At 36.2% G+C, this 72,089-nt stretch overlaps 1 non-coding gene across 1 annotated transcript; it reads left to right on the top strand.

Annotated features, from left to right (window-relative positions):
• Nucleotides 1-63,419: 63,419 nt before the first annotated feature.
• Nucleotides 63,420-63,526, top strand: LOC121205785 (small nucleolar RNA R71). Its single transcript, XR_005900860.1, has one exon. It is a non-coding gene; the product is annotated as a small nucleolar RNA R71 (small nucleolar RNA).
• Nucleotides 63,527-72,089: the final 8,563 nt, after the last annotated feature.

Below are 72,089 nucleotides of genomic sequence, written 5' to 3'. Positions count from 1 at the left end.
AAATTTAATAGGAATAACATAAAATCCTACCTTAATTAACCCTTAAGATGGCCGAATGCCCTTGACATTTTCCTTCTTCTTTCACTTATGTTTTCGGCAATGAGGATGGAAGAGAAACATTGAATTTCCTTGTTTTTATCACCCCCACTTAATATATTATAACTTATTTTATATTATAACATATTTCTAATATATAATCTATTATTATAAAAAGCATATAATTATTGTATACCAACCCCATTACCGTGCCCTTAATTTAAAAAGGTAAAATAGACATGCAAATCCACCATTTTAGTAATTCAACCAGTTAATCCCTTGGACATTTACCTACCACATTTTCAAAGTTCTCAAGCAAGTCCTTTTTAGCTAATTTCACGTCTAAAAGACAAAATTAAAATACCAAATTTTCAAACATATAAATTCACAAAATAAAAACATAGAAAATAAGGTATATATATTTAAAAATTTTCTGACTCAATTTTGTGGTTCCGAAACCACTTTTTCGATTAGGGTCAAATTAGGACTTCACAACTCTTCCCCCTTTAGGGATTTTTGTCCCCGAAAATCTTACCGGCAAATAGGTTAGGGTAATGTTCTTTCATCGAGTCTTCTAGCTCCCAAGTCGCTTCTTCAACTCCATGTTTGATCCACAAAACTTTCACTAATGAAATTTTCTTATTCCGCAATTCTTTCACTTCCTGAGCTAAGATACGGATCGATTCTTCCTCATAGCTCAAATTCGATTGAATCTCAATTTCAGATGAATTCACCACATGTGAAGGATCATATCTATACCGTCTAAGCATCAATATATGGAACACATTATGAATCTTTGCGAGTTCAGGTGGCAGAACCAATCTGTAAGCAACCGGCCCTATCCGTTTTGCTATCTCTTATGGTCCAATAAATCTTGGGCTCAATTTGCCCTTACGGCCAAATCGGAGTATTTTTTTCCAGGGTGAGACCTTCAAAAATACTTTATCACCAATTTGATACTCAATATCTTTGCGTTTCAAATCTGCATATGATTTCTGACGATCCGATGCTGCTTTCAAACTATCACTAATCACTTTCACTTTTTCTTCAGCGTCTCTGATCAAATCAACCCCGTATATCTTATTTTCACTGAGTTCAGTCCAATACAGTGGTGTGCGGCATTTACAACCGTATAAATCCTCGTACGGTGCCATCTTGATACTTGATTGGAAGCTATTGTTATATACGAATTCAATCAAAGGTAAATATCGTTCCCACGAACCACTGAACTCGAGAATGTAACATCTCAACGTATCTTCGAGTATCTGAATAACTCGTTCAGATTGGCCATCTGTTTGTGGATGGAAAGCAGTGCTAAAATGTAACTTAGCACCCAACGCTTTATGCAATTTTCTCCAGAATCGGGATGTAAATCTGGGGTCTCTATTAGAAACAATAGAAGTAGGTACTCCATGTAGTCGAACAATTTGAGAAACATATAATTCTGCCAATCTATCGAGTGAAAAATCCATACGAATAGGGATAAAATGAGGGGACTTTGTCAATCTATCAACAATAACCCAGATTGAGTCCTTCTTGTTCTGCGCCAACGGTAAACTAGATACAAAGTCCATCATTACTCGATCCCATTTCCACTCAGGTATCATGATCGGCTGTAGTAATCCCGAAGGCACCTGATGCTCCACTTTCACTTGTTGACATATCAAACATTTAGAAACAAAGTCAGAAATGTATCTTTTCATACCATGCCATCAATATTGTCTTTTTAGATCGTTGTACATTTTCGTGCTACCAGGATGGACCGACATTCGGCTACAATAGGCCTCACTCAAAATCATCGAAGTAAGTTCTAAATTTCTCGAGACACATAATCGACCTCTGAATCTTAAACAATCATTGTCGTCAATTTGAAACCCTGAACCCGTATTAGAATCACATTGAGCTTGTTTAGCAACCAATTCGTCATCGATTTTCTGTGCTTCACAAATTTGCCGTATTAACATTGGTTCTACTTTTAATTCCGCTACTAGCACATCATCAGTGGAAATAGACAGATGTACATTCATTGCTCGAAGAGCAAATAGAGATTTTCGACTTAGGGCATCAGCCACCACGTTTGCCTTACCTGGATGATAATCAATGACAATTTCTAATCCTTTAATAATTCAAGCCACCGTCGTTGTCTCAGATTCAAGTCTCTCTGAGTCATTAAATATTTTAGGCTTTTGTGATCAGTATAAACATGGAATTTCTCTCCAAACAGGTAATGACGCCAAATTTTAAGAGCAAACACAATTGCAGCTAGCTCGATATCATGAGTTGGATAATTTTTCTCATGAGGCTTTAGTTGTCTCGAAGCATACGCAACAAGTCTACCCTCCTGCATCAACACATAACCCAAACCATTTAAAGAAGCATCACTGTAGACTACGAACTCTTTACTAGACTCTAGTTGAACTAACACAGGAGCCTCCGTCAAAAGGGTTTTTAGCTAGTCAAAACTTGTCTGACACTTCCCTGACCACTCAAACTTGATATCTTTTCGGAGTAGTTTTGTCAACGGTGTTGCAATCATCGAGAAACCCTTAACGAATCGTTGATAGTACCCAGTGAGTCCCAAAAACCTTCGAACTTCAGAAACATTCCTCGGAGTTTTCCAATCAAGAATGGCTGAAATTTTATTCAGATCAACTCTAATACTCGAAGCGGATACAACATGTCCCAGAAAGCTGACCTCCCTTAACCAGAATTCACATTTACTAAATTTTGCATACAACTGATTATCTCGCAAAATCTGAAATACAAGCCTCAAGGGTTCGGTGTGTTCGGACTCGTTGTGAGAATAAATCAAAATATCATCTATGAACATCACTACAAATAGATCTAAATATTGTCTGAATACCCGATTCATCAGATCCATGAAAACCGCAGGGGCATTAGTGAGCCCAAACGGCATCAGTAAAAACTCATAGTGTCCATATCTCGTTCTGAAAGTAGTCTTAGGAACGTCAGAATCTCTAACTCGCAACTGATAATAGCCAGATTGCAAATCAATCTTCGAAAATACGGAAGCTCCTTTCAACTGGTCAAATAAGTCATCTATTCGCGGCAACGGATATTTATTCTTTATCGTCACTTTATTGAGCTGACGATTATCAATACACATTCGCATAGTTCCGTCTTTCTTTTTCATGAACAGAACTGGAGCACCCCAGGCTGAAAAGCTGGGTCGCACAAAACCTCTGTCGGTCAACTCTTGTAATTGAGCTTTCAATTCTTTTAACTCGGTCGGTGCCATACGATACGGAGCGATCGAAATTGGTGTCGTACCCAAAACCAATTCTGTGCCAAACTCTACTTCTCTAACAGGTGGCAATCCCGGTAATTCCTCAGGAAACACTTCTGGATACTCACAAACTACATGCACAGTCTCGAGCTTTCGTTCCGATACTTTGCTATCCAGTACATATGCAAGATAAGCTTCATAACCCTTTCTCACATATTTCCGAGCTAACACAGAAGATATCACTGCCAGTAACCCACTCAGATCACTAGACTCAACTCGAATCATTTCACCACTCGAACATAGCAAGTCTATAGTATTTTGCTTGCAATTTACCACAGTGTCATGTTCGGTTAACCAGTCCATTTTGAGAATAATATCGAATTTGTCGAAGGGTAACAGCATCAAATCCGCCGAAAAATAGAAATCTTTAATTATCAATGAACATCTCTTGCATACCTTATCAACTAACACATACCGACCCAAAGGTTTGACACTCGTATCACCAACTCAGTAGACTCAACAGGTAGAGTCTTACTGGACGCTAATGTTTCACATACGTAAGAATGAGTCGAACCAGGATCAATTAAAGCAAGCACACTAGTACTATAGAGAGTGAATGTACTAATGATAACATCAGGAGAGGATGCCTCCTCTCGTGCACGGATGGCATTAGCTCTGGCGGGGGCACGAGTCTCAGATTGAACAGCCGTATCAGAAGTCCCTCTCTGATTACCACTCCTGCCTCTTGTATTTCTTGGTGGTCTACCTCTAGTTGTTGTACCACTCGATCTTGCACCTTGCACTTTATTTTTCTCATCAGGTTCCCTGCAATCTCGAACGTAATGATCCCGCAAATCACATCTATAACAGGCTCTGTTAATAGACTTACCCCAACATTCACCTACATGACGTCTTCTACATTGTGGACATTCAGGTTTTTCTTGCCGATTGTTGTCCACACTAGCAACCGAAATAGCTCGAGAGTCTGTTGATGGTCGCTCCTTAATAGAAATTCCTGCAGTAGTCTTTGATCTGTTAGTATCGTCTCTGAACTTTTTTGCAGGTGAGAAAAAAGTTTTACCCGCCGATCTTTTACGGAAGTCTCTAGTTTCAGATTTAGCTTTCTTTTCTCCTTTCCAAGCTCTTCAGCCTTGCAAGCTCGTTCAACCAGTGTTACGAATTCTTTTATTTCTAGAATACCCACCAGTAGCTTTAAATCTTCATTCAATCCCTCTTCAAATCTTTTACACATGGCAACTTCATCAGCTACACACTCCTGAGCATATTGACTGAGCCTTTCAAACTCACGTTCATATTCGGATACTGTCAAACGACCTTGTTTAAGCTCCAAAAATTCTTTGTGCTTTTGATCAATGAATCGTTGACTGATATACTTTTTACAAAACTCCGCCCGAAAGAAGTCCCAAGTAACTCATTCCTTCGGAACAATCGAAATCAAGGTTCTCCACCAATAGTAGGCCGAATCTTGTAATAAGGATATGGCACACTTTAGACACTCATCGGGTGTGCAAGATAGATCATCAAAAACATGGATGTTATTATCAAGCCAAAACTCAACCCTTTCAGCGTCATCAGTAGCTGTGGCTCAGAATTTCTCGGCCCCGCACTTTCTAATCAAATCAACAAGAGGTTTACTCAGCCTCAAAGGATCAGTAGTTGCTGGTATTATAGGCACCGGAGAAGGATTATTTAAATTCGGGAATTGTTGAGCAGCCGGGTTTGTTCGGGCATATTGTGCAACCCACTCATTCATCATGGTAAAGAAAGCTTGCTTAGCCCCATCATCTTGATTACTCGCAGATGGTTGAGGTTCAACAGGTGCTGTCCCTTGCGTAGGAGCAGGCGCTACACTCTCAACGTCATCCGCTAAGGCTCTCTTTGGAGTGGATTCCATTTACTAATCAAAACAACAATTTCAACCATCAGAAGTCATCATACTATTATATACTAGCATTATGGCATGTATAGCTAGACTCATACGCACTACGGTAGTCCTAGAATCGACTAAACCGTAGCTCTGATACCAATAAATTGTAACACCCCTAACCCGTATCCGTTGCCAGAAGGGTTACGGAGTATTACTAAAAAAATTCATGTGCGAACAGTCAAACAAAATATAATAGTGAATAATCATCTTATCGATCTTTGCAATTAAACAAAATCGAATTCACAAGGTATTAATTTATCATGTATAAACAATTTCACAACCTATACGTACATATGATTTACAACGTACCTTGCACTCATATATGCATCATAAAAAGAGGATCACTATTCATTTGGTGGTTTGCAATTATAGCCGAATGCATAACTAATTTTAAATACACATAGTATTTAGCTCATTCATATAAATAATAAATACATCCCATAGGCCTAACTTCTAAGTAATTTTTTTTATTTTTTTATTTTTTAAGTGACCTATTTAATTTAATAATTAGCCACTCATTTAGTATCGTTTCACTTAATCGAAAGAGCTGTATTATAAAAGCAAACATAGCCACTTTTGAAATATTAAAGTTTAAGCCATATTCGCATAGCCATGATTACAAAAATAAATATTATGGCATGGAAATCCCAAATTTAAAGTCTATACATGCCATAATGTTATACTTAAGACTAACAAAAAGGGGTACCAAAACGTTGCAGGCAGGTGTGATGACTTCGATGATGGTCCCGAGCACACAACGAATCAAAAAAAAATCTAAATAAGAGGCAAGTAAACACACCAAATGAGTTTTCAACTCAGTAAGTCGTAAGCAATATAATGCAAACAATTAACTTGATATATCGAAATAGAAACTAGAAAAGTTCATATTACAATTAACACTTCAAAGTAAAATTTAACTCCTTTTTATCTCACTCTGATTGACATCTACTTATTATAATAATATTCTTTTGCAAAATCAACTATCACAGCCGTACCGATCTATGCCATATATCACTTAGATTATTAATCTAACTACAAGTCAAGTCATGCTATTCAATCAAAGTATCATACATTCAAATGCCTTAAATCTTTTCCTCAAAGTATTAAATAGTGACGAAATAGATGGATTCATGCATATACGTTTCATGAGTCCAATTTCTTATTTCACTCAATAGCTTTAATTCTTCATTCAGTTCCTGCACTTATTGTATCAACAACTGATTTCGTACATATAGTGCTCGGTCAAGAAAATTAGCACATAGTGCCACGCTAACCCGCACACATAGTGCCTTCCTAATCCACACAAGTAGTGCCATTCAAATCCGCACACATAGTGCCATTCAAATTCGCACACATAGTGCCAATGTCATTTCATTATAAACAAATCAATTGACTTAATCCAATATGTATATACGGCCACATATCTATCAATCAAGAAAATATATATATACAAAAGTAGTTCTTTCATGATATGCGCGCACCATTTATGTATAAAATAACAAATCTTATAATTGCTTATGGACTTACCTTGTGTTGGATGAAACGGTTCCAATCGGCTACTCGATACCAATTGTTTTTCCCTTGGTTGATTCCCCTCCTTTGGGTTCTTGAGCTAGAATAAACAAATTGACTAGTTTAATTATCTTGCTAGTTTATTTATATCTCACAATATTAATAGTTTCATATCACAAGAATCACACGGCAAAATTTGATTTTCATCCACCTTATGCTTTCATTAAACTTAAGCCATTCGGTTTCCATTGACACATTTAGATATCATATCACGAACATTGTTATTATGACCTTGCCTTTTTCCTTTTAACATTTTTTTGAGCTAAATGTACTTACGCCCTTTACTAATTATTGCATGCAAATTTAAACTAACCATTCGGCTATGGACCACCAACGATCCAAATACTAGAAACAACCCAATCAATAATTCAATAAAACACACACACATATATATATATACGGTGACCACCCCTTGCTAAATACTCACATATATAAATTTAATAATTTTCCACTTCATCTTACAACCGTCATTGTTTAAGACATTAAAACCTCAACTAATGTTTATCTAATGTCTCAAGGCCGAATGCATATAAATTTTTAGTATACATATAAATTTTATACTTTAAATAAATTATTCACATACTAACAAGCCGAATATCATCTTCACTAAACATTTAAACCATAATTCCTTAACAATCTTTTCACTTTCGGCATTATCACTACCAAAATAACAATTGCACATCACTTTGTCATTTAACACATAGATTCACCACATAACCACCTTGACCGAATACTTCTAAAACTAGCAAAAGCTCTACATTTGTTCATATCGTCATTTAAGTTCACATATATCTATTTAGCTAGCTCATTTTCACCTTTCTAATATTTCTATCCAAAACATCAAAACACTATCCTCTTAGCATTTATCCATTATAACCGTATGCACATTTTCTCACCAAATTAAAAAAAATCAACATATGGGTTATAATAAGAGCTTGACTACTAACTAAATTTTCATAAAATTTAATAGAAATAACATAAAATCCTACCTTAATTAGCCCTTAAGATGGCCGAATGCCCTTGACATTTTCCTTCTTCTTTCACTTATGTTTTCGGTAATGAGGATGGAAGAGAAACATTGAATTTCCTTGTTTTTATCACCTCCACTTAATATATTATAACTTATTTTATATTATAACATAGTTCAAATATATAATCTATTATTATAAAAAGCATAAAATTATTGTATACCAACCCCATTACCGTGCCCTTAATTTAAAAGGTAAAATAGACATGCAAATCCACCATTTTAGTAATTCAACAAATTAATCCCTTGGACATTTACCTACCACATTTTCAAAGTTCTCTAACAAGTTCTTTTTAGCTAATTTCACGTCCAAAAGACAATTAAAATAAAAAATTTTCAAATATATAAATTCACGAAATAAAAACATAAAAATAAGATATATATATTTAAAAAATTTCTGACTCAGTTTTGTGGTTTCAAAACCACTTTTCTGATTAGGGTCAAATTAGGACTGTCACATTTAGGGCCTAGTCAGAGTAGTGGTTTCAAGACCACAAATTTGAAGTAGAAATAATTATTTTATGATTATTATTAGGTTTAGGATATGAATGCATTCTTGTGTGAAAATTTCATGAAGAAATTCTATGCCCAAGATGCCCAATTTATTTTTAGGGACTAAATTGAATAAGTTGTAAAATTTGAGTTCTAGAAGCTTTTAGCATGGATTTGAGTTGGATTATTAATTAGAGGCCCTTAAATAGGAATTTGACGAAGTTCTAAAATTTTGAACAAAAATAGACATGCATGGAGAAAAATTCATTGTTTAGTAAAAAAGGGCATTTTAGTCATTTGGTTAATTAAAGAATAAAAAGGGAAAAATCAAGCAAAAATGTTGTCCATCTTCTCTAAGGGTGCCAAAAATTTGGGAGTCTCCATAGCTAGGGTTTTCAACATTTCAAGCTTGATTATAAGTACTCCCTAGCCCCATTTTTAATGTTCTTTGCATTTTTGAGACCTTTGAAGCTTAATCTATCTATTTTTACCCATACTTTGAGTTAGGGTTTATGTTATAAAACATACCCATATGTGACATGCATGTTCTTTGATGTTTAATGGAGGAATATGAAAGTTTGGTGTAAGATAAACATATTTTGCTAAGTGGTTTTCCATGAAAACACCTAAAAAGGACTTGTTTGTAAAAAGGTGTAAAATGAGTAGTAGATATATATAATAAAAGAAAATGTGGGCTGCTATGAGCTAGTACATGATTTGGTTAGACTTCGGTAACCAAGAAAATGCATGAATTTCATTTTACGAGCCAAGGGACCAAAGTGTAAAAATGTGCAAAGTCAGGAGTAGAAAGGTAATTTTGCCATAGAGTGTAACATCTCGAATTAGGGCCTAGTTAGAGCAATGATTTCAAAACCAAAAATCAAGGATAGAAATAATTATTATATGATTCCTAAGAGGTCTATGATATTAATGCATGCTTATGTGAAAGTTTCTTGAAGAAATTCTATGCATAAAATGTCTAATTGCACTTTAGGGACCAAATTGAATAAAATGCAAAACTTACACTCTAGAAGCTTTAAGCATGAAATTGTTTTAGATTATGAATTAGAGGGTCCTAATTAGAAATTTGACCAATTTCTATAATTTTGGACAAAAATGGACATGCATAGGAAAAATTTGTAAGAAAGGCTTTAAAGGTATTTTGGTCATTTGGTAATTAAAAGAATAAAAAGGGAAAATCAAAGCAAAAATGTGCTCATCTTCTCCAAGTTATAGCCGAATTTTTAAATAGCCATAGCTAGGGTTTTGTTCAACATTTCACGTTTGATTGTAAGTGCTCCCTAGCCCCGTTTTTAATGTTCTTTGTATTTTTGAAGTCCTTGAAGCATGATCTATCCATTTCTAGCTATATTTTGAGCTAGGGTTCATGTATGAAATTTGACCCATGTGTAATATGCATGTATTTTGATGATTAATGGAGGAATATGAATGTTTGATGCATGATAAACATCTTTTACTAGGTGATTTTTAATGAAAACACCTAAAAGGGGGACTTGTTTGTAAAAGTGTAAAAGTGGGTAGTAAAAATGTGAAAGAAAGAAAAATTTGGCCTAATATGTGCATGGTATAGGTTCAGTTAGGCTTGGGTAACCAAGAAAATGCATACATTTCATTTTACGAGCCTAGGGACTAAATCGTAAATAAGTGAAAAGAAAGGGACAAAAAGGGAATTTTACCAAAACATGAATTATGGATTGATTTGAATAATGTAATTAATAAACAAGTTAAATTTGGCATTATAGAACAAGAAAGACGTGAATCGGGCCTTGATCGAGGAACGAATAATGTATACGACGATTAGGCTCGATTATCATCATTTTGTACGGAGGTAAGTACATGTGTGACAATGTATTATATTTTGATGTGTTGAATTTTGATAAATGTTTTATCAATATTATGCATGTTATGCCTAGTGATAACTTGTAAGTGTGAATGATATTGGTCGTTATCCACGACGTTACGAGCAAGTACGATGGAGATGCTATGTGTATATGAGAAAGAATCTCATTTGAATCTTAGGGATAGTATAGGATACAAGTGACTTGTCACTGGGCATTAAGAATTCCGAACTCATTGAGTTGGTCTGGGTTCATTATGGATGCGGGCATCTGAACTCGTTGAGTAGGTCCGAGTTCATAATGGATGCGATACATATAATTGGGTTCCGAGGAATGGTCTTGTGTGTTCTACCGGTGGCTAGGTAATACTTTAGTGGGTCGGATACTTGACAGCTTGTGTGAGCAGCCCGTGCAGTTTCACCTCGACCAATAGCTTATATGAGCAAGCCCGTGAGTTGCTCCATTGAGAGCGTTACATGTTATGAGGTAGCTTTGGCTACGTATGTATATGTGGCACTTATGTGCAAGTTTTTCACGTATCTAATAGTATTCCGAGTGTTCAACAGGTAATGCAATGGATGTGATGAAAGTCCTGAGGAGGGCATGTTAAATAGGTATGGTTATATGATATACTACAATGAGTACAAGTATGTATGCTAAACCCATGAATAATGCCTTGATAAAGAATGATATGTGATGAGAAAGTATATACATGGACACTTGAAAGAGGAGCTAAAATGATTGGATGATGAATAATCTTTGTGGTAATGATGTTATGTCTTTGTATGATTATGGTTTACTATTATTGCATATTATTTGCATGTGGACTTACTAAGATTTAATGCTTACCCCATTTCTTTCCATCCTTTGTAGTTCTGCTAAGCTATATTGGGGATCGGAAGTTGTCAAAGTATTCAACCACAGTATCAAAAGAATACTGGGTATAATGAAATTGTTGTTTTGAGTATGGCATGTATAGGGGACTTGGTCATTTTGTAATATGTGTCATGCTATTTGGCCAAATTGTGAAGGCCTATGATATTGATGATTTATTTTGTAATAGCCATATGATATGGCTCATAATTGATTATTGGGTTGTAATGTCTAATTATTCATGCATGAATGTGTTAATGCCTTGATGGTGTGCTATGTGGTTGGTTGTTGGTTATGTGATTAGGAATGAATTAAGTACTTGGAAATAAAGAATGACTTAATTACTTAAGATGACTATGGACATGAATGTGTAATTTGAGGTTATGGTATCAAATTTGATTATGCATGAAATAGGTGTGGAATGCTTCCAATTGTTGTGTCTAATTGAATGTGTAATAGAATGACCTTATGAAGATGTTTAAGTGTCATGATGTTGAATAATTGAGTTTTTTAAATAGGTCATGTTGCATGCTATGAAATATGTTGAGTGTATGAATGATTGAGGGTGATAATTGGCTTGGAAAATGGCTTATAAATGGTCCAAACGGATAGACAAACAGGAATGTGTCTAAGCCATGTGTGACACATGGTCTGCCCCACGGGCGTGTTGAATGGCTGTGTGTCTCCTGCACCTAAATTTTTGCAAGTCAGTATGCCCAGTAGTAAACACATGGGCGTGTGTCTTGGCTGTGTGAGAGACAAGGCCTACCCACATGGGCATGTACTCTAGCCATGTGAAGTCTACACCATTTTGTGAAAATTTTATTTATTTTTAATTGACCACACGGTCTGGCTACACAGGCGTATGATATGGCCGTGTGATGGTGTTGACATCATAGTCAGAGAGTTACACGGCTGGAAGACACAGGCATGTCAATTGCACTCAAGCGTGTCCCTTGTCTCACATGGGCGTGTGGCTATATATTAGGGAAAATTTCCCAAACATTTGTAAAATTCTCGATTTAGTATCAAATCTTTTTCGAAGGCTGTTTTGGGCCTCGTAGGCTCGTAACAGGGACAAATTGTGTTGTATGAATGAAGTGTTTTGAAGAGAGAAATTTTATAGCCTGATTTTTGCATGAATGACTGTGTATATGTTCAATAATGCCTCGTATCCTATCCCGGCCTCAGGTACGGGTAAGGGATGTTACATTTAGTGGTATCAAAGCTACGGTTTAGTCGATTCTTGGACTACGTAGCATGCATTTGAGTCTAGCTATATATACCATACATATATGATGATAGTGTGATGACTCCTAACAAATTTTAAAACGTGTTTTCATATAGCCAATGGATCTTGACAGAGTAGTGGCAGATGATGTAGAAAGTAATGTGCCTACTCCTACTGAAGGGGCGGTGCCATCCGAGAGTAGACCTGAAGCTGTCAATAGAAGAGAAGGAGGAGAAGCTTTTCTCCACATGATGAATGCTTGGTATACGAAGTTCGTTCGAACGAACCCGAACGTCCAACCTCTCCCATCTCTTCCAAATCCTCGACCTACGCCCATGATGCCTCAAGGTATAGATTTTATAAGATTCTCTAGAACACCAGTTGATAAAATTCGAAAGAAAGGTGCTGAGGAATTTAGGGCAAATGCCAATGATGACCCTGAGAGAGCAGAGTTCTAGTTAGAGAACTCGATACGGGTATTTGATGAATTATCCTGTACACCCGAGGAATGCTTCAGATGTGCCATATCTTTGTTGAGAGATACGGTGTATCACTGGTGTAGAGCACTGATATCTGTGGTACCATCGGAGAGGGTTACTTGGGAATTATTTCAAGAGGAATTCCAAAAGAAATATATTAGTGAATGGTTCATCAATCAGAAGCGTAAGGAATTTCTAGATTTGAAACAGGGTCGTGTGAGAGTTAATGAATATGAGAGAGAATTTGTCAGGCTCAGTAAGTACGCTCAAGAGTGTGTATCTTTTGAGGCTAAGATGTGCAGAAGATTTAAAGATGGAATTAATGAAGATATTAAGAAATTAGTGGGTATTTTTGAGTTGAAAGAATTTGTGGTACTCGTTGAGCGGGCTTGTAAAGCCGAAGAATTGGTCAAAGAAAAGAAGAAAGGTAAGTCTAAGGCTAGAGACACAAGAAAGAGATATTTGATTAAGTCATTGCCATCTCAGTCTAAGAAATCTAAAAAGATGTACTCTCATTCACATGTGTTAGTTGGACATTTATACGGGAACCGTAGAAAGTAATATTCAGGTTTTAAATCTTAGGCTACATCTGTGGCAAGTTTGGGTAACGCTAAACCTTCCAAACCTGAGTTCCAGCAATGTGGTAGATGTCATTTTGGCACCTGTAGGGTGAGTGAAGGATCTTGTTTCAAGTGTGGTTCTTAAGACCACTATATTAAGGACTGCCTCTAGATGGTAGAGAAAGAAAGATTTTAGAACTCAAGGCTGGGTGACACAGCTTCTAGGGGAAGACCCTCGAGAAATGTCGGGATTGAGTTCGGTAGTAAGAGTACGACACGGGATACAGCGGTGAGGTCTGAGGTTAGAGCTCCGGCTAGAGCCTACGCCATACGTCCATGTGAAGATGCAACTTCTCCTGATGTGATCACTGGTAATTTTACTCTCTATGATACTACTGTTACTGCTTTGATAGGCCCTGACTCTACTATTCGTATGTGTGTGTGAAATTGGTATCTAGCATGAATATGCTTGTCGAGTTTACATAATTTATGATTAAGGTGTCAAACTCGTTAGGAAAGCATGTGATAGTTGACAAAGTATATAAGAATTGCCCTTTGATGGTTAGATGTCATTTTTTTTCTGGCCGACTTAATGTTGTTACTGTTTGATGAATTTGATGTCGTACTGGATATGGATTGGTTGACACTACATGATGCTATAGTGAACTGTAGACAGAAAATTATTGAATTGAAATGTGAAAACAGTAAGGTTCTTTGGGTTCAACCAAATGATGTAGATAAGTCGTCAATGGTAATTTCTTCAATGGCTGCTCAGAAATGTATGATAAAAGGGTATGAAGCTTATTTGGCATATATATTGAATACAAAGGAATCCGAATTGAGAATCAATTCAGTACTAGTAGTTTGTGAGTATGCGGATGTATTTCAAGAGGAATTGCCAGGTTTGCCTCAAATTAGAGAATTTGAGTTTGGCATCGAGTTAATGCCAGGGCAACACCTATTTCTATTGCTCCATACAAGATGGCCCCGATTAAGCTGAAATAATTGAAGTCATAGGTGCAAGAGTTGACTGACAAAGGTTTTACAAGACCAAGTTTTTCACCATGGGGTGCTCCTGTGTTATTTGTGAAAAAGAAGGAAGGTTCCATGAGGTTATACATTGACTGTTGACAGCTCAATAAGGTGACGATCAAGAACAAGTACCCCCTGGCAAGGATTGATGACTTGTTTGACTAGCTGAAGGGAGCGACATGGTTTCCTAAGAGAGATTTGAGATCCGAATATTACCAGTTACGAGTTAAGGAGTTAGATGTGCCTAAGACTGCCTTTAGAACGAGGTGTGGCCACTACAAGTTACTTGTTATGCCACTCTTATGACAAGAATACTTCAAAAAGATGTCAAGTTTGAATGGTCGGAAAAATGTCATCAGAGCTTTGAGAAATTGAAAATGTTATTGACCAAGGCACCAGTGTTAGTACAACTGAAATCCGGGAAAGAATTTTTGATTTACAGTGATGCGTCCTTGAGTGGACTAGGTTGTGTGGTTATGCAAGAAGGCAAGGTAGTAGCTTATGCTTCGAGGCAACTGAAGCCCCATGAGAAAAACTATCCTACGCATGATCTAGAATTGGCCGCCATTGTATTTGCTTTGAAGATTTGGCAACATTACCTATTCAAGGAGAAATGCCATGTCTATACAGACCATAAAAGTCTTAAGTATCTGATGACCCAAAAGGACTTGAACTTGACGCAATGAAGATGGCTTGAGTTGTTAAAAGACTATGAGCTTGTGATTGATTATCACCCCGGTAAGGCAAATGTGGTTGAAGATGCCCTGAGTAGAAAGTCTTTATTTGCCCTGAGAGCTATGAATGCATGGCTGACCCTGTCTCTTGATGGTGCAGTTCTAGCAGAGTTAAGAGCTAGACTGACTTTTCGACAACAGATTTGTGATGCTCCGAAAGCTGATAAAGAGTTACAAGCTAAGCAAGCTCAGAGTGAGTCGAATAGTGAATCAGATTTTTAGAGAGATTCTGACAGTTGTTTGAGATTCCATGGTAGAATTTGTGTTTTGAAGAATGCTGAGTTGATTCGGAATATTTTGCAAGAGGCTCATAATGGATGTATCTCAGTTCACCCAGGTAGCACAAAAATGTACAATGATTTAAAGAAAATGTATTGGTGGAATGGTGTGAAGAGAGATATATTCGAGTTTGTATTGAAATGCTTGATTTGTCAACAAGTAAAGGCCAAACACCAGGTACCTTCAGGTTTAATTCAGCCTATTTTAGTTCCCGAATGGAAATGAGATCGAATTACTATAGACTTTGTGATAGGCTTGCCGTTGTCACCAAGAAAGAAAGATGTTGTATGGGTTATGGTTAACAGATTGACTAAATCGGCTCATTTTATATTGGTACGTGTTGATTAATCACTCGATAAGTTAGCTGAATTATATATTTCTGAGATTGTGAGACTTCATGGAGTACCTTTATCGATTATTTTGGATAAAGATCCGAGGTTCACTTCACGATCTTGGAAAAAGTTACAAGAAGCTTTGGGTACAAAGTTGAATTTTAGTATCGTTTTTCATCCACAGACTGATGGAAAATCTGAGAGAGTAATTCAGACACTTTAGGATATGCTCAGATATTATGTTCTTGAATTCCAAGGTAGTTGGGAAAAGTACTTACCTTTGGTTGAATTTGCCTATAACAATACTTATCAGTCGAGCTTGAAGATGGCGCCTGATGAGCCATTGTATGGATGTAAATTTCATACACCGTTGTATTGGACTGAGCTTAAGGAGAATAAGATTCATGGAATCGATTTACTTAAGGAAACTGAAGAAAAGGTGAAAGTAATTCGTGATTGTTTAAAAGTGGCATCGGATAGACAAAAGTCGTATGCGGATTTAAAAAGGAAAGAAATTGAGTATCAAGTTAGTGATAAGGTATTCTTGAAAGTATCTCCATGGAAGAAGGTTCTGAGATTAGGAAAAAGGGCAAGTTGAGTCCTTGTTTTATAAGACCGTATGAGATTACCGAAAGGATAGAGCTTGTTGCCTATCGATTGACTTTACCGTTTGAGTTAGAAAAGATTCACGATGTATTTAATGTGTCCATGTTGCGCGAATATAGATTAGATCCTTCTCATGTTATTGCACTGACAGAGCTTGAAATCAGATCGGATATGACTTATAGTGAGGAACTGGTTAAGATTTTGACTTGAAAGTCAAACAATTGTGAAACAAAAGTGTTGCTAATGTGAAATTTTTATGGCAAACACATGGGTTTCAAGAGGCTACATGGGAGCCCGAAGAGGCTATGAGGAAACAGTACCCAAACCTTTTTACTGGTAAGATATTCAGAGACAAAATCTCCTAAAGGGGGAGAGTTGTAACATCCCGAATTAGGGTTCAACTGGAACACTAGTTTTGAAACCACAAATTTGAAATAGAAATAATTATTATATGATTCCTAAGAGGTCTATGATGTGAATACATGCTTATGTGAAAGTTTCTTGAAGAAATTCTATGCATAAAATGTCTAATTGCACTTTAGGGACCAAATTGAATAAAATACAAAACTTGCATTCTAGAAGCTTTAAGCATGAAATTGCTTTAGATTATGAATTAGAGGGTCCTAATTAGAAATTTGACCAATTTCTATAATTTTGGACAAAAATGGACATGCATAGGAAAAATTTGTAAGAAAGGCTTTAAAGGCATTTTGGTCATTTGGTAATTAAAAGAATAAAAAGGGAAAATCAAAGAAAAAATGTGCTCATCTTCTCCAAGTTATAGCCAAATTTTTAAATAACCATAGCGAGGGTTTTCTTCAACATTTCACGCTTGATTGTAAGTGCTCCCTAGCCCCGTTTTTAATGTTCTTTGCATTTTTGAAGTCCTTGAAGCATGATCTATCCATTTCTAGCTATATTTTGAGCTAGGGTTCATGTATGAAATTTGACCCATGTGTAATATGCATGTATTTTGATGATTAATGGAGGAATATGAATGTTTGATGCATGATAAACATCTTTTACTAGGTGATTTTTAATGAAAACACCTAAATGGGGGACTTGTTTGTAAAAGTGTAAAAGTGGGTTGTAAAAATGTGAAATAAAGAAAAATTTGGCCTAATATGTGCATGGTATAGGTTTAGTTAGGCTTGGGTAACCAAGAAAATGCATACATTTCACTTTACGAGCCTAAGGACTAAATCGTAAATAAGTGAAAAGAAAAGGGCAAAACGGAATTTTACCAAAACATGAATTACAGATTGATTTGAATAATGTGATTAATAAACAAGTTAAATTTAGCATTATAGAACAAGAAAAATGTGAATTGGGCCTTGATCGAGGAACGAATAATGTATACGACGATTAGGCTCGATTATCATCATTTTGTACCGAGGTAAGTACATGTATGACAATGTATTATATTTTGATGTGCTGGCATTATGTGATAAATGTTTTATCAATATTATGCATGCTATGGCTAGTGATAACTTGTAAGTATGAATGGTATTGGTCGTTATCCACGACGTTACGAGCAAGTACGATGGAGATGCTATGTGTATATGAGAAAGAATCTCATTTGAACCTTAGGAATAGTCTCGGATACAAGTGATATGTCGCTAGGAATTAAGAAATCTGAACTCATTGAGTTAGTCTGGGTTCATTATTGATGGGAGCATCGAAACTCGTTGAGTAGGTCCGAGTTCATAATGGATGTGATACATATAATTGGGTTCCAGGCAATTGTCTTGTGTGTTCTACCAGTGGCTAGGTAATACTTGAGTGGGTCGGATACCTGACAGCTTGTGTGAGCAGCCCATGTAGTTACACCTCGACTGATAGCTTATATGAGCAAGCCCGTGAGTAGCTCCATTGAGAGCGTTACATGTTATGAGGTAGCTTTGGCTACGTATGTATATGTGGCACTTATGTGCAAGTTTTTCGTGTATCCAATAGTATTCCTAGTGTTCAACGGGTAATGCAATGGATGTGGTGAAAGTCTCGAGGAGGGCATGTTAAAGAGGTATGGTTATATGATATACTACTATGAGTACATGTATGCACGCTAAACCCATGAATAATGCCTTGATAAAGAATGATATGTGATGAGAAAGTAGATACGTGGACACTTGATAGAGGAGCTAAAATGATTGGATGATGAATAATCTTTGTGGTTATGATGTTATGTCTTTGTATGATTATGGTTTACTATCATTGCATATTATTTGCATGTGGACTTACTAAGCTTTAATGCTTACCCCCTTTCATTCCATCCTTTGTAGTTCCGCCAAGCTAGCTCGGGGATCGAAAGCTGTTGGAGTATTCGATCACACTATCAAAAGAATATTGGGTATAATGAAATTGTTGTTTTGAGTATGGCATGTATAGGGGACTTGGTCATTTTGTGATATGTGTCATGCTATTTGGCCAAATTGTGAAGGCCTATAATGTTGATGATTTATTTTGTAATAGCCATGTGATATGGCTCACAATTGATTATTGAGTTGTAATGTCTAATTGTTTAGGCATACATGTGTTAATGCCTTGATGGTGTGCTATGTGGTTGGTTGTTGATTGTGATGAGGAATGAATTAAATACTTAGAAATAAGGAATGACTTAGTGACTTAAGATGACTATGGACATGAATGTATAATTTGAAGTTATCGTAACAAATTTGATTATGCCTGAAATAGGTGTGGAATGCTTCCAATTGTTGTGTCTAATTGAATGTGTAATAGAATGACCTTATGAAGATGTGAAAGTGCCATGGTGTTGAATACTTAAGTGTTTTAAACAGGTCATGTTGCATGCTATGAAATATGTTGAGTGTATGAATGATTGAGGGTGACAATTGGCTTGGAAAATGGCCTATAGATGGTCCATACGGGTAGACACACGGGCATGTGTCTAGGTCGTGTGTGGCACACTGTTTGCCCCACAGTCGTGTTGAATGGCCATGTGTCCCTTGCACCTAAATTTTTGTAAATCAATATGCCCAGTAGTAAACACACGGGCTAAGACACAGGCGTGTGTCTTGGCCGTGTGAGAGACATGGCCTACCCACATGGGCGTGTACTCTAGCTGTGTGAGGTCTGCACCATTTTATGAAAAATTCATTTATTTTTAATTGACCACATGGTCTGGCCACATGGGCATGTGATACAGCCGTGTGACCCTAAATTGGTGCTGACGTCATAGTCAGTGAGTTACACAGCTAGAAGACACGGGCATGTCAAGAGCACACGGATGTGTCCCCTGTCTCACATGGGCTTGTGGCTATGTATTAGGAAAAATTTCTCAAACTTTTCTAAAATTCTCGATTTAGTCTCGAATATTTTCTGAAGGCTGTTTTGGGCCTCTTAGGCTCGTAACAGGGACAAATTGTGTATGTATGATTGAAGTGTTTTGAAGAGAAAATTTTTATAGCCCCGTTTTTGCATGAATGACTGTGTATGTGTTTAGTAATGCCTCGTATCGTATCCCGACCTTAGGTATGGGTAAGGGGTGTTACTTAAAGTGAATTTTGGGCTGAAATTGATGAATGTGATACATTAAAAATTTAAATTGCTTATATAGTGTAACATCCCGAATAAGGGCTTAGTTGGAATAGTGGTTCCGGGACCACAAATTTGACACAATAAAAATTTGTTATTATTATATTTTTATGGTCTATATTTTCACAGGATGATTCGTGAAAATTTCGTTCAAAAATTTTGACGTTTGGGCACTCAATTTGGTCAAAAGGACTAAATTGTAAAAAGTGCAAAAGTTGAGTTCTACATGTTAGAGTTGCCTAATTTTTATGAGATTTTAAATTGGAGGCCCTTAAATGGTAATTAGACCATTGGATAATTTGTTGGACAAAAATGGACATGAAATGGGTGAAATAGAATATTTTTAAGTTAGGGGCATTTTGGTAATCTAGTAATTAAAATGAATTAAAAAAATTAAAAGCCAATTTTTGTCCATCTTCTACCCCATGACTGAAACTTGTATGGAGAAGACATAGCTAGGGTTTTTAAAGCTTCCAAGCTCGATTGTAGGTCCGTTCTAGCCCCATTTTAATGATTTTTTTTACGTTTTTGAAATCCTTGTAACAAGATCTACTCATTTCTACCCATATTTTGAGCTAGGGTTTGTGTTTAAAAATTTACCCATGGATGACATGCATGTGTTTTGATGTATAATGGTAGAATATGAATGCTTGGTGTGTAACAAACGACTTTTAGTAAGTGATTTTCGGTGAAATTGTCAAAAAAAGGACCGTTTTGTAAAAGTCACAAAATTTGTCATAAAAGTGTGTTTTAGTGGAAATTAAGGGCTGCTACAGTTATGAAAATATCCATCTAGGCTTAAAATGCAAGGAAATTGAATAAAAATCATTTTACGAGCCTAGGGGCCAAAGTACAAATATGTAAAGTTTAGGGGTCAAAACGTAAAGTTGTAAAAGTACGATTTTTGGACCCATATGAATAATGTGAGTAATTAGTAAGCTAAATGTGGTATTTTAGATTATTGGAAATGAATGAGATTATGGACTAAATTAGAATATATAGTCGTACTCGAACTTGAGGTAAGTTCATGTGATTTTAATAATACAATATTGTATTTGAATTCTAATTCTTCAATATTACACGAGGTGTAAGTATATATATGTGAATAATTTGATATTATGTGATTTTTTTGATGTTTTACTATTATGATGAAAATGTTGCAATGCCATGTGATTATGAGATATTGTTATGTGAATGAAGCCACAATTCGAGTACGTCCAGTAAGGTTTGGAAGTTTGACGGAATATGATGTTTCTTTGAAACAAGTAAGTTTGTATGTAAATAATATTTTGATTCTCTTTATGTTATTATCTTTTGTTACTATATGAGATGTGGCTGCCTATAGAATGATCAATTGATATAAACTATGAATTGGGATTGACTAATAACAAGTTAGTAAAATGTTGAAAAGTGAAGAATTTCCCGATTGAGCCATCGAAATAAAAGAGATACGAATGATCCGTTGTGAGAACACATGTCTTGTACTATATGCAGGCTACTATGCGTTTAAGACAGTTTTAGGTCACGTGTCTAGTACTAAGTGCAGGCTGCTATCTGTACCAGATTGTTAGGTTGCATGTGCAGTACTAAGTGCAAGCTGCTATGCGTAATCGATAGTTTCGAGCATGTGTGTAGTACTAAGTCCAGGCTACTACGTGTATCAAATAGTTAGGTCACGTGTGTAGTACTAAGTGCAGGCTACTACGTGTATTGGATTGATAGGTCGCATGTGTAGTGCTAAGTGCAGGCTACTACGTGTATAAGATGGATAAGTCATGTGTGTAGTACTAAGTGTAGGCTACTACGTGTACCAAATTGATAGGTCGCATGTGTAGTACTAAGTGCAGGCTACTATGCATACTAGAGAGCTTCGGTTACAAGGGTGATATATGCACAGGCCACTGGGTATTTGTTATTATTTCGATGAGTTCAACGAGAAACTTACTAAGTGAAAATACATATGTACATGACTATGTGATGAATAAGTGCAAGTATATCTATGTGAAAAGTTGTGAATAATGTGCTTGATAGTTGAACGAATCTTTTGGTAAGATAGAATGGAGTAAGTGAAATTATGTAAAAGTGAAATTTTGTAATAAAACATTTTTGGACAGCAGTTGTTATGTGACTTTGAAAAATCACCAAAAATGGTAGAAATTGAATTAGAGGTTGAATAAGATATTAAATTAAATATTAATGAGTCTATTTTCTCATAAAAAAGACAGTGAAGGCAAAAGAATTTCATATTTTGTGATAAATTGATTTTTGTGAGACAGGGTCAGAATGATTTTAGAATCCCCTATTCTAATTTGGAAAAATCATAATTCGCATGGTTAAAATCTTTAATGAGTCTATTTTCAATAGAAATTGAGGGGGACAACATCCGAGAGCTGTACCATGAGATAAATAATTTTTTGTGAAGAGAGGCAGAACTGTTGGAGAGTGAAACAGGGGTATATTTAATGAATAAACTGTAGTAATTGACTAAACTAAAAATTCTGAAAATTTTATGGTAAGAATATATTTGAGCCTAGTTCCTAGGAAAATTATTGGTTCTCAATTTAAAGTCCCGTACCATGAAATAAATAATTCTTAGTGAAGAGATGTCAGAACTGTCAGACAGTGAAATAGGGGTATATTTAATGAATAAACTGTACTAATTGGCTAAACTAAAAATTCTTAAAATTTTATGGTACAAATATATGTGAGTTTCAACGAAAATTAACGGATCTTAATTTGGAGTTTCATAGCTCAGGATATAAATAAATTAGTAACTATGACTCGAGAAAATAGCATGACCAGAAAATCAGAAAAAATGTAATTATTCTTGCTATGTGTTAATGTTTGTGATGTGTTTATAATTGGTTGTTATGAATGATTAGTATAACACATGTACATGATGAATGCTCTAAGACCATTCGAGGTGGTCGTGGCCATGGAATGAATGTGTGGCATGGTAGTAAGTTGATAATGATTGAATATGTATAATTGTAGAATGTGAATTGGAATGTCTTAACTTGGTGTAACATGAGTATAGGTAATAAACACATGTATGACAACATGTAAATTCTTTAACGGAATTTTACTAAAGGATGATTAACCATTAAATTGATGTTATAATGTGTGTCTATAATGTGTATAAGTATGGGAGAGAATTAAGGACAACATAAGGCTTGGACAATAGCCTAAGTGTTGGCTACACGGGTAGAGACACGGCCATGTGTCTCAGCCGTGTGGAAGACACGGCCTAGCACACGGGCGTGTGGCTTGGCCGTGTGAATCAATTTGTTTTACTGACACACGAGTGTGTTGAAGACACACAAGCGTGTCCCTGTGTCCACACAGGTGTGTGACCCTGTTTCATGAAAATTTCTCTAAGTTTTCCTAGAGCTTTCTAAAGTCCTCGGTTTAGTCCCGAAAGGCTTATATAAGGGATGATTTACATGTGTTTGAAAAGTTTAAATTTGGGTGAAATTTTATGGCTCGATTTTACATGTTCGTGAATGTTTAAGTCCAGTAACGCCTCGAACCCTGTCCCAGCTTCGAATACGGGTAAGGGGTGTTACATTTAGTGGTATCAGAGTTATGGTTTAGTCGGTTATCGAACTAACCTAGCATGAATGAGAGTCTAGCTATACATGCCACCAATCCGTGATGGTGTGATGTCTCCCAACGCGAATTAGAACCATCTTGTTTAGACAGAGGTACTCACCAACCGAGCTCCACCGACCATGTTAAATGTGAAGCTATGGTATTCGGGTAAAATACAGTTACGATGAGCTTAAACTCAGAAAAGTATGAATAAAAGTTTATGACATGTATGTGATAACATGTGAGATAAAAGTTTATGTTACGAGGAATACTCATGCTTGTTTGATATTCATATGATGTTGTACACTTGACTTGTTTAGTTAAGTGAATGTGATAAAAAGAAATTCATAATGGTATGAATAAAGGTTTATAATATCATGTTACAGATAAAAATGTCATTTTCCCGATTGAACGTTGAATATTGATGCATTTTAACGACATCTTTAAATGAAACAAAGGATTATAATGTAATGAACTTATTTACGTGAAATTGATGGATTGATTCATATGAATGTAATGATATGTATATGATGAAGTGCCAGATAAAAGTTTTGATTATGACATACTTATCCATGTTTGTTTGGCCCTCATAAGGTGTTATGTGCATGACTTGTTTGATTGAATGAATGGGATAAGTAAAGTTATTCAGAATCCATAGAATGCATGCATAAATGCACTGGTTTAAATAAGATAGTTGAAAAGTTCGTTTCATACGAACGTGAATAATATTTGCCTGAAGTGGATGATATGCTTATGAAAATGTTACTATGATGATGAAATAGTGTTATACGTATATGTGTATGAGAGACGAGTTGGGGACCTTACGACTGCACCCCCTTACTAGAGTGGTGTTTTGTAAAGGATTTTATAAGATCAGTGTTGAATAAGCTCACAAGTATGAGACCAAATAGTTCAGCTGTAGAATGATTATAACTATGATCAAAGATTAATTGGATTGATAAGTAAAGACAGAACTAGTAAAGTGTGATGTCAAGAAACGTATTAACTGGAATTTCTTCAAAACCAATCTTCTTCAATGAATATTGTAATGTGGGATTTGTAATAACAGAAATAGTTAGAGGAATAAATCTTGACATGTAAGATATCAGAATGTGGTAATTATAGTAAGCAGATTATGAATGTCTCTCTTGAGGTACTCTATAAGTTCATTTACTCTCAAAAGTATTACTGCGGCTATCTATTTCCAGATAAATTGTTATCGTACGAAAATGTTTTCTAATCTTGGAATAAGACTTAAGTATTGATAGTCTGACTGGTATATAATTTGTATTGCTCTATTTTCCCTCTGGAATTCTATTACGTTCCATCTATTAGGATTTTATGAGATAATATACCTGATGTTATGATTCTGTTTCTTCTAATGAATGCTCTATTTGATATATATATATGGGAAGGTACATTATCCTTATTGCATTTAGTTCCAATAGGCTTGAATGGTGTATTCTTTTGGACTTCTTTCTTCTGGGAAATTATTGAAATCTTCCATATTTTCTTGTAAGCTTTGTTCTGGGTCTTTCATCATGATGTTGTATCTTGGATTTCCTTATCCTGGATTTCTCTATCTTGGACTTCTTAATCTTGGTTTTCTTGTTATCTATATCCAGAATTTATCAATCACGGCTCATATCTACAGTGTGTTCTTCAGTCGTGATAATCATGTCAAGTGTGAATATGCTTCTGCTTTGATCATAATAATGTTGTAATTTTAGTATCTGGATTTCTCTAAATCTTCGTGAAGGATTTGACATCGGCAAAGGCATAAGTGGTGAAATTGTTAATATCAGCTTGTATGATGGATTTCTTTTCTCAAGAAAGTTAATCAAGTTAATGCCTTCGATTGGGAACATTTATACTACCTTGAGCTAATACAATTGAAATGAAATTTGATTAGTATGATGAGTGAATCTTGCATGATTACATGTTAAATCGTTTTGACAACTGAAAGGAAGGATTTCCTGAAACTTTATCAAGTAATAATTAAGACCGACTTGGTTGTTCAGTTTGTATGGGTTATTGTTTGAAAGATTTAATGGGATATTTATGTCTGAATTTTTTTTCCAAGTCTGAGAATAAGATTTTATCCCACTGGGTAAAAGACAGATAGTCTGAATGAAAGTGTATATATCTTAGAAGACTTTGATACGATATAAAGTTGCTTTGAATGATAAAGTTTTTGTCTGGTGAAAGTTGAATGGTCTACTACAAGTTGGCAACGATTTGAATATATGAGAATATTGTTAACCGAAGCCTTGAAATTGGTTTAGTCTACATTGAGCAAAGACTTCTCGATTTTCAGTGATGTGTTTTAAGACAAGAAGGGCAGTGTGATAGCTTAAAGTATTTACTGTCACAGAAAGACTTAAGTTGAGATAATGTAGCTGACTTGAATTGTTAAAGGATGATAAGATAGTATGGTATGATCTCTGAGAATTAGATTACTATATATTTCATATTAGAATTATTCCTATATTTGAAAGAGAAAGATGTCATATGACTTGTTGTTAAGTAATTGATGAATCTGCAAATCATGTCGGTAAGTACTGAATTTCCGCTCATCAAACTTATGGGATTAAGTATCTTTGAGATTGTTGAATTTCTTAATGCTAGTTTTTATTAATTGAATTGAGATCTGGGATTTATATCATGAATTATTGAAAAAGCTAATTGAGGCTCTGAATTTTAATGATGACCAGAGGTCGAACTAGTGAACTGTCGGGCTATATAAAATGATAGAGAACATAAGGCCATGATGATCGGGCTGGCTACGCCATTTGAATCCGAGAGGATTCAAGTATGATGTGTATATACATATTCTATGACGGTATGGGTTTGACCTTTGTATACATGAGTTCTCTGATAGAAGTCAAGATTCGATTGATGCGTTGTATAACACGGAATTGTTCTTGACTTTAGTATGAGAAATTAAAGAGCTAAGTATTAAACATAGCCTGAGTAAAGGTTCTTCAAAAATGATTATGAGATAGTGGAGTTTATGTGAAAACCGAACCACTCTTCTTGTAAGATTTTTGGGGACGAAAATCCATAAAGGGGGGAGAGTTGTAACATCCAGCATTAGGGCCTAGTCGGAATAGTAGTTTCGGGACCACAAATTCGACACAATAAAAAAATTTTTATTATATTTTTATGGTCTAAAATTTCACGAGATGATTTCGTGAAAATTTCGTTCGAAAATTTTGACGTTTGGGCACTCAATTTGGTCAAAAGGACTAAATTGTAAAAAGTAAAAAAGTTGAGTTCTACATGTTAGAGGTGTCTAATTGTTATGAGATTTTAATTTGGAGGCCCCTAAATGGTAATAAGACCATTGGATAATTTGTTGGACAAAAATGGATTGAAATGGGTGAAATAGAATATTTTTAAGTTAGGGGCATTTTGGTAATCTTGTAATTAAAATGAATTAAAAACAAAATTAAAAGCCAATTTTTGTCCATCTTCTACCCCATGGCCGAAACTTGCATGGAGAAGACATAGCTAGGGTTTTTCAAGCTTCCAAGTTCGATTGTAAGTCCGTTATAGCCCCGTTTTTAATGATTTTTACGTTTTTCAATTCCTCGTAACAAGATCTACTTATTTCTACCCATATTTTGAGCTAGGGTTTGTGTTTAAAAATTTACCCATGGATGACGTGCATGTTTTTTGATGTATAATGGTAGAATATGAATGCTCGCTGTGTAATAAACGACTTTTACTAAGTGATTTTTGGTGAAATTGTCAAAAGTGACCTTTTGTAAAAGTTACAAAATTTGTCATAAAACTGTGATTTAGTGGAAATTAGGGGCTGCTACAGTTATGAAAATGATTCGGCTAGGCTTGAAATTGAAGGAAATTGAATAAAAATCATTTTATGAGCCTAGGGGCCAAAGTGCAAATATGTGAAAGTTTAGGGGTCAAAATGTAAATTTGTGAATGTATGATTTTTTGACCCATATGAATAATGTGACTAATTAGTAAGCTAAATGTGGTATTATAGATCAAGGAAAATGAGATTTGGGCATAGATTGGAAATATATGAGATTATGGACTAAATAAGAATATATAGCCGTACTCGAACCTGAGGTAAGTTCATGTGATTTTAGTAATGCAATATTGTATTTGAATGCTAATGCTTCGATATTACACGAGTTGTAAGTATATATATGTGAATAATTTGATATTATGTGATTATTTTGATGATATAATATGTTCTTGATGTTTTGCTATTATGATGAAAATGTTGCAATGCCATGTGGTTATGAGATATTGCTATGTGAAGGAAGCCACAATTCGAGTACGTCCGGTAAAGGTTTGGAAGTTTGATGGAATATGATGTTTCTTTGAAACGAGTAAGTTTGTATGTAAATAATATTTCAATTCTTTTTATGTTATTATCTTTTGTTACTATATGAGATGTGGCTGCCTATAGAATGATCAACTGATGTAAACTACGAATTGGGATTGCCTAAGAATGAGTTAGTAAAATGTTGAAAAGTGAAGAATTTCCCTATTGAACCTTCAGAATAAAAGAGATACGAATGATCTATTGTGAGAACACATGTGTAGTACTATGTGCAGGCTACTATGTGTTTAAGACAGTTTTACGTCACGTGTGTAGTACTAAGTGCAGGCTACTACGTGTATCAGATTGTTAGGTCACATGTGTAGTACTAAGTGCAGGCTACTATGCGTACTTGATAGTTTCGATCACATGTGTAGTACTAAGTGTAGGCTACTACGTGTATCAGATGCTTAGGTCACGTGTGTAGTACAAGTGCAGGCTACTATGTGTACCGGATTGATAGGTCGCATGTGTAGTAATAAGTGCAGGCTGCTATGTGTACCGGATTGATAGGTCGCATGTGTAGTACTAAGTGCAGGCTGATATGCAAACTCGTTAACTTCGATCACATGTGTAGTACTAAGTGCAGGCTACTACGTGTATCAGATGGATAAGTCACGTATGTAGTACAAGTGCAGGCTACTACGTGTACCAGATTGATAGGTCGCATGTGTAGTACTAAGTGCAGGCTACTATGCATACCTGAGAGCTTCGGTTAAAAGGGTGGTATATGTACAGGCCCCTAAGTGTCTGCTATTATTCCGATGAGTTCAACGGGAAATTTACTAAGTGAAAATACATATGTACATGACTATGTGATGAATAAGTGCAAGTATATCTATGTAAAAAAGTTGTGAATAATGTGTTTGATAGTTGAGAGAATCTTTTGCTAAGATAGAATGGAGTAAGTGAAATTATGTAAAAGTGAAATTTTGTAATAAAACAATTTTGGACAGCAGCAGTTGTGTGATTTTGAAAAATCAGTAAAAATGGTAGAAATTGAATTATAGGTTGAATAAGATATTAAATTAAAGACTAATGAGTCTATTTGCTCATAAAAGCAACGGTGAAGGAAAAAGAATTTCATATTCTGTGATAATTAGATTTTTGTGAGACAGGGTCAGAATGATTTTAGAATCCCTTGTTTTGATTTCGAAAAATCATTAAAAATTGAAAAACAAATATGGGTCAGAATTTGCATGGTTAAAATCCTCAATGAGTCTATTCTCAATAGGAATTGATGGGGACAACATTCGGTAGCTGTACCACGAGGCAAATAATTTTTAGTGAAGAGAGGTCGGAACTGTCAAATAGTGAAACAGGGGTATATTTAATGAATAAACTGTACTAAATGGCCAAACTAAAAATTTGGAAAATTTTATGGTAAAAATATATACGAGTCTAGTTTCTGGTAAAATTAGTGGTTCTCAATTTGGAGTCTCGTACCATGAAATAAATAATTTTTAGTGAAGAGAAGTCGGAACTGTCAGATAGTGAAACAGGGGTATCTTTATTGAATAAACTGTACTAATTGGCTAAACTAAAAATTCTGAAAATTTTATGGTAAGAATATATACGAGTCTAGTTTTAGAGAAAATTAACGGATCTTAATTTGTATTTTTTTAGCTCAAGATATGAATAAATTAGTAGCTATGACTCGAGAAAATAGCATGACCAGAAAATTAGCAAAAGTGTAATTATGATTACATTTTCATGGAATCATGTTGATAATTTGCTTATTATTTTTATATGGACTTACTAAGCTTTAAGCTTACTCCCTCCTCTCCATTTCCTTAGTGTTCTCAGGTTAGCTCGGGGTTGGAGACCGTCGGAGGCAGCATCATACTATCAAGCCAACAACTCCGGAGTATTGTCATATGTGTATTAAATACTTTCAAGTGAGTGACATGTATAAGGACTAGTTTTTATGTTAGATGTTGTTATGGTTAGCCAAATGTATCGGCTTATATTGATTTATTGTATATGGCCATGAGATGTGGCTTAAATGGCTATGGCTTGTAAGCCTAATTATTCTTGCTATGTGTTAATGTTTGTGATGTGTTTATAATTGGTTGTTATGAATGATTAGTATAACACATGTACATGATGAATGTGTGGCATGGTAGTAAGTTCCGAGTAAGAAACAAGCGGGGAGGAAAGCTCGAGTTTTGAGTAAGAGATCCATGGGCAAGTCATATACATCTCTCATAAAGAAGTTCAGAAGTCATCAGGAACACTTCAATTCATCAGTGGGGCATTCGAGTAAAGCAAGAAGCTCTAAGTGCCCTAACCCACGGTCTTCATCTCCCATGGCAACTACTGTGGAGAGTGTAGGAAACCAAAAACAACGGTGTGATAGTTATAATAAGTTTCACTTTGCATAGTGTCAGATGAAGAGTGAGGTATGCTTAATGTGTGGTTCTCTTGACCACTTCCTTAAGGATTGCTTGGAATGAGTTGATAAAGAGGTTGAGCCAACCTCAAAACCTAGTGCTCCTATTTTTTGAGGCAGGCCTCCAAGATACCCTAGAAGTTCCAATGGTGGTCGTAGTGTTGCAAAGGACTCAACCGCAAAATTAGAGGCTCGAGTCCCAGTAAGAACTTATGCTATATGAGCTAGAGAAGAAGCCGCAGCTCCTAATGTTATTACGGGTACATTTTCTCTTTATGGTATTCATGTTCTTGCTTTGATTGATCTGGGATCAATCCATTCGTATGTTTGTATGAAATCGGTATCTAGTAAGGAGTTACCTATAAAGTTTACTGAATACGCGATTAAGGTGTCAAATTTGTTAGGCAAACATGTATTAGTTGACAACGTATGCAAGAAATGTCCTTTGATGATTAGAGGTCATTGTTTTCCTGCTGATTTAATGTTATTGCCATTTGATTAGTTTGATGTCATACTAGGTATGGATTGGTTGACACTACATGATGCTATATAAATTGTAGACAGAAGGTCATTGAATTGAAATGCGAAAATGGAGAAACTCTTCAGGTTGAACCAGATGAGTCAGACACAATACCTATTGTAATTTCCTCTATGTTGGCTCAAAGATGCATGAGAAAGGGGTGTGAAGCCTATCTGTCCTATGTGTTGAATACTAAGGAATTTGAATTGAAAGTTGAATCAGTACCAGTAGTATGTGAGTACCAAGATGTGTTTTCGGAAGAGTTGCCGAGATTGCCTCCTATTAGGGAAGTTGAATTTAGTATTGACCTAGTACTGGGAACAACACCAATTTCGATTGCTCCGTATCGATGGCTTCAATAGAATTAAATGAATTAAAGTCTTAGTTGCAAGAATTGATGGATAAAGGTTCTGCAAGACCTAGTTTCTCTCCTTGAGGTGACCGATATTAATCATAAAGAAGAAGGATGGTTCTATGAGACCTTGCATCGATTACCATCAACTCAACAAGGTAACAATTAAGAATAAATACCCGTTACCGAGGATTGATGATTTGTTTGACCAGTTGAAATGAGCAACGATATTGTTGAAGGTAGATTTGAGGTCTGGCTATTACCAACTACAGGTCAAAGAGTCAGATGTGCCCAAAACTACTTTCTGAACAAGGTATGGTCACTATGAATTCCTTGTTGTACTGTTTGGGCTAACAAATGCTCCGCTATATTTATGGACCTGATGAACCAAATATTCCGACCATACTTGGATAAATTTGTTATAGTGTTTATTGATGACATACTAATTTATTCACCTAATGAATCCAAGCATGCTAAACACTTGATGATAGTTTTGCAAACTTTGAGAGATAAACAATTGTTTACTAGGTTTAGCAAAAGTGAATTTTGGCTTAGAGAATCGAATTTTTAGGACACATTGTTTCAGGTGATGGCATCAGAGTTGACCCGTGTAAGATCTCCACTATCGTTGAATAGAAACCACCGAGAAACGTGACAAAAGTGAGAAGCTTTTTAGGCTTAGCTAGCTACTACAGACGATTTCTTAAAGGGATTTCTATGATCACCACTCTGATGACAGGGCTGCTGCAAAAAGATGTTACGTTTGAGTGGTCAGAAAGATGTCAGCAATGCTTTGAGAAGCTAAAGGCGTTACTGACTGAAACACCTATTTTGGTACAACCCGAGTTTGGTAAAGAATTCATTATTTATAGTGATGCATCCTTGAATGGTTTGGGATGCGTACTCATGCAAGAGGGTAAGGTGGTAGCCTATGTTTCAAGACAATTGAAGCCTCACGAGAAGAACTACCTAACACATGACTTGGAATTGGTCGCCATTGTATTTGCATTAAAGATTTGGAGACACTATCTATATGGTGAGAAGTGTCGAGCGTTCATTGATCATAAAAGTTTAAAATACTTGATAACTCAAAATGATTTGAACCTAAGGCAACGCAAATGGCTTGAATTACTCAAAGATTAAGAGCTTGTGATTGATTACTATATAGGTAAGGCGAATGTGGTCGCTGACGCTTTGAGTAGAAAATCATTGTTTGCCTTGAGGGCCATGGGTACACACCTGGCTTTGCTCAATGATGGCTCGAATATTTGTGATGGCTAGAAAGCTGATAAAAAGTTACAAGCTAAAAGAGTTCAACGTAAGTCTAGCACTGAACCAGATTTTCAGAATGATTCCGATGGTTGCTTAAGGTTCCGTGGTAGGATCTATGTTCCAAACGAGGCCGATTTGATTCGAAATATTTTACATGAGGCGCATAGTGGTTGTTTGTCAGTTCACCCAGGTAGTACAAAGATGTATAATGACTTAAAGAAAATGTATTGGTGGAATGGCATGAAAATGGATATCTCAGAATTCGTATTGAAATGTCTAGTTTATCAGCAGATAAAGGCTGATCATCATGTGCCTTCAGGGTTGCTTTAGCCTATCATGGTTCCAAAGTGGAAATGGGACCGTATTACTATGGACTTTGTAACAGGGCTGCCATTGACATCAAAGAAGAAAGATGTTGTTTGGGTCGTAGTTGACAGATTAACTAAATTGGCTTATTTTATACTGTTACAAACCAATTTCTTGCTTGATAAGTTAGCCGAGTTGTACATTACGAAAATTGTGAGACTTCACAGAGTACCTTTGTCGATTATTTTGGATAGAAATCCGAGGTTCACTTCTCGATTTTGGAAAAAGTTACAAGAAGCTTCAGGTACAAAGTTGAATTGTAGTACCGCTTTTCATCCACAAACAAACGGCCAATTTGAGAGAATAATTTAGACCTTGGAAGATATGCTTAGATGTTGTATTCTTGAATTCTAATGCAGTTGGGAAAAGTATTTACCGTTGATAGAATTTGCCTACAACAACGGTTATCAATCAAGTTTGAAAATGGCACCTTATGAGGCATTATATGGGCGTAAGTGTCGAACACCCTTATATTAGACTAAGCTTAAAGAAAATAAATTCATGGGGTCGACTTAATTAAAGAGACTGAGGAAAAGGTAAAGATTATTCATGATAGCTTGAAAGCTGCTTCCGATAGATAGAAATCCTACGTAGATTTGAAATGAAAGGAAATTGAGTATCAAGTTGGTGATAAGGTATTTTTAAAAGTGTCTCCGTGGAAAAAGGTTATGAGATTCGATAAGATGGGCAAGTTGAGTCCTCGACATATAGGGCCGTATGAGATTACTGAAAGGATAAGACCGGTAGCATATCATTTGGCCTTGCCATCAGAGTTGGAAAGGATTCATGATGTATTCCTTGTATATATGTTGTGCTGTTACTGATCTGATCCCTCACAGATATGACTTACAACGAGAAACAGATTAAGATTCTAGCTCGGGAAGTCAAATAGTTAAGAAAAAAGAATCTTGCTCTCGTGAAGGTATTGTGGCAAAGACATGGAGTTGAAGAGGCCACATGGGAGCCTGAGGAGACTATGAGAAATCAATACCTGAACCTTTTCACTGGTAAGATTTTCGGGGACGAAAATCCCTAAAGAATGGAGAGTTGTAACATTCTAACTTAGGGCTTAGTCGAAACAGTGGTTTCAAGACCATAAATCTGAAGTAGAAATAATTATTTTATGATTTTTATGAGGTCTAGGATGTGAATGCATGCTTGTGTGAAAATTTCATGAAGAAATTCTATGCCTAATATGCCCAATTTATTTTTAGGGACTAAATTGAATAAGTTGTAAAACTTGAGTTCTAGAAGCTTTTAGCATGGAATTGAGTTGGATTATTAATTAGAGGCCTTTAAATAGTAATTTGACCAAGTTCTAAAATTTTGGACAAAAATAGACATGCATGGATAAAAATTCAAAGTTTAGTAAAAAAAGGCATTTTGGTCATTTGGTTAATTAAAGAATAAAAATGGAAAAAAATCAAGAAAAAATGTTTTCCATCTTCTCTAAGGCTGCCGAAAATTTGGGAGTCTCCATAGCTATGGTTTTCAACATTTCAAGCTTGATAGTAAGTACTCCCTAGCCCCGTTTCTAATGTTCTTCACATTTTTGAGACCTTTGAAGCTTAATCTATCTATTTTTACCCATACTTTGAGCTAGGGTTTATATTAAAAAACTTACCCACATGTGACATGCATGTTCTTTGATTTTTAATGGAAGAATATGAAAGCTTGGTGTTAGATAAACATCTTTTGCTAAGTGGTTTTCCATGAAAGCACCTAAAAGGACTTGTTTGTAAAAAGGTGTAAAATGAGTGGTAGATGTGTGTAATAAAAGAAAATGTGGGTTGCTATGAGCTAGTACATGATTCAGCTAGACTTGGGTAACCAAGAAAATACATTCATTCCATTTTACGAGCCTAAGGACCAAAGTGTAAAAATGTACAAAGTTAGGGGTAAAAAGGTAATTTTGCCATAGAGTGAATTTTTGGGCTAAAATTGATTAATGTGATACATTAATAATTTAAATTGCTTATGTAGACTCAGAAAGACCAAGCTCGAAAGTAGATCGTGGGAAACAACAGGTTTTGGAATAGTCCAAACTCAAAATCGAAACATCATCTAGGAAAGTTCGTGTAACTTAATTGAATATGTAAATATGTTGATTATAATTGTTGTGTGGAATTGAATATGTTCTGTAAGAATATTGAGTTATGTGAAATTATTCATAAGTTAAGAATTGATTGAAAAGGTATTGTAATCCGTTTGAATTTTTGAATTCCGATGGTTAGGTTATTCCTTAAACTAAATGGAATCTTGCATGTGTTGCAGAAAGGATTTAGCCCGGACGGGTAATCTCGAAATGAGCCTATCAAATATATGTTTCAATTAGCATTTAGCCTGGACTGGTAATCCTAATTGACTAGATTTAGCCTAGATTGGTAATCCAGATTTAACTCTATAGGGAATTCTTTCTCATATAAAGGATTTAGCCTAGACTAGTAATCTGGCAAAGCTGTTAGAGTATATAGTACAACTAGAATTTAGCCTGGACTAGTAATTCTGCTGTAGGATATGTGGCTCGAGAGTGTACCAAGAAGGTGCTACTGGATATGAATTGACGGATGAAACATCCATCGGGGATTCAGTAATTCAATGGATAAATACATATATGACATGAGAATCATGAAATAGAATGTGTACATATTATGATGGGCTCATCTATGCATCTTATATTATTTGAGACAAACTTATTGATTGAGTGCATGTGTTTAGGGAAAATTATCCAAAATTTATGGATAGTATCGCTTATTGAGATTAGGTGTTTAAAATGACAGGTAAGTTCACTTTCCGTTATACGAACTTACTAAGCATGTAATGCTTACCCGATTTACTTTTCCTTGTCTTATAGTGCTTGCGGATTCATGAAGGTTGGAAGACGGTTAGAGCTTTGATCATACTATCAACAATTTCGTTTTGGGTATAAAAGAAATATTCATTTTGATATAATGGCATGTATAGGGTAACTTATGTGTCATTTAATTTGGCCAAGTGTGATGGCTTTTGATGATTGATAATTCAATTTGTATATAGCCATGTGATATGGATAATATGTGATTATTGAGTTGTGACTCTAATTAATTATGCATGTATGAATCGAGTTACACTCATGTTATGCATGATGGTTACTTGTGTTGACTAGGCTCATGAATTTCATTCATGTTTAGAGAAAGAATTTTTAGTCATTAGGTGTGGCCACAATCTTGATAAAATGGCATAAACGTGAAGTAGGTTATTGCTAAAAAATTGTTATGGAATTTGTGTGGAATGACTTAAGTCACTTGCTAAATTGAATATGTGTTAAGTGAACTCCGTATAGTCATATATTAACCACATTTTAAGTGAAAATCAAGCCATGTTGTAAGCCTTTGAAACTATGATTGATCATGTTCAAAGGAGGATGACTATTGGCTTAGAAAATAGCCACAAAATTGTCCACACAGTTTGACACTCGGGCATGTGTCTAAACTGTGTGTGACACATGGTCTGCCCCTAAGCGTGTTGTTCGGCCGTGTGTCCCCTGGACCCTAGTTTTATAGGTCAGAATGCCCAGTAGTAAACACACGGGCTAAGACACGGGCGTGTGTCTTGGCCGTGTGAGAGACACGGCCTACTCACATTGGCGTGTACTCTGGCCGTGTGAAATCTGCACCATTTTATGAAAAATCATTTAATTTTTATTTGACCACACGGTTTGGCCACACGGGCGTGTGATACGGCCATGTGACCTTATTTTGGTGTTGATGTCGTAAACAGAGAGTTACATGGCCTGAGGACACGGGCGTGCCTAGGGCACACAGGCGTGTCCCTTTCATCACACGGGTGTGTGACATTATTTGGATGAAAAACTTCCTAAGTTTTCTAAAGATCTTGACTCAGTCCTGAACCATCCCCAATGTGTGTTTTGAGCCTCGTAGGCCCATATAGGGGACAATATGTATCTATATGAATAGTTTTAAATTAAATGAAATTTATGACCCATTTTTACGTGAATATTAATGTAAATGTCTGGTAATGCCTTGTGCCCTATCCTGGCCTCGGATATGGGGAAGGGATGTTACATGGGGTTTGCTTTAAGTTTGGTTCTCTCGACCATTTTCTTAAAGATTGCTCAGAAAGGGTTGAGAAAGATATTGAATAGATCGAGAAGCCGAGTAATCCTGTCTCGAGGGGTAGACCACCACGGTATTCTAGAAATGTTGGTGGTAGTAGTAGTGCTACAAAAGATTCAACAGCTAAATCTAAGGCTCGGGCTCCAGCAAGAACATATATAATACGTGCAAGGGAAGATGCCTCGACACCCGATGTTATCACTGGTACATTATCCCTACTTGATACTGATATTATTGCTTGGATTGATCTTGGTTCCACGCATTTATATATATGCACAAAATTTGTGTTTGTGAAAAATATGATTGTTGAATTCATTGAATTTGTGGTTTAAGTTTCAAACCCCTTGGGTCAGCATGTTATGGTGGATAAAATTTGTAAAAATTGCACATTGACGATAGAGGGTTATTGTTTTTCGGCTAATTTCATGTTGTTACCCTTTGATGAATTTGATGTTGTAACACCCCGAACCCGAGACCGTCACCGGAGTCGAACACGAGGTGTTAACAGACTTTTTTAAAAAAATTTCCAGACACTGCCAATCTGCGTAATAGTCGCTTTAAAAATCATATCTTGAGAACAGAAACTCGGAATCCAGTTCCGTAAATTTTCCCTGAAAATAAACTCATATTCCCATCTACATAGTTTTTCTAGAATTTTTTGTTGGGCCAATTAGTACAGTTTATTAGTCAAAGTCTCCCATGTTACAGGGATCGACTACCCTGACCTTTGCGCATTACGACTTGGATATCTCCCTGTACAGGCCTTCAATACTGATGCCGTTTGTTTCTATAGAAACTAGACTCAGATAGGAATCTATACATATATGGCTTGGCTCCTAATTGTCTCTGGTTGATTTATAATGAATTTCCAAATTTGGAAAAGGAAATCCAGAAACCGTTATGGCCCTGTCTCACAAGAACCTGAATATCTCTTAACATACTGTCCGTATGATTATTTCGTTACTTTCCTATGAAAATATATTCATCAAGGTTCGTTTACATAATTTATTCATTATTTAATTCCATTCCTACTATTTTTAGTGAATTTCCAAATCTACATCACTGCTGCTGTCAGCATCTGCCTTTAAGGTAGACTTTACCTATTTCATAGTTTCCATGATTCAACTAGCCCTTTTTGCATAAGTAGCACAATTTATGATAGTGATTAACCATTCCCATGGCCAATCCTTGTCAAGCCTATCCACACCTCTCAATAACCATATCCATACCAAATGATTATAACATTACACTCAAACATATATAAGCCATTTTCGCATGGCTATCCAAAATTATACAAGTCCAAAGGGTCCATGACCCACAACAAACGGGTAGTCCTATACATGCCATTTCGAAGTTCAACCAAAATTGTACCAAAAGGGGGGGCTTTGATAGTGTGGGCGATTTCGACTTCAAAATCCCGAGTCCGATAGCTGGAGAACCAAAATCTATAAAATAGAGGATCAAAGAAACGGAGTAAGCAATTTATGCTTAGTAAGTTTTGAGCAAGGAATTCCAGCATAGCAAAAGTATAGCATTCATATAGCTAAACGAATTATTTCATATGCACAAATTTTCGATATCATACTTGATTCACATTACCAACCCTTATGTACATACACAAAAGATCAACTTAGCCAAAGGCCGGTAGCTCGTTTATCAACTGAGCGAATACTTATTTGTAAGGGCTCAACTAAATTCAAGCACATACGAAACATACCTCAATGTTGGGATGTTTCTAGAGTATTTACTGAAATTTTTACAGCAAGATCATTCATTCCCAAATCACGTACCTTAGGAATTTAACCGGATATAGCTACTCGTTCAAATGCCTTCGGGACATAGCCCGGTTATAGTAACTCGCACAATTGCCTTCGGTACTTAACCCGGATTTAGTAACTCGCACAAATGCCTTCGGGCTTAGCCCGGAATTAGTATCTCGCACAAATGCCTTCGGATCTTAGTCCGGACATGGTCACTTAGCACAAAGCCTTCGGGACTTAGCCCGGACATCATTCAAATAACCATGCACATTTAACAATAAATCATGGCACATTCGTATTTCGTTTTCATTAGTAAAACTCAAACACAAGACATTTATCATTCTTGCAATTTCGGCTCAATAGCCACACAAAGAGCATGATTTTGGTTTGCTTAAAACATGATCTAATCAAATCATAATTTAAGCTCTTTTACTCAAGAACTTACCTCGGGTGTTGTCGAACGATTCCGATAGCTATTCGACCACTTTTTCCTTCCCTTTATCGGATTTAGTTCCCCTTTGCTCTCGAGCTTAATTAAAGAAATAAATTGATTTAATCATTTGAGCATCGAAAAGAGGAACACAAGGCACTTAGCCCATATTTATACATTAGACATTAAAGTCACATATGTACGGAATCATGAATCAAACTCAACATTTTAGCTAATTTTTCCCCCTTGGCCGAATATGCATGTCTATTTTGGGGCCGATTTCAACACTTAATACATTCTACAAGTATGGTCACTTGTATTGACTAAACACCCTTTTGTTTCAAGTTCAAAACTTGGCTAATACACACATATATACACTAGTAAAGAATCCTCTCCCTTTCCATCAATTTAACACATGCATTACTCATTAATATACAAAAATTATATTCGGCCTTAGCACACAACTTGCTAGCCGATTCTTCTCCATCTAGCAACCAATGCACATATGTGCTCACTCAAAAATGCTAAAAAGAAGATTCAAGAATCATCAATCCACCATCACATGCATCATTAACAAGCTTCATATTTAGCATGCAATGGCATTAACACAAAATCTACCTAGGCCGAATATCATCCCCATGACATAGCAAAGATTTGAACCATGGGATAATTAGAACTCAAGCTAGCAACTAAAAACATGCATGAATCTCATGGCACAACCTCACACATACCTTGATCTAGATACAAGTATGGCCAAACCTCCTCCTAATCCTCTTCCAAACCAAACATGAAGCAAGAACTCCTTCCTCCTTCCTTAGAATTTTCGGCCAAATGAAGATGAAAAAGGATGAACAAAATTTTCTCTTTTCTTTTCTTTAACTCACGGCAATGGGGGGGAAACAACCACACACTTTTTTTTTCATCATATTCCCTTTCATTATTTTATGCCCATGCTCCTTATTTTATTTTTTCCACCCATGATGCACCAACACAACATGTCTATGACATGTCTTGCCCATCACACTTGGTCTACCATGCTTGTCATGGCCGGCCACTACTAATTAGGGGGAAATTTGACATGCAAGTCCCCCCTTTTTATTTCATGCACTAATAGGTCCTTATGCTTCGACCTATCACATTTCAAAAATGTCGCACATAAGTCCTATTGACTAAATTCACATGCAATCGACTAAATCGAAGCTTGAAATTTTCACACATTCATAATTACATATTCTAGACAATAAATATCACATTCAAACATTTCGGTAACTCGGTTTAGCGGTCCCGAAACCACTTCCCGACTAGGGTCAATTTTGGGCTGTCACAGATGTAATATTGGGAATGGATTGGTTAACCCAACATGATGTAGTGGTAAATTGTAAGCATAAATCTATTGTATTGAAATGTTAGAATAGTGCATTACTTAAGGTTGAATTGAACAAACTAGATGGGTTGTCTAATGTGATTTCAGCAATATTAGCACAGAGATATATTAAAAAGGGGTATAAGGCTTATCTTGCTATTGTACTGGATACCAAATCATCAGAGTCGAAAATCCAGTTGGTGTCGGTTGTTTGTGAGTTTCCTGAGGTATTTTCGAAAGAATTACCTAGCTTACCTCCAACTAGAGAGGTGGAATTTTCCATAGACCTTGTGCCAGGGACGACGCCGATATCTATAGCACCATATAGAATGGCTCTTGTTGAATTCAAAGAGCTAAAGGTACAGTTGCAAGAGTTGATTGATAGAGGATTTGCCCGACCTAGCTTTTCACCATGGGGTGCACTGATATTATTTGTAAAGAAGAAGGATGGATCATTGAGATTATGCATCGATTACAGATAACTTAATAAAGTTACAGTAAAGAATAAGTAGTCGTTGCCTCATATGATGACTTGTTTGATCAATTAAGAGGTGCCACTGTATTTTCGAAAATTGATCTATGATCTGGTTACTATCAGCTACGAGTAAAATATTCAAATGTGTCGAAGACAGCTTTTAGAACCAAATATGGGCATTATGAGTTTTTGGTGATGCCATTTGGATTAACTAATGCCCTGACGGTATTTATGGATTTAATGACCATAATTTTTAGACCATACCAGGACAGGTTCGTAGTTGTTTTTATTGATGATATTTTGGTTTACTCTCGAGATGTGAATGAGCATGCTGAGCATCTGAGAATTGTATTGCAAACTCTACGTGAGAAATAGTTATATGTTAAATTCAGTAAATGTGAATTATGGTTATAGGAAGTTAGTTTCCTTAGATGTTGCATCTACAGAGGGCATTCGGGTGGATCCGAACAAAATTTCAACTATTATAAGGTGGAAGCCACCGAAGAATGTTGCAGAAGTCAGAAGTTTTCTAGGACTAGTATGATATTATCAAAGATTTGTTAAAGAGTTTTCAATGATAGCTTCTCCGATGACTCGATTGTTATAAGAAGAAGTGAAATTCGAGTGCACTGATAAATCCCAGTAGAGTTTTCATAGATTGAAAGCTTTATTAATGGAAGTGCCCATATTTGTCCAACCTGAATCAGGTAAGGAATTTATAGTTTACAGTGATGCCTCATTGAATGGTTTAGGATGTGTATTGATGCAAGATGGTAAAGTAGTGGCTTATGCATCTAGGCAGCTAAAACCGTATGAAAAAAATTACCCGATGCATGATATTGAATTAGCAACTTTTATTTTTGCATTGATAATATGGCGGCATATCTTTTTGGTGAAAAATGTCAAATCTTTACGGATCACAAAGGTTTGAAGTATTTAATGACATAGAAAGAACTGAATTTGAGACAACGTAGGTGGTTGGAATTATTGAAAGATTATGATCTCGTTATTGATTATCATCCGGGGAAGGCTAATGTAGTGGCAGATGCCTTGAGCTAAAAATCCTTATTTGCCTTACAGGCATTGAACACCCAGTTGTCTTTATCTGACAATGGTTCTCATAGCTGAGTTAAAAGTTAGATCAACATTTTTGCAACAGATCTTTGAAGCTTAGAAAAATGATAGTAAGTTTTACACAAAACAGATACAGAGTGAATCGACTTCTGAGTTAGAATTCTAGGCTAGGACCGGTGGTTGTTTATTATTCTGAGGCAGAGTATGTGTACCGAAAAGTTCAGAACTAGTACAGAAGATTTTGAATGAAGCTCATAATGGTAACATGTCTATCCATCCTGGTAGTAATAAGATGTATAGTGACTTGAAAAAGATGTACTGGGGGCCGAGAATGAAACAAGATATTTCTAAATTTGTATTTAAGTGTTTGATATGTCAGCAAGTAAAGGCTAAACACCAAGTACCTCTAGGACTATTATAGCCAATTACAAACCAGAATGGAAACGGGAAAGAGTTACCATGGACTTTGTAACGGGAGCACCTTTATCACCGAAAAAGAAAGATGTTGTATGGGTAATTTTTGATCATTTAACGAAGTTTACACACTTTATTCCAGTACGTATGGATTTTTCATTGGATTGGTTGGTTGAATTATATGTCTCTGAGATTGTCAGATTGCATGGAGTGCCCATCTCTATTATTTCATATAGAGATCCTTGGTTTACATCTCGATTTTGGAGTAAGTTGCAAGAAGCTTTAGGCACTCATTTACACTTTAGTACTGCATTCCATCCTCAAATAGATGGACAATCTGAACGTGTGATGCAGATTTTAGAAGACATGTTTCGGTGTTGTATACTTGAATTTGGAGTTAATTGGGAAAAACACTTGCCTTTGATTGAATTTACTTACAATAACAGTTATCAGTCCAGTATTAGAATGGAGCCGTATAAGGCTCTATATGGTCTTAAATGCATAACTCCATTGTATTGGATAAAGTTAACTAGGAAAAAGATACACGGAGTTGACTTGATCTGGGAAACCAAAGAAAACGTAAAGATAATTCGAGACAATTTAAAAGCGGCCTCAAACCATCAAAAGTCTTATACCGATTTAAAGTAGAAAGAAATAGAATTTTAGGTTGGTGATAAGGTATTCTTGAAAGTGTCACTTTGGAAGAAAGTTCTCCGATTTGTCCACGATTCATCGAGCCATATAAGATCATTGAAAGAATTGGGCCTGTTGCATATCGGTTAGCATTACCACCGGAGCTTGATAAAATTCATAATGTATTTCATGTGTCCATGCTACGACGATATCGATCGGATCCTTCGCACGTTATTATTCTGAGGTAGAAGTTGAGATTCATCCTGATATGACTTACAATGAGGACTGATTAAAATAATGGCATATGAGATGATAGAGCTAAGAAATAAAAGGGTGGCATTGGTAAAAGTTCTCTGGCAACAGCATGGATTAGAGGAAGCTACCTGGGAGTCGGAGGATACTATGAGGAAGCAATACCCTAATCTCTTTTCTGGTAAGAATTTTCAAAGACGAAAATTTCTAAGGGGGGAAAGTTGTAACAACCCATTTTTGGTGGGATCAAAATAGTGGTTTCGGGACCACAAACCCGAGCCAAAAATAAAAATTTATTTTATGGTTGGTATCATGATAGGAAGGTCACATGAAAATTTTGCTATGAAAATTTTACCGGTTGTGTGTTTAATTAGGGAAAAGATTAAATTGCATAAAATGCAAAAGTTGAGTTCTAGTAGCTATAGGTATCAAATAGCTATGGAATTCAAAACTTAAGGTTCTTATATGTTAATTAGACCATTGAAGGGTAGTTAGTAGATATTTTAATGACTCATCCATGGAAAAATTAGAAAAAAGGTAGGGAGTAAATTGGAAATCAATAAAATTATTAGATGATAATTAATCAAAAAGAAAAAAAATCATCTAATTTGATATCATCTTCCCCAAATTTTCTATGGAAACCTAGGAGAGAGGAAGAAAACTTTTCAAGCTTAATAAGGCATGAAATCAAGTCTTGTTTTTAGTAATTTCTATATTTTTGGAATCTGGATAGTCTAATCTTTCTATTTAGGGGATTTATTTAAAAAGTTATAAATGTATGAAATTTGGGTCATGGATGAATATGGTGAAAATTTGAAATTTATGGTAGAAAATGAAAAGTCATTCATAGATAAACAACTTTTACAAAGCAATTTTTGATAAAAACTTGATTTAGGGACTGAAATGAAATAGTGATAAAACCCATGGAAAATTTTGAAATTTCTGAAATGTATGCGCTGTAAGTGTAATATGAAAATTTCGACTAGACTTGGAAAGAGGGCAAAATTTCATGAATTTCATTTTCCGGGCCTAGGGACGAAATCAGAATTTTTGGAAAAGATGGGGGCAAAATGGTAATTTTGCCTCAATTGTAATAGAATACAAATGTAAATGAAATGTGATAGATCAATAGTTAAATTTATCCATATAGATCCGGAAAGACCAACTAAGGAACTAGTTCGAGGAAAGCAAAAGGTTTTCAGATTAGTTGACATTCAAATACGAACCATTTTCAAGGTAAGTTCGTGTAACTTAAAAATGTATGTTAATATGCTTGAATTGAATTGTATGATTGTGTTGATAGGTGTGAGATGATATAGACATAATGAAATAGTCTTACGTTGTGTAATATGGACAAATGATCATGTTTCGGTCGAATGTTGAGTTTCGATGGGTTAAGAGTAATAGTGCATATGTTGCAAATAGAATTTAGCCCGGACGGGTAATTCTAATGTAAGCCTTCTTGAGTTTAGGTTATAAACTGGATTTAGCCCGGACGGGTAATCTATATTATGCTCTTTGGAGCATATGCTACAGATAAGGTTTAGCCTGGACTGGTAATCCTATTATAAAATGTACGGCTCAAAAATGTGCCTTTTTATTTCGTACGCTAATGGGTACTTTTGCACATGTGTATATTACTCGAACATCCATTGAGATTTCAATAGTTTGACAGAAAAGATTCTTGAAGTGTGGAAAGGTGAAATTAATGGAAGCTTGTAATGTGATGAGCTCATCTATGTTCACTTGATATTCATATGAGATTATGTGACTAACTTGTTGAATAAATGTATGTGTTTAGGTAACTTACCCAACATTGATGGAATATAAATTTATGTATGCTTGTATGAATAAATATGATTGGTAAGTTTATTTTCTGTTATACGAACTTACTAAGCATAAAATGCTTACTCCGTTTAATTTTTCCTGTTTTATAGTGCTCAAAGCTCATGCAGGTTGGAAGTCGGTCGGAGCAATCATCACACTATCCACTATCTCATTTTGGTATAAATAGAAATATCATTTTGGTATAATGGCATGTATAAGCTTATTTGGCCAATGACGGCTTGTAATTGTGGTTTGTAATCTAGCCATTGGAGTGGCTAGTGATGGTTTAAGTTTGGTTATTTTTGAAGTAATATTTTGGTAATCACATAAGTGCTCATTATGTGTTAGTTTGCTGGAATTATGTTAGCATATAAGTTTATATTAAGAGTAAGTTTATATCCTTTGATGCATGAGGTAATACCACATGATTGATGACAAATTTTATGTGAATATGATGTTGGATTGGTGGATATATACCTGTGAGTTTTGGTGCGGGAAAATGGTAAGTTTTGGGTGACAAATGAGGCTAGGAAATGGCTTTATTTTGTCCACACAGGCAAACACACGGGCGTGTGTCTTGGTCGTGTGTGACACACGGCTTGTCCCATGGGCATGTGGTCTGGCCATGTGTCCCCTGCATCTTAATAATGAGAAACAAAATGCTCAGAATTGGGCACACAGGAAGAGACACGGGTGTGTGTCTCAGCCGTGGGGTTGACACGGTCTTGGACATGGGCGTGTTACACGGCTGTGTGAAAACTGCACCTAAATTTCAAAAATAAAATTCACCACACGGCCTAGCACATGGGCGTGTGACTTGGCCGTGTGACTTCAATTTCTTGATGCATTAAACGTCATAGAGTTACATAAGTTAGGGACACAGGCATGTGTAGTACACGGCTTGACAACACGGGCGTGTCCCTAGACCATAGGAGTGTGTGAGCCCTGCAACTTTGGAAAACTTTTGAAATGTCACGAAAAATTTTTTGAGTCCCGAGTAAGTCCCGACTTGATTCTAATGCTCGTATTGGATCTCAAGGGTCCAATTAAGGAATGTTTTGAATGATCTTGGTAAATGAATAGTAATTTATAAGAATTATCTATAAAATGTTCTGAATGTTCCAGTAACACTTTGAAACCCTATTCTGACGATAGGTATGGGTTAGGGGTGTTACATAAACACCTAACTTCATCAAAGCATGTTTGTCATTATAATTCACACAATTGCCAAGAAACATGAATGAGTTCATCATTTAATAACTTTCATACACATACTTTTCTAATCACATTTCCATATTTCCATATACATTTCTATAATAAATCATTTCAAGTTCAGTTTAGCTATGTCAGAACTTTTCCCATTGAATTTATTTGAAATATCGATGGATACACATGTAGTACACTTAAAGTGTACAAAACTGTAATCTGTCAATTCATATTCAGGGGTCTCATTAGAGCACATAATCAGGAAGCACTCTCTCAAACCATATAACAAGAAGCTCATGTGAGCCATGTAATAGGAAGCTTATTCGGGCTTAATAACAGAAAACTCATAAGAGTTTAAAACAGAAAGCTCATGTGAGCTTAACGAGATAACTTCGAAGAGTTATTATCAGGAAGCTCCGGATAGCCATATAAAAGGAAGTTCAAGCTAGCCATATCAGGAAGCTCTCAAAGAGCCTGTATCAGGACGCTCATAAAAAGCTGCAGTATGCCCGCAATACATGCAAGATCAATACTGATCATATAATAGGATGCTGACAAAGAGTTGAAGTATATCCGCAACACATGCAGGATCAATACTGATCGAGATGCTCACAGGAACCATAAATCGAGAAGCTTGAGAGGGCTTATAATAGGATGCTCTTCCGAGCTATGGTGTGTCTGCAACTTACGCAAGACTAAAACCAATACGGGAAACTTATATCCATCGATTTTCATTTGTTCAAATGGAACTTAGCATTTATCAGGCATTTTTAGATATTTAATCACTTACCTCGACACTTGTTTGTATACGAGAATCTACCAATCCGATACTTTTTGTTTTCCTCGATCCAACTCCATACTAGGTCTATTCGGATCTATACAAGTAAATTTAACTCAATTTAATACAATTCATATTCAATTCAACTCAATTCACATCTTAGGAAAAAGTACCATTTTGCCCCTATACTTTTAATTAATTCCAATTTCATCCCTAGGCTCGGAAAATGAAATCCGTGCAATTCATTCCTTATTCCAGGCCTAGCCGATTTTTACATATAACATTTACATCTCATGTATTTCACAAAAATAAAATTTTCCATGAATTTTACATCTTTTCAATTTAGTCCCTAAATCACAATTTCATGAATTTTCCTTTACAAAAGTTGTTTATCTATTAACAACCATTCATTTTCTACCATAAATTTCAAAATTTTAGCCCACTCATCCATGGTAAAATTTTAAAACTTTAATAACTTTGCAAATTAATCCTCAAAATAGATAGATTAAGTTATTACAATCTTAGAAATGTAAAAATTACTAAAAAGGGACAAGATTGCTTACCTAGTTAAGCTTGCTTGAAATTCTCTCTCTTAGTTAGGGTTTCCATAAAAGGTTTTAGGGAAGATGATGATATGAAATTATTTTATTCATTTAATTAACTTATCATCCATTAATTTTTTAACTTTCCAATTTAGTCCTTTTTCTTTTTCTAATTTTCCATGGATGAATCATTATAAATATCTACTAACTTCTTTTAATGGTCTATTTTCCTTATAAGGATCTGAAATTTTGAATTCCATAGCTATTTGATACTTTTAGCCACTAGAATTTAACTTTTGCACTTTATGCAATTTGGTCCTTTCCTCCTAATTAAACATGAAATCGGTAAAATTTTCTTAACGAAATTTTTACATGTTATTCCTATCATAATGTAGACCATGCAATAATATTAAGATAGTTTTTCTTTCTGACTTTGATTTGTGGTCCCAAAACCACTGTTTCGATTTCACTGACAACGGGCTGTTGCATATTTTGGCAAAACTAGTTAAGTTCTTGGTATAGATATTTAGAGGTTGTGATATGTGATTTTGAAATTTAATTGTGTTTGTTGCTGTGAGTGATGCCTTTGGAATGTATTTGACATGTATGTGAAGTATCAAGTCATTTGGATTCTCTACAAGCATGGACAAAGGCACATAAAAGCTTATTTGAGCATTATAGATGAAGCAAGAGCTAAGGTGAATGGTTTTGTATATTGCATTTAAAATCTAGTATGCAAGCTAAGGTAATACATGTGAATCATTGTTTAATTAATATGTGAACCTGGTATGTGTTGGTATGTGAACCTTGTGTTATTAACATGCGAACCTTACTAGAACACCATACGAACCCTTATCACCAGACATGTGCGAACCCCTATCACTAGTCATGTACGAACCCCTATCACATGGTACATACAAAGCTTGTTAGGATGTTATGTGAACCCTATACGGTATGTGATTGTATGTGATGTGTGAACCTATGTTGTGTAACTGCATATAATGTGCGAACCTATGTTATTTGACTGTATGTGATGTACGAACCTATGCTGTGTGATTGTGTGTGGTATGCAAACATGTTATATGTATGGCGAACCAATGCTTAAGTGATATAGAAACCTACATTAAACTGATATGTGAGCCTATAGTAATTTGATATGTGAATTGTGATTATGTGTGCAAGCTATGTTGCATGCAAACTATATTACTTAAGAACCATGCTTTATAGCAATTTGTATGAAATGTGATTGATGTGAACTACAAATTGTGATATTGCGAACTATGAATTGCGAATTGTGTTATAATGTGTGAGCTCTGCTTAATTATAAGCCTAATATACTGAATATCATGAATATGTTGGCATTGTGACTTCATCAAACCATTGGATATAATTAGCATGCCATAGGATTGTGAGTACTCACCCTTATTATTGCTATGGGAATAGTGGCTCAGAGATGCGTTGGAGACATAAGGGAATGTAGAGTATAGCTCCATTCACTGGAGACAACGTAGGGCTCTATGATTTGAGGGTAAGGAGAGTGTTAGCATTCATGCTACACTTATATCTAAGACAACGCATGAGTCTTTGAGTCAAAAGTGAGGCATTATGAAGAGATCTGGTTATCCAATATGTGGTGATAGAGTCCATTTATAGGTGGTAATAGAGTCCCCTATATGTTTCATAATCACAAAAATGTCGATTTATCAATATTTGAAATATATGAGTATAATGTAGTATGTACTATTATTTTTGCAAGAAATGTGGTCTGAACTGATTGTTTTCTAGAGCTGCTTATGTAAATTGCTTAGTCTATGTGCACTGGTTACTTATAGAACTGTAGTGTCATGTCAGTCACTATTTTGTGTGTACTCTAATAATATGTAAACTGTTATTGTATGCCTACCGAAACCTAAATGATGTGTTTATTTGTAGTATGATTGAGCACTCACTGAGCTTCAATAAGCTCACCCACTCTTTTATAATATTACAGTGACTTAGCTTGTAAAGAGGTGGGGAAAAGAGCCATCCAAGTGATCCATAATGAGGCTATACCTGGGTATGTTGATGTGTTCCTAAACCAAATGAGGAAGGAAATGTGAGACAAAATTAAGGTATTTAGAATTAGATCTAGTTATAATTGTTGGGTTGTAATTGGACATTATGGAGTCTTTAAATAGTTTAGTTTGAAACTTTTATTACCATTTTAGATAGATGATTAAATAATAGTTTGTGAATGCTTGATGAATGGTATTAATAAATGTTCGACTAACTTGTAAGTGTAGGTTGAAGAGTCGTTGGACATTACGGTAAGACTTAGATGTTATATGTGTGTTTTAGAAAACAATTGAATGTTTAGTATGCATGAATGTAAAATTAGACAAGTTACGTAAATTTTTAGTTTCCTGCAAACTAGTTTAATGATGATTTTTGTACATGATGTTTTAATGAGTATTTCTAAACAAGACTTTTATATTACTGACAACTAAACAACCCATTAAATTCACTATTTTAGCAATTAAACCTTATTATATTACCCTTTTACCACAAACTCTTTTGGTTTCTCAAGATAGATATCTTCTTGTAAGATTTTATTGAGCAATGCTGACCTGACATCCATCTTATACACCTTTTAGCCCTTTTAGAGTGCAATAGTGAGCAACAACTTGATTATCTCAAGTCTAGTCACTGGTGCAAATGTGTTTGAGTAGACTACATCGAAAATTTAAGCATAGGCTTTGATCAAAAGCCCAAGTTTGTGTTTATTGAGAGTGTTAAATCTAACATCGATAATGGAAATATAAAATGACTGCAAAGTAGAAAGAAAATAAAAAATAAAACACATAGATTTTACATGAAAACCCTTTCGGGAAAAAAACCACGGGCAAGGGAGGAGAAATTCACTAATGTTAAAAATTGAATGATATAAGAGGAGTTTCAACTACATCTATTTAAAGGTTGAAAAACTTTATACTAATCAAACAAATAGAGAATGTGTAGTTCTATACAAATTTTATTTGTGTTGCATGGTTCGTACATAACCCTTAAGCCTACCACAGTTCCCACTAACTGCACTAATTGCACTAATTGCATATTCTAAATCTAGACGTGAGTAAGCCATAACATACATGAGAGATCGTGTAACATCTCGAAATAGGGCCTAGTCGGAATAGTGGTTTCAGAACCACAATCTGACATAAAAATATTTATTTTAGGATTATTATGAGGCCTAGAATATGAGTATATGCATGTGTTAAAGTTTCATGATGAAATTCTAAGTATAAGATGTCCAATTGGAAATTAAGGACTAAATTGAATAAATTGCAAAACTTAGATTCTAGAAGCAATTTGTATGAAATTGTTATAGATTATGAATTAAAAGGTCTTGGAGATCAATTTTCCTGAGTTCTAAATTTTTGGACAAAAATGGGCTTGCATGGATGAAATTTTAAAGAAAAGGCATGAGGGCATTTTGGTCATTAAGCATTTTAATGAAATAAAGAGGGAAAAATAAAGCAAAAATATGTTCATCTTCTTCCCATAGCTGCCGAAATTTGGAGGACACCATAGCTAGGGTTTCTTCAATTTTCAAGCTCAATAGTAAGTGCTCCCAAGCCCCGTTCTTCATGTTCTTTATATTTTTGAAATCTCGGTAGTTTGTTCTCTCCATTTCTACCCATATTTCATGCTAGGGTTCATGTTCAAAAGTTTACCCATGCATGAGCTATTGGTATTTTGATGGATTATGGAAGAATATGAAAGATAAATGTGTGTTAAACATTTTCCAAGTTGGTTTTCATGAGAAACCCTTACAGGGACTATTTTCCAAAATATGTAAATGTGTGGTAGAAATGAGGAAATAATGAAAAATGTGGGTTTCCATAAGAGAGAAAAATGTTCGGTTAGGCTTGGGTAAGAAAGAAATTTCATGTTTTTCATTATACGAGCCTAGAGACTAAATTATAAAGATGTGAAAGGTTAGGGGCAAAACGGTCATTTGGACCGGGTAGGTATTAAACTTGAAATATATAATGTGGGGTATTAATGAATTAATTTTGCTGTTATAGACCCCAAGGAACAAATTTCGGAGGTCAATCATGTTAAACGCAAGGTTTCGGAATAACCGAAACACAACTCCGAAATAAGTACCAGGTAAGTTTGGATAACTTAAAGTAAACCCTTGATATGCATAATTGTATGAATTATGAATGCTTGATGATTGTATTTGTTATTGGTATGAAATATCATAGAAATGCATATTGATGATAACATGTGAAAAATATCTCAGTTGAGGTTGACAAAGGGAATTCGATGGATAAACCCTCATTGAAAAGGTAAACTGAGATCCTGCATGTGTTGTAGTAAGGATTTAGCCTGGACGGGTAATCTGAGATCTCAGGTATGAAAAGGAATCTAGCCCGGACGGGTGTTCCTTGAATGATCAAGCCTCTCAAAGAATATGTGTGCATGATGGATTCAGCCCGGACAGGTAATCCGATTAGGGTCTAAATTTAGCCTGGACTGGTAATTCAAATCCGAGCTCATTAAGGGTGGTTGTTGCTATAAGAGATTTAGCCTGGACAGGTAATCCCGACATCACCTTATGAGTTCATATAATGGGGGATTTGGCCGGGACTGGTAATCCTGCAATATGATGTGAGGTTCGCGGGAGTGCATAGATGGAATATCATTTGTATGAATTGACAGATATTGGGTATTCCATCGAGGTTTCCTAGAAACTCAACGAGATTAACATAGGATATACATATATGACTGAAATGTTGAATGATGAGCTCATCTAGTTAAATTACATAATACATGATTATGTGACTAACTCATTGATTGAGTGCATTTGATAGGAAATCATTTCATAATGGATGATTTCATGAAATAAGTATGGATGTTTGCTAATTACTCGGTAAGTTTACTTTCCGGTTATTCGAGCTTACTAAGCATGAAAATGCTTGCCCCTCTCTTTTTCCCTGTCTCACAGAGCTCAAAGACTCATAAGGATTGGAAGACAATTGGGGAGTGAACACACTATCAACTAAACAAGCTTTGATATAAAGACTCAGTTTAATTTGTTCTATGGCATGTATAGTATTTTTTAGTATTTTGTTATATGTGTCATTTGATTTGCCCAGTAAAGGCATGTGATCGCGTGATTTCGTGATAAGTTTTAAATATTTATAACTACCCGCTCTTGAACTAACTATTATCGCGATGTAGGCAAGTGTACCTATCGAACAGTAGTATAGTTTTAGCAAGACCGGATTGTCGAACCCAAAGGAGCTAAAAGTACTAGTAACGACTGTCTTTTTTATTATCTAGCCTAAGAATAAAGAGGTTTTTGTTTTAACTAACTAATTATCTAAACTAAGAATGCACAGAGAATGGAATTGGTGAATTTCTTTTGGAAAAATCGATTGAATGAGGACAATACCAAAGGAAAAATCCACCTAGACTGTACTTGTTGCTCTGGCTTTGAATCGGACGATTTATTCATTTAACTTGTTCCGTAGAGATCCCTAAGTTATGTTATTATCCCTATTCAAGAATAATAACATCTAATCCCTAGATTGAATAACTGAGACTTTTCTCTAATTAACACTCTAGGGTTGCATTAACTTGATCTATGGATCCCCTTATTAGGTTTCACCCTAATCCAGCAAAATCTTGTCACCCTATGTCTAGGCGCGTAATCAACTCCGCTTAATTATGAAAAATGTACTCTTAAACAGGGTCTATTCCTCCTCTGAATAAGAGCTTATCTTGAATCAGTATCCTGGGATATCAAAACAAGAATTAAGAACACATAACTAAGAACAAGTCAAATGTTTATCATACAATTCAGAAAATAATAACAAGATTCGTCTTAGGTTTCATTCCCCTTAGGTACTCAGGAGATTTATTTCATAAATAAATAAGAAAACATCTCAGAATAATAAAAAATACAAAACATAAAGAAAACCCAAAACTCCTGAAGGGGAATTGAGGAGAGATCTTCAGTCTTGATGATGAATCCGACTTTTGAGATGAATCACTCGGCTTTCTTGGAGTAATTCCTTACCCCTACTCTATTTTCCTCTTTTCTTCCTTCTCTAGGGTGCATTTATAGGCTTTGGAATGCCTAAAAGCCCTCAAAATTAGCCTTTTCCGAATTGGACTCAACTTGGGCTCAGCAGGGACATGCCCGTGTGCGATTACTTCAGGCCGTGCTCGAGCCTGCCAAATTGACACGACCATGTGGTCTGCTCGTGTGAGGAGTTCCAGGCCGTGTTGATTTCGTACTTTGGCCCATTTTCTCTATTTTTGGTCCGTTTCTCGTTCCTTTCGCTCCTATGCTCTCCTAAGTGTAAAACATGAAATTAAAGCATTAGGAGCATCGAATTTATCAATTCTAATGGAAAATCATCCATAAAATGCGTTAAACATGGGGTAAAAATATGTATAATTTACGGTTTATCAAATACCCCCACACTTAAGCATTTGCTTGTCCTCAAGCAAAATTCTCAACTCATAATCAAAATAAATTCTTCTCAACTTATAATTTCTATCGATAGTATCTCAGAATAATCCATAGGTAATCATACATTGAGAATTCAACTAAAAGAACATAAAAGTTTCAAACATTCCAAGTTGAGTATTTAATCATGCAAACATAGGTGTCGCTCCTCATTTAAGTAATTACCTGTGATTCAAATACCACAAAGTTTCACATCCTCACTACAGATTCATTCAAATCACTCGAGGTGTTTAAGGACAATAAATGAAGCACTCAGTAGTTAATAATGAAAAGTCATTACCATAGGCTGCATGAAAATCAAATCTCCACCACTAAAATTTAAGATGATACATCAATCAAAAGGTCTTTAGAGGGTTGTAATGAGGTTTGGTTAGGGGGTGTGGTCACAAGCTGAAAGAAAGGGTTAGAATTGAGATTGAATTGAAATTTTACCTAACTAGAAAAAGAATTAATCATCACTTGCGTACAACAGAGCTTCTTCTCAGACTATGGAATTTACCTTCTGAAGCTTACAAACAGAAGATCACTACTAATATGTATACGTGTTTTTTTTATGAACACATTAAATTACAGAGTAGAATAAAACATAGCTAAGCAACTATTTCAATTCAAATCTCGACAAAAATGAGGCTTAAATTAATTTAGGGGATTTCAACAATAATGGGTTAAAGGTTAATATTAAGGGTAATACAAGAAATGGCTTGTTAGGCTCAAGGGGGTTCACTAGGGGTTAATTGTGGAGGTAGGCTTTTCATGGCATGAGTGAGTTAATCCTAAGTGCCTTAATCTTTTTGACATATCAAATCAAATGGTGTGGTTTCAACATGAATAATCAAGCAAGTTCTAGAATAACAGTTCACTATTGGCGCACTCAAAGCAATAATAAAAGTGAGCATGAAATAATTAATAGATGCTCAAAAGGCTCAAAAATATCACAAAAATTATGGCTTTTTGATGTTTAAATCTTGTGACTCCCAACTCAAAGTAATACCTAAACTTTGGGGAAACAACCTAAGATTTAAATTCTTAAAAATCAACTTATCATGCTTGATTCTCTAATGTCTTAAAGTTTAAACAATCAATGCATAAATGCCTATGTTTTAATTCTAGATATATCAATCAAAATCATAAATCAATTAAAAGTTATCCTAAATATGATATGAGAGCTTTTCAAGAGAACAAGGCAGTCATTCAAGGATTTTTCTGATAATGAAATAAATACCCCTCCACATTTAAGATGTACATTGCCTTCAATGTACAAAGATAGATATTATAATATAAAAATAAGATGGGGGAGAAGTGAAACTTCCTATATGGTGAATTCCTCGAACTGGAGTTTTGGAGAGTAATCGGTTCGAGAGTGGAGGAGGATACTCCGGCGATCGTAGAGGTTCATTAGGCCATAAGTCCTGCGCCAAAAGGATATTATCTCTAGTGGTAGCTATGGTCGTGGCCGAGCAGAACATGGCAGTCGTAGAGAACCTTTCTCGATGGAGTTTTAGTTCCCATGTGATGATGAGCTTAAGAGCTCTATACAACTGTGATAAAATCAGGAACTTTTTAGGGGATATTAGGAAGAATAATTACTCAAAAAGAAATAACAGAAATTAATAATTAAAAATAAAATTTCTAAAATCTAATAAAAATAAAAAGTAGTTTAAAAAATTAAAAACATAAAATAATAAATAAATATTTTTAAACATCTTCATCACTGGATGGTTCGCGAGGTGGGATTGGCGATGAGATGTGGAAGTGCTGACAAATCTGTTGTAGAATAGCATCAATGTTGTCAAATCATTGAAAACACTATTGCTCGAATCGAGTGAGGCGCTCAGGGATGTCAGCATATGAAGCCGCTGCATGAATTGGACGAGAAGGTGGTGGTGGCTGGGATGAAGGGACATCATTAGGAATGTCCTCGTAGGCCTCCTCCTCGGTAGATTGGGCGAGACGATACTGGGGAGGGTAGGTTCCTCAGCGCCTCTCGATCATCCTTATGCTAAGCATGCTCGAGATGTCTTGTGGAGAGATTTGGCCGATGAGGGTGAGGGATGATTCTTGGGCCATGGTGTTCAGGAGCCATAAGTGTCGCGCTAGTCGAGTCACGTAAGGGCCAATGGAGATGGCCCCCTTCCTATGCCGCTCTGTCTGGTGCTGAATCACGAAGGCAATGAAATAGGCAAGGTCGATGACGTGGCGTGCAACATACACCATAAGAAGTAGGCGCCGTGAGTGTTGATGACGCTAGTGCTCTCTTACCTCCCTGTAATCGTGTGAGATAAAATGGCGTGTAGGTACCTCAGGGATGGTGGGAGAACTGATGGCTTGGAGCGGCTAGGATTGTAGGAGGCTACACCAAGGGCCAAAGTGTGCCAGCACTTCAAAAGATAAAAATGTATGTGGCAAGTGAAAGCATGCAGTTCATTTTCCTCCTTGAACTCCTCCGTATATAAGCCTAGTGCAGCACCAAGCTCTGGGACGCTTAGCTGGCGGACTAACCCACCTAGGTGAAACTGTACCGTACTGGGATCATCGTAATTTTTCATTACGGTCTGAAGATGGAACGTTGAGCAGAGTTCCATCGTGAGCTCGAGGTATTTTGGTCCGATGATCCAAAAGAACAGCTCCCAAGGGTCGATGGTTAGGAGGGCCCAAATCGTATCAGCCAACTGAACTTGTTCTACGGTAGCCCAGTCGATGCAGTGACCCGCAATTAAGGGTCGAGCCTGAAGTATTTGGAAAATCTCTTCCTGAGGCCCACGGGGAAACTGTAGGAGGGGGTGACGAATTTTCGCAGTTGGACCCGCAGAGGATGACGCTCCCTTCCGTTTCTTGGAAGCAGGGACAACAACTTTTTTACCACGTGAAGATGACATGGTACCTGCGATTAGAGTCATCAAGTCATCTTGATGAGTGGTCAAAGTAAAACGAAGAAAAATCTTAAAAATCATAATTTCAAGCCTCAACTACTAAAACTAACTAAAAACGATAAGTTCAATGGTATACTTTTGTGGCACTAGCATGGTGATATAAGTAAAATGGAAAAGAATGGAATGCACATTACTATATGAATGAATAGAAATGTCAATACAAAAGGCATATTATTTCAACTATCCTAACCATGGATATTCATTTCTAACTAATTAAATGGAGTAGATAAATCATGTAATGAGTAGGAATTTGAACATGAAAAAGATGATAACTTGTATCATAAATGAAATTTGTGTGATAGAGAGATAAAAATGACATGAAAAATGTAGACTACAAAGATAAATAGCATTATAAATGAGTATAATTCAAGGGAAAAGAGTAAACTGTGACAGCCCTAAATTGACCCTAGTCGGAAAGTGGTTTCGGGACCGCTAAACCGAGTCACCGAAGTATTTGAGTATAATATTTATTGTCTAAAATATGTGAATATGAGTGTGTGAAAGTTTTAAGCTTCGATTTAGTCAATTGCATGTGAATTTAGTTAATAGGACTTATGTGTGACACTTTTGAAATGTGATAGGTTAATCTATAAGGATCTATTAGTGCATGTTATGAAGATAATGGGTTTGCATGTCAAATTTCCACCTATGACAAGTAGTGGCCGGCCATGATGGGTTATATACATGCAATATGTATTAATTATTAGTTAGTAGCTTTATATTTTATAACATAAATAAATAAAAAAGGAAAAAGTAATTGAAATAAGGAAATGAAGGGTGATGAAAACAAAGCTTGAGTTTCTTTCTTCTTGGCCGAATGTAAAGAGGAAGATGGGAGAAAGGCATTCGGTCATCTTAAGTTAGCATGAAGGTAAGAAGTTATGTTAATTCTTGAAATTTTGGTTAATCTTGAATGAGGTATCAAGTTATTTTAGTAACCCATGTTGAATTTTTGATTGTGGGAATGAGTAGGGCTTTCGGCTATGGTAATTAATAAGGGTGATGGTTGTTGTTTCATGATAAATTTAGATGAACAATGGTAGATGAGTGTTTGAACTATACAAATGAGCATATGTGAGCATTGGGTGCTAAGGGAAAAGAATCGGCTACCTTATTATGTACCAAGACCGAATGTGAATTTGATTATGTTTGAGTAATTTATGTACTAAAAATTGATGTAGTATAAGTTACTATGTTCTTTCCGAATATGTAATTGATAAAGGAGGAGTTTGTTATTGAACGTTAGGCTAAGTCCCTAGTGGATGGATGAATTGATAATAATTTTGTATAAAGATTTGCTTTACTATGTCTTTGTTAACAAGATGAGAAATGAGTTAAGATGGTCTTAGTGTACCGATTAGGACCTAAGGAGTTGAGCTTATTGATAGTATAGATTTCTAATGCACCTATGGTAATGGCCGAATATGTAGTTGTTTAATGTTTGAACAAGTGCCGTTTAGGTGTTCTAAATTGTCTAAATTAGATGTTAATCACCTAAGGGTTCGGCATTGTGCATTGTTGTTAAGAGTTTGATTTGAAATCATGAGGTTTTGTTGACTTGTGTTTAAATGGCATTCGGACATGGTCTATGAGTGTTTGCAAATCCGGTTTAAGTGCATAGGTGCTAAATACTTTGTATTGGAAATTTTGATGTATAAGTAGTAAATTGATTCAAATGAATTGGTTCTAAAATGTATATGAATGTCGTATGATTGTGTTTGATTGGGGAGTAAATTGTTTGATTTAGCTCAAGAGCTTAGAGGATCAAAGTTGGATAAGGGAAAGGAAAAAGTGATTGAATAGCCGTTGAAATCGTTCGACAACATCCGAGGTAAGTTTTCGAGTAATGAAACTTAGTTTATGATTTGATTAAGTCATGACATATAAGCATAACAAATAAACGGTGATATAATGATTCTACTTGAATTGTATATTGAGGTGATTAGTTTATACCTATGACGGGTAGCCGAATGTGTATAGAGATCATGTTATAAAGCAAATCAAAATCATGCTCTTTGTATGTGGCTATTGAGCCGAAAATGGTAATGGTTGATAAGCGTCTTGTGTTTGAATTCTAGTTATGATAATGAAATATGGATGTGTCATGATTTATTGGTATATGTGCTTGATTATTCGGATGATATCCGGGCTCAGTCCCGAAGGCATTTGTGTGAGTAGTTGCTATACCCGGGCTAAGTCCCGAAGGCATTTGTGCTAGTGACTATATCCGGGCTAAGTCCCGAAGGCATTCATGCTAGTGACTATATCCGGGCTAAGACCCGAAGGCATTTGTGCGAGTTGCTATATCCGGCTAAATCCCGAAGATACTTGGGCTTGGAAGCGAGCGATCTTGCTGTAATAATTTCAATTAATACGCTCATAAAATACAAATGATAAGGTATGTTTCGTATATGCATCGGAAAGGTTGATTCCTTTCAAATAGTACTTGCTCAATTGATTAACGAGCTTCCAGCCTCTAGTTAGGTTTGATACCCTGTGTATGAATATATTGGTTGAAGCGTGAAGAAATTATGATTTTGAGAATGTGCATATATGAAATTATTCATTTAGTCATATGAACGCTATACTTTAGTCGTAAATAATTTCGTTACTCAAAACTTACTAAGCATTAAATGCTTATTCCGTTTCTTTAATTCTCTGTTTTATAGATTTTTGTTCGTCAGCTATCGGACTCGGGATTGTCGAAGTCGAAGTCGTCCACACTATCTAAGCCCTTTTGGTACTCTTTTAGTTAAACGTTGATAATGGCATGTATAGGACTAACCTTTGTTGTTAATCAAGTACCTTTGGTAATGTGTATATATTCGGATAGCCATGCGAAAATGGCTTAAATATTTTGAGCATAGTATTAAAATAATTTTGTATATATATGGTTATTGAGAGGTGTGGAAATGCTTGGCAATGATTAGCCATTGGAATGGTTAATCACGATCATATTTGGTGCTATGTATGTCAAATGGCTAGTTGAATCATGGAAACTATGAAATAGGTGAAATTTACCTTAAAATAGATGCTGACAGCAGCAGTGATGTGAGTTTGAAAATTCACTAAAAATAGTAGAAATGTAATTAAATAATTAATAAATTATGTAATCGAACCTTGATGAGTCTATTTTCATATGGAAGAAGCGAAACGACCATATGAGCCGTATTTTATGAGATGTTTAAGTTTTCGTGAAACAGGGCCAGAACGGTTACTGGATCCCCTGTTCTGGCTTTGAAAATTTACCATAAATTAACCAGAAATAATTAGAAGTCATGCTTTATATTTACAGGTTCCCTTTTGAGTCTAGTTTCATTATAAAGAAACGACATATGTATTGAAGCCCTGTACAGGGAGATATCTAAGTCGTAATGCATGAAGGTCAGAGTAGTCGAACCCTGAAATAGGGGAGAATTTAACTAATAAACTGTACTAATTGGCCCGACCAAAAATTCTAGAAAAAAATCTGTAGTTGGATATATGAGTCTAGTTTCAGGGAAAATTTACGGAATCAGTTTTCGAGTTTTAGAACTCGAGATATGATTTTTATGGTGACAGTGACGCAGTTACCCAGCTTGTCTGGAAATTTTAAAAGGAACTGTGTAAATAAATGAATTAAGTTCGTTAACACCTCGTGTTCGACTCCGGCAACGGTCTCGGGTACGGGGGAGGGAGTTACATAAAAAAATGCTAGAAAGGGGAGAATGGACGTCAAAAATGAAGTTGGAGGCGGCGCACGGGCGTGGCAGGGAGGCCGTGTGGAGTTGCAGGGGCTAGGGTTAGGGTTTTTGAATGGGGACGAAAGTGAATAGTGCAGGGTATTTATAGATTTTGGGCCACACGACCAGGGCACATGCCCATGTTCCCCAATTTCAGCCTGTGTGATTCGTGAATTTCGAATTTGGGCGTATCTGACATTTAGTACACGTCCGTGTTCCTTGGGCGTGTGGGTGCACACGGCCGTGTCACACGACCATGTTTGGTATTGTTCGCTTCTCCCATGCCCATGTGGGAAAGCCTCACGCCCGTGTCAATCTCACAGGTTTGACCACGGGTGTTAGACACGGGCGTGTCACACAATCGTGCTGTTTTAACAGGTTCACCCACGGTTCTTCCACACGGGTGTGTCGCACGCCCGTGTTGTTTTGGCAGGCTCGACCATGGCCATGTCACATGACCGTGGCATTTTATCGCAGCCCATGTTTGGGGAAATCTTTTCCCTATTTTCACACTGCCCTAAGAACGCCCGTGCTCGTGGCCGTGTCCCTGTGGAAAACCTGTATTCAAGTGTTCTATTAGTAAGTTAGATGTTGAAGACTAAAATTTCAAGAATTTAATACAGTTAGTGCTCGGGTTGCCTCCCGAGAAGCGCTTATTATATTCTAAGCTCGACTTACCTCTTCGTTGAATAATCATGGTGGTTTGAGGAGTTTATTCTCCTCATTCCTGCTATCAATCTCATCAAAATAAGGTTTTAAACGGGTGTTGTTTACCTTAAAAGTGCCAAACTTTGGATGACTTACCTCGACCGTACCGAATGGGAAAATGCTGAGTACCGTAAGAGGGATTTCTTCATTCGGTATGGTAGTGACAATGTGGGGATCTGCGGATCTAATAAGACTTTATCTCCACCCTTAAGTTGATTTAGAGAGGTATCGACCTCGTTCTGTCGTAGATTCGGTTTGTCGGGTGTTCTTGGTTTATGCGTCCGCCATTCATTGAGTTCCTCAATTTGTAATCTTCGATCTTCATGAATATGTCCTTTATTATTGCTTGAGAATGACTCGTGTGCTTCCTTCAAACTCATTTCCTATAAAGTAGGTTGTACCATATTATTAGTTCTAGGAGAATGGGTTAAACGATCACCTTCAATTCCCGATGTGTTTCCAGAATTGCGAGCTTGAAAGATGATTGTTTCGTCTCCCATAGGGAGTGTGAGTTCACTTGTGCCAACATCAATAATCATTTTAGCAGTTGCTAAAAAGGGCCTTCCTAGAATTAAAGGAGTGTTGCTATCCTCCTCTATATCTAGAACAATAAAGTCAATGGGAAATATAAATTTATCGATTTTAACTAGTATATCTTCAATAATACCCTTAGGGAACCTTATAGTTTTATCTGCTAATTGAATGTTCATCCTAGTTTGTTTGGGTTTCCCAAGACCTAATTGCTTAAACATTTTGTAGGGCATGACGTTAATACTAGCCCCTAAATCAGCTAATGCATTATTAACATCTAAACTACCAATTAAGTAAGGAATTGTAAAACTCTCTGAATCTTTTAGTTTGTTCGGTAGTCTATTTTGGAGAATATCTGAGCAAATTGTGTTTAACTCCACGTGTGACGCCTCGTCCAACTTCTGCTTATTTGCTAAAAGTTCCTTTAAAAATTTCAATGCGTTTAGCATCTACGATAAGGCTTCAATAAACAATAAGTTAATATGTAATTTTTTTAAGAGTTTAAGGAATTTACCAAATTGTTCATCTGAGCGGTCTTTCCTTGTCGCGTTGGGGTATGGCACACGGGGTTTATATTCGACATTCACCGTTTTGTTTTTATTGTTATCTACCTCACCTTGACCTTTACTTACCACAGTTTCTTGCCTCGGTTCTGGTTCAGGCTCATCAACTCCTTCTTGAATATTAATTGCGTTGAGCTGTTCCCTTGGGTTGGGTTCAATATTACTTGGCAAGCTACCTTGTGGTCGTTCAGAAATTAGTTTGGAAAGTTGGCCTATCTAAGTTTCGAGCCCTTGGATCGATGCTTGTTGATTTTTAAGTGCTGTCTCAGTGTTCTGTAAATGAGTTTCTGACACCGAAATAAACTTTCAGAGCATCTCTTCAAGGTTCGGCTTCTTTTCTGTTGGTAGGGTAGTTGTTGGTAGCCTGGAGGTGGTTATGGTTTTTGATTTCCTTGACCGCTCCACAAGAAATTAGGGTGGTTCCTCCAACCTGCATTGTAAGTGTTACTATATGGATTGTTTTGAGGTCGAGGATAATTACCCATGTAGTTTAATTACTCGTTATCCATGTTGTGGCCAAAAGGTTGGTATTCCGAACGGCTTGTTCCACCTCCACTTGCTTCGCACTGCATTATTGGGTAAACCTGTGAAGAACTAAGAAAGCCATCAATATTTTTATTTAAGAGTTCTACATGATTAGGGAGCATGGTGACCGAATCGACGTTATAAACGCCAGCTGTTTTCGTTGGCTTTGTCCTTATGACTTGCCATTGATAGTTATTCAGTGACATCTCCTCTATAAACTCATAGGCATCTTTAGGTGTTTTATTATTGATGGTTCCGCCAGCAGCTGCGTTAACCATTTTCTGAGTCGAAGGATTCAGGCCATTATGGAACGTTTGAACCTGTAGCCAAAGCGGTAACCCATGGTGAGGGCACCTTCTCAAAAGGTCCTTGTATCTTTCCCATGCATCGTAAAGTGTGTCTAAATCCATCTGCACAAAAGAAGAGATATCATTACTTAATTTAGCTGTTTTAGCCAGCGAAAAATATTTTAGTAAAAATTTTTTGGTCATTTGTTCCCAAGTAGTAATTGACCCTCGTGGTAACGAGTTCAACCACTGTTTAGCTTTATTCCTCAATGAAAAAGGGAATAACTGAAGATGAATGGCATCATGAGAGACACCATTAATTTTAAATGTGTCGCATAGTTCTAAAAAGTTAGCTAAATGAGCGTTGGGATCCTCATCCTGCAAACCATCAAATTGAACAAATTGCTGTATCATTTGAATAATGTTAGGTTTTAATTCAAAACTATTTGCAGCTACAGTAGTCTAACTATGCCCGATTCAGTTCCTGTTAAAGAAGGTTTAACATAGTCATAGTGCGTAGAGCAGGATTTTGATTAACCGCAATTGTAGGAGGTAGCTGATTGCCTTAGATTTCAGCCATCTCTTCGGTTGGGGGTTGAGTATCCTCTTCTTGCTCGTTCTTTTTGTATCTTAAGCTTCGCCTTATTTCTCTTTGATTTCTGCGAAATGGACGATTGATTTCTTCGTCAAAAAGTAATGGTCCTGACGGATTTCTTCTAGTCATAAACTATAAAAACCTGCCATGAGAAGGAAAAAGTAAATTAATAATTAATAATAATAAATTAAAGTGAACGAAAAATAAATAGCTAAAGTAATAAAAATCGAGTGTTCCTAATATTTCAGTTCCCCGGCAACGGCACTAAAAAACTTGATAGCGTGATTTCGTGATAGGTTTTAAATATTTATAATTACTCATTCTTGAACTAACTATTATCGCGATGTAAGCAAGTGTACCAACAAATAGTAGTATAGTTTTAACAATACCGGATTGTCGAACCCAAAGGAACTAAAAGTACTGGTAATGACTATCTTTTTATTATCTAGCCTAAGAATACAGAGGTTTTTGTTTTAACTAACTAATTATCTAAACTAAGAACGCACAGAGAATGGAATTGGGGAATTGCTTTTGGAAAAATCGATTGAATGAAGACAATACCTAAGAAAAAATCCACCTAGACTGTACTTGTTACTTTGGCTCTGAATCGGACGATTTATTCATTTAATTTGTTCCGTAGAGATCCCTAAGTTATGTTATTATCCCTATTCAAGACTAATAATGTCTAATCCCTAGATTGAATAACCGAGACATTTCTCTAATTAACACTCTAGGGTTGCATTAACTCGATCTATGGATCCCCTTATTAGGTTTCACCCTAATCCAGCAAAATCTTGTCACCCAATGTCTAGGCGCGCAATCAACTCCTCTTAATTATGACAAATGTACTCTTAAACAAGGTCTATTCCTCCTCTGAATAAGAGCTTATCTTGAATCGATATCCTGGGATATCAAAACCAGAATTAAGAACACATAATTAAGAACAAGTCAAATATTTATCATACAATTCAGAAAATAATAACAAGACTCGTCTTAGGTTTCATTCCCCTTAGGTATTTAGTGGATTTAGTTCATAACTAAATAAGAAAATATCTCAGAATAATAAAGAATACAAAACATAAAGAAAACCCAAAACTCCTAAAGGGGAATTGAGGAGAGATCTTCAGTCTTGATGATGAATCCGTCTTCTGAGATGAATCAATCGACTTTCTTGGAGTAATTCCTTACCCCCTACTCCGTTTTCCTCTTTTCTTCCTCCTCTAGGGTGTATTTGTAGGCTTTGGAATGCCTAAAAGCCCTCAAAATTAGCATTTTTAGAATTGGACTCAACTTGGGCTCAGCAGGGACACGCCCTTATGCGATTACTTCAGGCTGTGCTCGAGCCTGCCAAATTTACACAGTCGTGTGGTCTGCCAGTGTGAGGAGGTCCAGGCCGTGTTGATTTCGTACTTTGGCCCAGTTTCTCCATTTTTGGCCCGTTTCTCGTTCATTTTTCTCTTCTATGCTCTCCTAAGTGTAAAACATGAAATTAAAGCATTAGGAGCATCGAATTCACCAATTCTAATGGAAAATCATCCATAAAATCGTTAAACATGGGGTACAAATATGTATAAATTACGGTTTATCAGCATGTAAAAATATGTTTATCTCTTTGTACATGGCCATGAAAATTGGCTTAATTTAAGTAGGCTATGACCTACGATTTTAGGAATGGTTTTAATTACGAAGGATGGGTTGCTATCAATTGGCAATGAATCACATGAATGAGCAAATTTCAGATGGATTAAAGTAACATGGGAACCCATGACACTAAATTGGAAATAACCATTTATGTATGAAACCAATGATATGAGGTTTCCATACAACTATTTTCATTAAGATTATTTACAAGTATATAATCATGCTTCTTCTCAACCTTGGTAACCATTAGGCACAAGTAGTATAAAGGGGTGACTAAAGGCTTGGAAAATATCCTAATAAAGTCCACATGGTTGGACACACGGGCGTGTGTCTAGGCTGTGTGTGACACACGGTTCCCTCCCATGGGTGCGTGCTATGGCTGTGTGTCCCTTACACTTAAAACCTTAGCTCAAAGTTGTACACGGGCGTGTTCCATGGTCGTGTTGATAAGTCAGTGTTGCCCACGGTTGAAGGGCATGGGCGTGCCCCAAGATACACTGGCGTGTGAGTCTACACGATTCACCTACACGAGCGTATGTCCCTTTTAGTTAAGGAAAATTTTCTGAGGAGCCCAAGGCTAATCGAACGTGCCCATATTTGTCCCGCATTGCCTTCCGATACGTTATAGGTCTCAAAGGCCTATACAAGGGACAAGATGTTCATGATTGAAAAGTTTTAAATTCAAATTAAATTTTGTTACCCGAGTTAGTATACTGAAAGTGTAAAGTTTCGGTAATGCCTCGAGCCCTGTCCCGATGTTGGATACGGGTTGGGGGTGTTACATTTATTGGTATCAGAGCTACGGTTTTGTCAGTTCTAGGACTGAAGTAGAGGATGTTAAGGTTCGCTATACATGCCATTATTTGAATGTTGATAGTGTGATGTCTCCTAATTGTTTAAATTGTTTTGAATATAGTAAATGTCTTCTAATCAAGCACAATATGAGTCCGAGGGAGCCGAAAGCCATGCTCCAGCTTCCGTACAATGAGCTATATCTAGTAGTAGTAGAAGGCTGATGTCAGAAGGTCAAGAAGAGGCCCGAGCTGCCTTCTTCAATATGATGGATGAATGGTTTGGGGATTATCTAAAAATCACCCTAATATACCAAGACCACCCCCACCCCCTAACCAATTTGAAGAGGATGTGCCACGAGGTATGGCACCGATAAGAATTGGTAAAGCATCGGTAGATAAGCTTAGAAAGTATGGGGCTGAGGAATTTAGAGCGAAAGTTGATGATGACGCTGAAAGAGCAGAGTTCTGGCTTGAGAACACTACGCGGGTGTTAGATGATTTGTCATGCACACCCGAGGAATGTTTGAAGTGTGCTATGTCCCTTTTGAAGGGCACTACATATAATTGGTGGAAGACCATATCCTTGGTAGTGCCAAAAGAAAATATTACCTGGGATTTCTTCCAAGCAGAGTTTAGGAAGAAATACATTAGCCAACGGTTTTTGGACTCGAAGCAAAAGGAGTTCCTGGAACTCAAACAAGGTAATAAGATTGTAGTAGAATACAAGATAGAGTTTGTACGACTAAGTCAGTACGCAACTGAATGGGTCCAAACTGAATCAGAAATGTGTAAACGCTTCGAAGAATGTTTGAATGAGGACATCAAGTTATTTATTGGGATCTTGGAAATACGGGAGTTTGTCGCATTGGCCAATCGAGCCAAGAAGGCCGAGGAACTTAATAATGAAAGAAAACAAGCTAAGAGAGAGACTCGAGTTATGAAGAAGAGGTCTAGCGGTAAAACGCTCTCGTTCTCCATGAAGAAAGCCAGGAGCCTGCATGAACATTCCACTTCTTCAGTGGTATATTCAAATAGATCAAGAAGCTCTAAGCGACGAGGTCAAAAGTCTTCCTCCCCAATGGTAACAAGTGTGGGGAGTGTAGATGATCAAAAATCGAAGTGTAAGAGCTGCAAGAAATTTCACTTCGGAGAGTGCCGAATGAAAAGTGGCGCATGTTTCAGATGTGGTTCTCTTGATCATTTTCTCAGAGACTGCCCAGAACGAGCTGAATAAGATGAGGAATTAGCTCTGAAGTTGAGTGCTCCCATTCCATGAGGTAGACCTCCGAGATACCCTGGAAGTTCTAGTGGCAGTCGAGTCGTGACTAAAGACGCTGTAAAATAAAAAGTTCGAGCCCTGGCAAGAACGTATGCGATACGTGCTCGAGAGGAAGCCTCTGCTCTAGATGTTGTTACGTGTACTTTCTCTCTTTTTAATACAAGTGTTGTTGCTTTAATTGACACGGGGTCAACACATTCATATATCTACATGAGATTGGCGTCTAGTATGAACATACCTGTGGAACCTACGGAATTCATTATTAGAGTGTCGAACCCACTAGGCAAGTCGGTTCTAGTTGATAAAGTCTGTAAGAATTGTCCTTTGACGATTCAAGGTTGTTGTTCCCCAGCTAACCTTATGTTGTTATCATTTGATGAATTTGATGTAATACTTGGTATGGATTGGTTAGCCCTTCATAATATAATTGTGAATTGTGGTACTAAGTATATTAAGTTGAAATGCTTGGATGATAAGATTCTACGGGTTGAATCAAGAGAATTAGGGTCGCCGCCGATTGTAATCAGAAAAATGGTTGCCCAGAGATATATGAGGAAAGGATACGAAGCCTACCTTGCGTTTGTGATGAACACTAAGGAAATTGCATTAAAGATTGAGTCTGTGCTGATAGTATGTGTGTATCCAAATGTGTTTCCGGAAGAATTACCCGGCCTACCTCCTGAAAGGGAGATAGAGTTTGGTATTGAGTTGATGCTAGGGACGGCTCTCATTTCTATTGCTCCGTTCAGAATGGCACCAACTGAGTTGAAAGAGTTGAAGGCACAGTTGTAAGAGCTAACGGATAAAGGATTTGTAAGGCCAAGGTTTTCACCTTTGGGTGCCCCCATGTTGTTAGTGAAGAAGAAAGATGAGTCGATGAGGTTATGTATCAATTATCGGCAATTGAACAAGGTGACTATCAAGAATAAGTATCCTTTGCCAAGGATTGATGATTTGTTTGACCAATTGAGAGGAGCTACCATATTCTCCAAGATAGACTTGAATTCTGGCTATTATCAGCTGTGAGTTAAAAACTCGGATGTACCCAAGATAGTTTTCAGAACGAGGTATGGCCATTATGAATTTCTTGTCATGCCGTTTGGGTTGACGAATGCACCGTCCATGTTTATGGATCTAATGAACAAGATCTTTCGGCCATATTTGGATAAGTTTTCATTGTGTTTATTGACGACATTTTGATCTACTCTAGAGATAAGACAGAGCATGCGGAGCATCTAAAAATTGTGTTGCAGACCTTGCGGGAAAAGCAACTGTATGATAAGTTTAACAAGAGTGAATTTTGGCTCCAGGTGTAACACCCCGTACCCGAGTCCGTCGCCGGAGTCGGACATGAGGGGTTTGCAGACTTAAATCACTTCTTTGCACAATCCATTTTAAATTTTCCAGGCAAGCTGGCTAACTGTGTCACTGTCACCTTAAAAATCATATCTTGAGTTTCACAACTCGAAAATCAGCTTCGTGATTTTTCCCAGAAACTAGACTCATATATGCATCTACAAATATTTTTCTAGAATTTTTTGTCAGGCCAATTAGTACAGTTTATTAGTCAAAATCTCCCATGTTATAAGGATCGACTACAATGACCTTTGCGCATTACAACTTAGATATCTCCCTGTACAGGGCTTCAATACTGATTTCGTTTGTTTCTATAGAAACTAGACTCAAAAAGGAATCTATGCATATATGGCATGACTTATAATTATCTCTGGTTAATTTATAATGAATTTCCAAAGTCGGAACAGGGAATCCAGAAACAATTCTGGCCCTGTCTCACGAGAACCTGAATATCTCTTAACATACTATCCATATGATCATTTCGTTACTTTCCTATGAAAATAGACTCATCAAGGTTCATTTACATAATTTATTCACTATTTAATTCCATTCCTACTATTTTTAGTAATTTTTCACATCCACATCACTGCTGCTGCCAGCATCTGTTTTTTTTAAGGTAAACTTTACCTATTTCATGATCCTCCATGGATCAACTAGAGTTTGTCATACATATTCCAAAAGTGATCAAGAATAACCCTTCCCATGGCTAACCGTTACCAACATTTCCATACCTCTCGACGGACAACATACAAAACGATTATAATGCTATGATCAAAGTATATTTAAGTCATTTTCGCATGGCTATCCAAATTTACACAAAACCGAAGGGTACATGACCAACAACAAAAGGGTAGTCCTATACATGCCATTTCAAAGTTCAACCAAAATTGTACCAAAAGGGGGCTTTGATAGTGTGGGAGACTTCGACTTCCAAAAATCCCGAGTCCGATAGCTGACGAGCCAAAATCTATAAAACAGAGAAACAAAGAAACGGAGTAAGCAATTTATGCTTAGTAAGTTTTGAGCAAGGGATTCCAGCACAACAAAAGTATAGCATTCATATAGCTAAACGGATAATTTCATATGCACAAATTTTCAATATCATACTTACTTCACATTACCAACCCTTATGTTCATACACAAAAGATCAACTTAGCCAAAGGCCGGTAGCCCATTTATCGACTGAGCGAATACAGATTTCTAAGGGATCAACTAATTCAAAGCACACACGAAACATACCTCATCGCTGGGATTTTACGAGCGTATTAATTTAAATTTTTACAGCAAGATCGCTCGTTCCCAAATCAAGCATCTTCGAGGTTTAGCCGGATATAACCACTCGCACAAGCCTTCGGGTCTTAACGCGGATATGGTCACTAGCATAAATGCCTTCGGGACTCAGCCCGGATATAGTCGCTAGCACAAATGCCTTCGGATCTTAGTCCGGATGTAGTCGCTTAGCACAAAAGCCTTCGGGACTTATCCCGGATATCATTCGAGTAACCATGCACATATATCAATAAATCATGACACATTCATATTTCATTTTCATTACCAAAGCTCAAACACAAGACACTTATCACATTTACAATTTCGGCTCAATAGCCACATATAAGAGCATGATTTTGATTTACTTAAGACATAATCTAATCGAATCATAATTTAAGTCCCATTACTCGAAAACTTACCTCGGATGTTATCGAACGATTCCGATGGCTATTCGACCACTTTTTCCTTCCCTTTATCGGATTTAGTTCCTCTTTGCTCTTGAGCTTAATTTAACAAATAAATTGATTTAATCATTTGAGCATCGAAAAGAGGAACTCAAGGTACTTGGCCCACATATATTCATTAGACATTAAAGTCACATATGTACGGAATCATGAATCAAACTCAACACATTAGTTAATACTCTCCTTAGCCGAATTTTCTAAGTCAAGATAAAGCCTTCAATATGCTTACCTATGGCCGAACAACACATCAACCTATGTACTCATTCATGTGGCCGATTATGCATGTCTATGTTGACGCCAATTATATACTCAATACCACACACAAATGGCATACCTTTTACTAACTAATGCATTAATATTATAACTCAATACGCATCCATCATGTACTCCATAACCGAAACACCATCATATGTAAATATATACCTTGAGATATTATATATGTCATACCAATACATCATGTGCAAACATATATATATGTGCAAGAGCCGAATCTCAAAGTTGATTATAACTAAACATGAACATAAATCCAAAACACAAATCTTACCTACCATGCAATAAGCATAAATCATACTTATGGATATACCATGGCCGAATACATCACAACACCATACCATTTCAATTTTGGTCATGGTTAAACAAAGAACTTAATGTCTCACTCAAAAATGCTAAAAAGAAAATCCCAGAGTCATCAATCCACCATCACATGTATCATTAACAAGCTTCATATTTAGCATGCAATGGCATTAACACAAAATCCACCTAGGCCGAATATCATCCCTATGACATAGCAAAGATTTGAACCATGGGCTAATTAGAACTCAAGCTAGCAACTAAAAACATGCATGAATCTCATGGCACAACCTCAAACATACCTTAATCTAGATACAAGTATGGCCAAACCTCCTCCTAATCCTCTTCCAAACCAAACATGAAGCAAGAACTCCTTCCTCCTTCCTTAGAATTTTCGGCCAAAAGAAATGAATTCCTCCTTCCTTAGAATTTTCGGCCAAAAGAAATGAAAAAGGATGAACAAATTTTTTTTTTCTTTAACTCACGGCAATGGGGGGGGAACACTCACACACATTCTTTCTTTTTTTTTTCCATTTCTTTATTACCCATACTCCTTATTTTATTTTTCCTAACATACCTCACTAACATAACATGTTTGTGACATGTTTCCACTCATAGCATGGCCGGCCACTACTAATTAGGGGGAAATTTGACATGCAAGTCCTCCCTTTTTATTACATGCACTATTAGATCCTTATAGATTAGCCTATCACATTTCAAAAGTGTCACACAAATCCTACTAACTGAATTC

This window comes from Gossypium hirsutum, chromosome A08, assembly GCF_007990345.1.
Source record: "Gossypium hirsutum isolate 1008001.06 chromosome A08, Gossypium_hirsutum_v2.1, whole genome shotgun sequence".
Lineage (NCBI taxonomy): Eukaryota > Viridiplantae > Streptophyta > Magnoliopsida > Malvales > Malvaceae > Gossypium > Gossypium hirsutum.
This window is presented reverse-complemented; position numbering and strand designations above follow the sequence as displayed.